This window comes from Myotis daubentonii, chromosome Y (assembly GCF_963259705.1).
Source record: "Myotis daubentonii chromosome Y, mMyoDau2.1, whole genome shotgun sequence".
NCBI lineage: Eukaryota > Metazoa > Chordata > Mammalia > Chiroptera > Vespertilionidae > Myotis > Myotis daubentonii.
The window spans coordinates 16,470,987-16,543,075 of NC_081862.1; the positions used below are offsets into that span (position 1 = coordinate 16,470,987).

Genomic DNA, 72,089 nt, shown 5'->3' on the forward strand with positions numbered 1-72,089 from the left:
GGAACACTTGTGCACTGCTGGTGGGAATGCAGACTGGTGCAGCCACTATGGAAGACAGTATGGAGTTTCCTTAAAAAACTGAAAATGGAACTCCCATTTGACCCTGTGATCCCACTTCTAGGAATATATCCCAAGAAACCAGAAACACCAGTCAGAAAGGATATATGCACCCCTATGTTCATAGCAGCACAATTCACCATAGCTAAGATCTGGAAACAGCCTAAGTGCCCATCAGTAGATGAATGGATTAGAAAACTGTGGTACATCTACACGATGGAATACTATGCTGCTGTAAAAAGGAAGGAACTCTTACCATTTGCAACGTCATGGATGGAACTGGAGAGCATTATGCTAAGTGAAATAAGCCAGTCAATAAAGGAAAAATACCACATGATCTCACTCATTCATGGACAATAGAGACCATTATAAACTTTTGAACAATAATAGATACAGAGGCAGAGCTGCCTCAAACAGATTGTCAAACTGCAGCGGGAAGGCCGGGGAGGGTTGGGGGGCATGAGGTAGGGGGGTAAGAGATCAACTAAAGGACTTGTATGCATGCATATAAGCATAACCAATGGACATAAGACACTGGGTGATAGGGGAGGCTAGGGGACTGTCTAGGGCGGGGGGATAAAATGGATACATATGTAATACCCTTTGTAATACTTTAAGCAATAAAAAAAGGAAAAAAAAAGAATTAAGAAACCTGAATAGGCCTATAACAACTGATGAAATAGAAGCAGTAATCAAAACACTTCCAAACAACAAAAGCTCAGGTCCAGACTGCTTCGCAGGTGAGTTCTACCAATCATTCAGAAAACTACAATCTATACTCCTCAAACTGTTTCAGAAAATCAAAGGGGAAAGAGTACTTCCAAACTCTTTTTATGAGGCCAGCATTATTCTAATTCCAAAACAAGGTAAAGACACTACAAAGAATGAGAATTACATTCAATATAGCTGATGATGACAGATACTAAAATCCTCAACCAAGTATTAGCAAATCGCATCCAGCATTATATTAAAAGGACCAAATGCCATGATCAAGTGGGATATATTCCAGGGATGCAAGGCTAGTATGATATTCACAAATCAATAAATGTGATACAACTCATAAACAAACTGAAGGTCAAAAATCACGTGATCATATCCATAGACACAGAAAAAGAATTGGAAAAAACCCAACACCCAATTTTGATAAAAACTCTCAGCAATGTGGTAATAGAGGGAGCATACTCAACATGATAAAGGCCATATATGAGAAACCCACAGCCAACATCATACTCAATAGGAAAAAACTAAAACCATTTCCCCCAAAAGAACAGGAACAAGACAATGATGCCAATTTTCACCATTCCTGTTCAACAAAGTACAGGAAGTGCTTCCATAGTGCTCAGACATGAAGAAATGTGCAATCCCAACCGGAAAAACACATAATAAATGAATTTGGTCATGTATCAGGATACAAAATTAACACCCAAAAATATATGTCTTTTTATACACCAAGAATGAACTCACAAAACGAGAAACTAAGAAAAGAATCCCACTTACCATTGCAATAAAAGAATTAAGGAAACATATCAATGAAGGTAGTAGAAGAACTGCACTAGGAAAATGACAGAACATTGAAAAAGAGATAAAGATATCAACCAATGGACTAATATACCCTGTTGATGGGTTGGTAGAATTAACATCAATAAGATGTCCATACTACACAAAGCAATTTATAGATTCAATGTAATCTCCATTAATATACCAACAGAATATTTCACAGGCAAAGAACAAACTCTCCAAAAATTCATATGGAGTAAAAATAGCCTCAGAAATCCAGGGAACAAGAAAAAAATATGGAATGCTCACAATACCAGATATTAAGCTATACTATAAAGCCCCCATTCTCAAAACTGTCTGCTACTGGCACTAGAAAAGACATATACACCACTGAAACAGAACAGAGAACCCAGAAGTGGACCCAAGTCATTACGCCCTATTATTAATTTACAAAGGAGGCAAGAGCATACAATGGAGGCAAGACAGTCTCTTTGATTTCGACAAGATGGCAGCAATATAGGCAGATGTGTCCCAGGTCTTGTCCCAGAGCAGATGGAGTAAGCAGGTGAAACTAATAACACCCACCTCAAATTGGCAAAATTACTCATCTGGTGAGACGGTTTGCAGCCGGGAAGGGAGAGCTCCCTATAAAGGTAAAAGAACCAGGGATCTGGGCAGGAAAGTTTGCCAGACCTCTGAGCCCAGAGGGTCAGAGGGAGACCACATGGCAGATATCCGTGTCTCCTGGGTCAAGCACAGCCCCTGACTGGGGAAAGGAGATCCGCGGGATTCCTGGCACAGGGGGATTTGAGATCTGGTTTCTGTGATTACGGAGGACTGAGCCTAGAGGGGGCTGCCTGAAGAGTTAGTTGAACAGACCATGCAGTGCTGGTAAGAGAGGAGCTTACAGAAATTCAGCCTTCCCCTTTTCCATGGCCAGCGTTTGTTTGATTATTTTCACTGAACCCTGTTCATAGGACATTTCAGATACAGACACTCAACTGTGCTGAAGAGAGGGAGAAGGTGCAGATGAGTGGAATCTGGGGAGAGTCTGGGGAGAAAGGGAGCGCTGGGAGAGGTGCCAGCGAATTGAGTGCTGAGACACCCTGGGCACAGGACTGGGGTAGCCATTCTCTCCGGTGGGACTCCTCCACCTAGCCCCAGCAAGGAGCACAGCCACACCCAGAGATGAATGAGATAAAGGATTAAAATAATCTGATCAGTCCCTGGGTGTTAACAGGGTCTGGCCTATAGAGGGACTTTCAGTCCCAGCAATAACCTAGAGCAGGGAAAGGATTAAAGAACCAGCTCTGGGGAGTTGACCTCTCCAAACCAGTTTTAAGTGCAATAGAGAAAATAAACCTTTGCTACTGGATAGAGAAGCTGTATAGCCTCAGAGGCCAACCCAAAAACACTGCCACCCAGAAGCTGAGCCACAAACTGACTCTCAGCTTAACACAAATTAAGGCAGTCTGGGACACAAACACGGCCTGCTTTAAAATCAGGACTATGGTTTACAACATGGAGGAACAGTGTATCGCAGGGAAATTCAACACTCTCCTGAATACCTGGCAAGACCAAGGCGAGCCAGACTGAAGAGTAGAAGAACCGAATTACCTTCACTACTACAATTTTTTTTTCCTTTTTTCACCTTTTAACTAAGAAACCAATTTTTTTTCTTCTTTTTCCATTAGCTGATTTTATCCTTTTAATTACCACATTTTTATGTTTAACCAGTATTATTACTGCTACCATTTTACCATTTTTTAAAGTGACAATTTATTGTCTCTTTATTTCATTTTGGGATTAGTGTTCTCCATTCTATATTCATCGTTCCCATAGCATCAATTTTCCCTACCTCAATTTTACCTCTATGCTAAAACCCTGTTCCCCACTTTTCCCCTTTTGTTTTCCTGTTTCTCTTACCCTATTCCTGTTTTTGATTTTCCCGAAATCTTCTTTTTTCCCCCTGTCAAAATTTTACCCTAATTATATATCCTATTTCCACTCCACTGCTCTAAATCCTTATACACCTATCCCTTATCTTTCTTCACTATCCAGAATTTTTTCCTTTCTTTTATCTTTCTATTGTTTTGTTGCTGTTTGCTTGATTGTTGAGTATATTGGGGTTTTTTTTGTTTGTTTCTTTCTTTTTGTGTGTGTCTATGTGTGTGTGGTTTAGGACTGGATGTGAGGTTGTTTTGCTTTTTCTTTTTATTTTTTTTTTCTGCTGGCTTTTCCTCTCCCTCCACCCCCCTCCCGGCCAGTTATTTTTGTGCTTCTGTTTTCCCTTGCCTCTCTTGATATTATTGATTTTTGGAGTTTGCATTCATCTCCAGTGATCTGTTGCTGGAATTTGTTGGGATTAGTGGTGGTTGTATCAGAGTTTTCTCCTCATATAAATAGTCTCTAGCCCTCTTCTACTTCATTCTCTCCTTTCACTCTTTTTTTTCCTTTTCCCCCCTCATTTATCCCAATTTCATTTTTGAACTCCTTTTTTTTTCTTACTTTAATTTTCTTTTTTCTCATTTATCTTTTTCTCTTCTTTCTTCCTTATCCCCTAATCCTCTTAATTTTGGCAGTCACCTTTATTTGGAGTTATTAATATTGTGAATATATTTGTGTTCAGTGCCTGGTACGTACTGCTTGATGTGTTGTATTATGTGCCCTTTAATCAATGCAGGAGATCCAAGCAACAGCAGCCTCCTGATCACCATACCCTCTGAGGATCAGCAGCTGTACGTGAAGCCTCCCCCAACCAGACAGAAGGGTCACCAAAGCTGTGAACAGCACCCATAAGAGGAGCTGACGACTGCGGAAAAGCTGCTACTGCAACCACCCGAGGATCAACCACAGACCTAGTAGCCACTGCTACCCAGAGATCAGCTCATGAACGACTCAACGTCTAGATATGTCAGTGAGATCAAACATGGGTAGGCAAAGAAACCCCCAAAGGAAAGAAAAGGAAGAATCGCCAGAAAAGCAGCTAAGTGATATAGAGGCATGCAACATGACAGAAAAATAATTCAGAATAAGGGTCCTAGAGTGCATAAACCGGATGGAGGAAAAAATCAACAACATATACAAGAAGCAAGAAGAAACAGATGAAAAAATCAACTACTTATGCAAGAAGCAAGAAGAAACAGATGAAATAATCAACAACTTAAGTAAGACCCAAGAAGAAATGAAGAGCGATATAGCTGCAATAAAGACACCATTGAAAGTATCAACAGTAGACTAGGAGAAGCCGAGGACCAAATTAGTGACTTAGAAGACAAGGAAGCAAAACACACCCAAACTGTACTGCAATTAGAGAAAAAAATTAAAAGACAGGAGGAGAGCATAAGGGAGCTTTGGGACAACATGTAATGAAACAACATATGGATAATAGGGGTGTCAGAACAAAAGAAAGAGGAACAAGGATTAGAAAACATATTCGAAGAAATAATATCAGAAAACTTCCCTGAGGTGGGGAAGAAAAAAGTCACACAAGCCCAGAGAGTCCCAAACAAGGTGAACCCGAAAAAACCCACACCAAGACCCATCATAATTACCATGGCAAATGTTCAGGACAAAGAGAATCTTACAGGCTGCAAGAGAGAGATGGAAAGTTACATAGAAGGGATCTTCCTTTATATTATCCAATGATTTCTCAACAGAAACACATCAGGCCAGAAAAGAATGGACGGAAATTCACAAAGTGATGCAAAGCAAAGGACGGAATCCAAAAATACTCTTTCCAGCCAGGCTATCAATCAAAATTGAAGGGGAAATAAGAAGCTTCAAAGACAAAAAAATGCTACGAGAGTTTATCACCACCAAGCCGGCAATGAAAGAAATTCTAAAGGGACTGGTGTAAAAAAAGGAACAAAAAGCTCAGAAAGAAAAGAGCCACAGACAAAAAAGAAATGGCTACAAATAAGTACCTTTCAATAATAACTTTAAACTTAAATGGACTAAATGCTCCAACCAAAAGACATCGAGTGGCTGAATGGATTAAAAAAAAAATTGACCCATAATGCCGGGGTCCAACCACAGCAGGTCCAGGGGTTCCCAAAGGTGTGGACGGAGTCGGCAAAGAAGGAATGACACGGAGACAGAGTTCAGTTGATCAGCAGCCTAGCCAGGATCTCTAGCCTGGATCTCCAGCCAAGTTCTGGTCTGGATCGCCAGAGAGGTTCTGCTTAGGATCTCCAGAGAGGTTCTGTCCAGGTTCACCAGTCAGGTTCAGCCACCAGGTTCTAGTCAGGCTCTCCTGCCAATCTCCGCAGTCAGGTTCAGTCCAGGATCCCCTGCCATGCTCTTTCGCCAGGCTTTGCCTCCAGGCTCCGAGGCCAGTCCCAGTCCAGGACCTCCGGCATGCTCTCTCCAGCGAAGTTCTTCTGTCTCTAGAGAACGTTCTGTGTAGGTTCTGTGCCTAGGCTCTGTCTCTCTTGGTCCTGTCTTCCAAGCCCTGTGTTCTAAGTTCTGTGTTCTGAGTTCTGTTTCATTACATCTGTATTTATACCAGTTGATTCAATCCTATCAATCTCTATTACAAAGGTTAGGGCGTTTCTTATCTCCATTCCAGGGAGTAAAGATTATGTAGCTTAAGCATGATTGTTCATAGTTAAAGTGATTAATTACCCGCCTGGCACTTAGTTGAGGGGTTTTATTCCCTCCCTAACTTCAGGGGAAAATCCCTACCTGGGGATTCAACCTTTCTCGGAGAGGTGACCTTGGTTAAAACACAGCGCCAAGAAGGTGAGCAAACATATTAAGAACCGTATGCCATATATGTCAGGTCCCTTGAAACAGCAAGGATGGACTGGCTCCCGGCACATACATTTGCTGTCTACAAGAGACCCTCCTCAGAAGAAGGGATTCACACAGACTGAAAGTGAAGGGATGGAATAATATCTTTCAGGCAAATGGAAAGGAAAAGAAAGCTGGGGTAGCAATATTTATATCAGACAAAATAGACCTCAAAGTGAAGGCTATAACAAGAGATAAGGAAGGCCACTTCATAATACTAAATGGATCAATACATCAAGAAGATATAACCCTGGTAAACATATATGCACCCAATGCAGGAGCACCCAAATACATAAGAAAAAACTCCTGGAAGATATCAAAGGAGAGATCAACAACAATACAATCAAAGAGGGGGCCTTTAATACACCGCTGACATCACTGGATACATACTATAGACAAACACTCAGCAAAGAAATACCAATTCTAAATGACTCACCAGATCAGATGGACTTAATTGACATCTTCAGAACGTTTCACCGCAAAGCCACGGAATATACATTCTACTCAAGTGCTCTTAAGACACATTCAAAAATAGACCACATATTGGGTCACAAACAAAGTCGCCCCAAATTCAAGAAGATTGAAAGCATACAGAGCATGTTCTCAGACAACGACAGCATAATATTAGAAATAAACTACAATAAAAACAACCCAAAATACTCAAACACCTGGAAGCTGAATACCATGTATTAAATATTGATTGGGTTACCAATGAGATCAAAGAAGAAATTCAAAACATCCTGGAAAGTAATGAAAATTAAAACACAACAATCCAAAACCTATGGGACACAATGAAAGCCGTTCTGAGAGGGAAATTTATAGCTCTACAGGCCAATCTCAAAAACAAGAAAAAATGGTAGTAAATCATCTAAATCCACAACTCAAAGATTTAGAAAGAGAGCAACAAGAAAAACCCAGAGTGAGCAGAAGGAAGGAGATAATAAAGATTAGAGCAAACATAAATGACATAGAGACCAAAAAAACAATACAGAAAATCAATGAAACCAAGAGCTGGTTCTTTGAAAGGATAAACAAGATTGACTAACCTCTAGCCAGGCTCACCAAGAATCAAAGAGAGAGGACCCAAATAAACAAAATCAGAAATGATGGAGGCAAAATAACAACAGACCCCACAGAAATACAAATGATTGTTAAAAATTACTATGGACAGCTCTACTCCAACAAACTAGACAACCTGGAGGAAATGGACAAATTCCTAGAAAAATACAACATTCCAAAACTCAATCAGGAAGAATCTAAAAATCTCAACAGGCCAATAACTATGGAAGAAATTGAAGCAGTCATCAAAAAGCTTCCAGCAAACAAAAGCCCAGAACCAGACGGCGTCACAGGGGAGTTTTACCAAACATTCAAGGAAGAACTAAAACCTATCCTCCTCAGACTACTACAAAAAATTCAAGAGGAAGGAACACTTCCAACGTCATTCTATGAAGCCAGCATCATCCCAATACCAAAACCAGGTAAAGATAACACAATGAAAGATAATTACAGGGCAATATCCCTCATGAACATAGATACCAAAATCCTCAACAAAATCTTAGCAAATTTGATCCAGCAGTACATCAGAAAGATCCTACACCATGACCAAGTAGGATTTATCCCAGGGATGCAAGGATAGTACAATATCCGCAAATCAATAAACGTGATACATCACATAAACAAATTGAAAGAAAAAAACCACATGGTCATATCAATTGATGCAGAAAAAGCATTTGACAAACCCAACACCCATTTTTGATAAAAACTCTCAACAAGGTGGGAGGAGAAGGATCATACCTCAACATCATAAAAGCTATATATGACAAACCCACAGCCAACATCATACTCAATGGACAAAAACTAACACCATTTCCCCTAAGGACAGGAACAAGACAGGGATGCCCACTCTCACCACTCCTGTTCAACATAGTACTGGAAGTACTAGCCATTGCAATTAGACAAGAAGAAGAAATAAAAGGCATCCAAATTGGAAAAGAGGAAGTAAAACTGTCCTTATTTGCAGATGACATGATATTATACATACAAAACCCTAGAGACTCCATCAGAAAACTGCTAGACTTAATACACGAATTTGGCAATATAGCAGGATATAAAATTAACCACAAGAAATTTGAGGCATTTCTATACACCAATAGTGAACTTTCAGAAAGAGAGACTAATAAAACAATCCCATTTACCATCTCACCAAAAAAATTTAGTTACCTAGGTATAAATTTAATTAAAGATGTAAAAGGCCTCTAGTCACAAAACTACAGGACGTTGAAAAAAGAGATAGAGAAAGATATAACCAGATGGAAGAACATACCTTGTTCATGCATTGGTAGAATCAACATCATTAAAATGTCCATACAACCCAGAGCAATCTATAAATTCAATGCACTTCCCATTAAAGTACCAACGGCATACTTCACAGATCTAGAACGAACTCTCCAAAAATTCATCTGGAATAAAAAAAGACCCCGAATAACTGCAGCAATCCTGAGAAAGAACAAAGTAGTTGGGATCTCAATACCAGATATCAAGCTGTATTACAAAGCTGCTGTTCTCAAAACTGCCTGGAATGGCCAAAAGAACAGATATATAGATCAATGGAATACAATAGAGAGCCCAGAAATTGGCCAGAACCAATATGCTCAATTTATATTTGACAAAGGAGGCAAGAACATACAATGGAGCCAAGGTAGTCTCTTCAATAAATGGTGCTGGGAAAATTGGACTGATATATGCAAGAAAATTAAACTAGACAACCAACTTACACCATGCACAAAAATAAACTCAAAATGGATAAAGGACTTAAATGTACGACGGGAAACCATGAAAATTCTAGAAGAATCCAAAGGCAACAAAATCTCAGACATATGCCGAAGCAATTTCTTCACTGATACAGTTCCTAGAGCACTTTAAACTAAAAAGAAAATGAACAAATGGGACTACATCAAAATAAAAAGCTTCTGCACAGCAAAAGATTCCATCAATAAAACAACAAGAAAACCCACTGCGTGGGAAAACATATTTGCCAATGTCATATCTGATAAGGGTCTAATCTCCAAAATTTATAGGGAACTCATACAACTTAACAAAAGGGAGATAAACAACCCAATCAAAAAATGGGCAAAAGATCTAAATAGAAACCTTTCAAAAGAGGACATTCAGAAAGCCAAGAGACATATGAAAACATGCTCAAAGTCACTAATCATCCAAGAGATGCAAATCAAAACAACAATGAGGTACCATCTCACACCTGTCAGACTGGCTATTATCAACAAATCAACAAACGACAAGTGTTGGAGAGTATGTCGAGAAAAATGGACAGTCGTGAACTGCTGGTGGGTTGCAGACTGGTGCAACCACTATGGAAGACAGTATGGAGCTTCCTCAAAAAACTAAGAATGGAACTCCCATTTGACCCTGTGATCCCACTTCTGGGAATATATCCCAAGAAACCAGAAACACCAATCAGAAAGGATATATCCACCCATATTTCATAGCAGCACAATTCACCATAGCTAAGATCTGGAAACAGCCTAAGTGCCCATCAGTAGATGAATGGATTAGAAAATTGTGGTACAACTACACAATGGAATACTATGCTGCTGTAAAAAAGAAGGAACTCTTACCATTTGCAATGGCCTGGATGGAACTGGAAAGCATTATTTAAGTGAAATAAGCCAGTCAATGAAGGAAAAATACCACATGATCTCACTCATTCATGGATAATAAAGACCATTATAAACTTATGAACAATAATAGATACAGAGGCAGAGCTGCCTCAAACAGATTGTCAAACTTCAGTGGGAAGGCCGGGGAGGGTTGGGGGGCAGCAGGGAAAGGGGTAAGAGATCAACCAAAGGACTGGTATGCATTCATATAAACATAACCAATGGACATAAGACACTGGGGGGTAGGGGAGGCCAGGGGATTGTCAAGGAAGGGGGAAAAAAGGACACATATGTTATACACTTTGTAATACTTTAAGCAATAAAATTTTAAAAAGGCCAGTCTCTTCAATAAATGATGAAAATCAGACAGAAACATGCAAGAAAATGAAACTAGACCACCACCTTACATCATACACAAAAATAAACTCAAAGTGGATAAAGGAATTGAACGTTAGTTGGGAATCTATATAAAAAAATCTTAGATGACTGCATAGGCAACAAAATATAAGACATATGTCTTAGCATATCTTTACTGACACAGCTCCGAAGGCAATGCCCACAAAGGGGAAAATAAACAAATGGTCTACATCAAAATAAAAATCTTCTGCACAGCAAACTAAATGCTGAACAAAACAACAAGAAAGCCCACTGCATAGGAGAACATATTTGCCAATGGTATCTCTGATAAGTGTTGAATTCCAAAGTTTACAGGGAACTCACACAAATTAACAATAGGAATATAAACAATCCAATCAAAACATGGGCAAAGGACTTAAATGGACACTTTTCGAAAGGGGACCTACATAAGGCCAAGAGACATAGGAAAAAATGCTCAAAGGCACTAACAGTCCAAGAGATGTGAATCAAAATGAGAGAAGTACCAATCCACACCAGTCAGAATAGCTGTCAGAAAAAAATAAAAAATAAAAAACCACAAGTGCTGGAGAGGATGCAGAGAAAAAGCAGCCAGGCAGCTGAAGCGAACAGGAGGCTATCTTGCTCCAGTGAAGGAGGAAGCCAAGGTTCCCCGCCTGCCACTGCTGGGCTGTGAGCTTGCACTCTAAGCAACTATGTTGCAATTATAGACACTAAACAAACCCCACGCTTTCAGCCAGCCGGCAGAGCTGGGGTTGCAACAGAGTTTCGATAATAGAACCCAAACAAACCCAGATACCTGCTTTCAGCAGCCGAGGCCTCAGAGCTGGAGCTGAGCCTCAGAGCTAAAGCCATCCCTCAGTTCCAGTGACAGCCTTGGATGATAAATAAATCCCAGAATAAAAAAAATTTAAAAAGGAGAGGTTGGGAGCTTCAGTCACCCACCAGACTAAAAAGAGCCCTCAGCCCCTCACCCAGACTGGCCAGGCACCCCAGTGGGGACCCCGACTCTGAAGGGGGTGTGACCAGCTACAAATAGCCATCATCCCCTCATCCAGGCTGGCCAGGCACCCAAGCGGGAACCCCACCCTGATCCAGGACACCCTTCAGGGCAATCCATCTGGCCCCCACCCATGCACCAGGCCTCTATCCTACATAGTAAGAGGGTAATATGCCTCCCATCACCAGGATAAGCAGAGCCACGAGGCCTCCCGAAATCAGAATCAGTGGAGCCGCGAGGCCTCCTGGCACCGGGATCAGCCGAGCCTGCCAGCACCGGGATCAGTGGAGGAGTAAGGCCTCACTGCCTCTGTGTCAAGCGGAGCTGCAAGGCCTCCCAGCACTAGAATCAGCGGAACCTCGAGGCCTCCTAGCCTTTGGAGCAGCGTGACAGGGGGCAGTGCCCAAAACCCTAATCACCCTGTGGCTCTGTGTGTGACAGGGTGCTGCGCCCGAACCCCCTCATGGGCCCTGCTCTGTGTGTGACAGGGTGGAGCCACAACCTCCTCCTCGGTCTTGCCCTCAGTGTGACAGGGGGCAGTGCCCCAACTCCCCTATCTGCCCTACGCTGTGCATGACAGCGGGGAGCTCCCCAACACCCTGATCAGCCCTGCTCTGTGTGTGACAGTGTAGGGAGCCCCAACACCCCTGATGGGCCCTGCTCTGTGTGTGACAGCAGGTGGTGCCGCAACCTCCCCATCAACGCTGCCTTGAGTGTGACAGGGGGTGGCACCCCAACCCCCCCCCCAATTGGCCCTTTCCTGAGCCTGACTGGAGATGGCATCCCAACCTCCTGATCCGCCCTGCTCTCTGCATGACAGGGGGCGGCACCCAACACCCAATCAGCCCTACTCTAAGCCCAACCAGGGGCTGCACCTAGGAATCGGGCCTGCCCTCTGCAAGCCAGGAGCAAGCCTAAGCCAGCAGGTCGTTATCTCCCGAGGGATCCCAGACTGTGAGAGAGGACAAGTGGGGCTGGGGGACACTAGTATGTGTGTATATATATATATATATATATACACACATACACACACACAAACATATATACACACACACATCTATATATATATACACTAGAGGCCCGGTGCACAACAATTTGTGCTCTCAGGGGGGAGAGGGGTCTCTCAGCCCGGCCAGTGCCCTCTCACAGTCTGGGACCCCTCGCGAGATAACGACCTGCTGGCTTAGGCCTGCTGCCAGTTGGCAGAGGGCAGGCGTAATCCCTAGGTGCAGCTCCTGGTCAGGCTCAGAGCAGGGCCAATTGGGGAGTTGGGGCACCGCCCCCTGTCATGCACAGAGCAGGGCAGATCAGGAAGTTGCGATGCCACCCTCAGTCACTCTCAGGGTAGAGCCGAATGGGGGGTTGGGGCACCACCCCCTGTCACACTCAAGGCAGGGTCGATGGGGAGGTTGCGGCGCCACCCCCTGTCACACACATAGCAGGGCCAATCAGGGGGTTGGGGCACTGCCCCCTGTCAAGCTCAGAGCAGAGTCCATCAGGGGGGTTGGGGCTCCGTACCCTATCATGCACAGAGCAGGGCCGATCAGGGGGTTGGGGAGCTCCCCCCGACACACACAGAGCAGGGTCAATCAGGGGGTTGGGGAGCTCCCCCCTGTCACGCACAGAGCAGGGCCCATCAGGGGGTTGAGGAGCTCCCCCCTGTCACTCACAGAGTAGGGCCTATAGGGGAGTAGGGGCACGCCCCCTGTCACACACAGAGCCGCAGGGCGGTCAGGGCGTTGGGGACTCCCCCCTATCAGGCACAGAGCAGGGCCGATCAGGGGTTTGGGGCAACTTCCCCTGTCCAGAAAAGAGCAGGGCGGATAGGGAAGTTGAGGCCCCGCCCCCTGTCACACACAGAGCCTCAGGGCGATCAGGGGGTTTGGGCATGGCCCCCTGTCACGCTGATCCCAGGGCTGGGAGGCCTCGCAGCTCCGCTGATCCCAGTGCTGGGAGGCATATTTCCCTTTTACTATATAGAATAGAGGCCTGGTGCACGGGTGGGAGCTGGCTGGTTTGCCCTGAAGTGTGTCCTGGATCAGGGTGGGGGTCCCCACTGGGGTGCCATGCCAGCCTGGATGAGGGGATGATGGGTGTTTGCAGCTGGTCACACACCTTTCAGGGTGGGGGTCCCCACTGGGGTGCCTGGCCAGTCTGGGTGAGGGTCTGAGTGTTGTTTTCAGGCTGGGACTGAAGCTCACAACTGCTCCTTTTTTTCTTTCTTTCTTTTTTTTTAATTCTGGGCCTCCTTTAACTCTGATGCTTCAGCTCTTAGGCCTCCGCTACTGAAACCAGGTATCTGGTTTGTTTTGGTTCTATAATCGAAACTCTGTATCAACTCCAGCTCTGAGATCCCAGCCGGCTGAAAGCTGGTGTCTGGGGTTTTGTTTAGCTTCTATATGTTACAATGTTTCTTAAACTGCAAGCTCAGAGGCTGGCAAGGAAGGCGGGGAACATTGCAGTCCTCCGTCACTGAAGCAAGCAAGCCTCCTGTTCAGTTTAAGCTGCCTGGCTGCCAGCCGCCATCTTGGCTGGCAGTTAATTTGCATATCACCCTGATTAGCCAAAGGGAAGGGTAGCGGTCGTAAGCCAATTAGCATGTTTCTCTTTTATTAGATAGTATATGCACACACATATACATACATACGTATATGTATATGTATATGTAGATATATATATGTATATGTATATGTACATATATATATATGTATATGTATCTCAAATAGAGGGCTAATGAACTTTGATACTCAGCAGGGCTGAAAAATCAGCATTATATTACCCTGCTGTTGGCAAAATGGCTGAAGGTAATCTCCTAACCTGATAACCCTTTCAATGTTTAGCAAACTTGACTGCTGATATACCTGTTTGCTTTGCTAAAGGGCATAAATGAGAAACCTAAAGCCAAGTCAATAAAAGCTGATGGGTGCTGGGTTTCAGAGAGCTTCTCCACTAGAAAGAAAGGTCTCTGCCTGGATCCCCCATGTCTTCTAAATTTATATTTGTTGTCTAGTGTATTCATTTTTGTGCACCTCCTTTCCCATATCCTGAATCCTTGCTGCAAAAGGTTGCAGCATTCTGGCGCCCAATGTGGGGCATCTGGAGAAGAAATTTCACCAGAGTGAAAAAGGAAGGCATTTCATCAGAAAGCTGAGAAGTGCACTGAAAAGGTGGGAAAAATTCTCTGTGCACAAGGCCCATGCCAGCTTTGGAAATTGTGAAACATAAAGTGGGCAGAAAATCTTTTATTTCTTCCAGGCTATAATGAGGAAAAGTTTGAATATAAGGCAAAAAAAAAAAATCATTGTAAACATTTACTTGTATGCTCAAGGATAAAGAAATTAAAATATCAAAAGATACTCTCTTAAATCAGGCTCAAGGAAAAAAGGTAACCTTGTCATGTTGAACTATGTGGGCTCTTGTTCACACTGCATTATGCCTAATTCGTATTGGGGATCAAAAGTCTGTAATACCTAAACCCTGGGTCCTCCACCTCTAGTGTGGAAAAGGCTCAGAAGCTAGAGAAAATGGGGTTAACAGTCATTTTACAAAAGGACTCTTTAATGCTTTGTCTGAAAATTACCACATGACAACTTGGGACAGGCAGATTTTAGCTAAAATAACTTTAGAGGACAGCCAATGCCATTAAGAACAGAATAGGATAAGATCCATGAAAACTACTCTGATTTATTAAGCCTTGTCTCTATGTTATGGGCACTTGTCTATTGATTATTATTAATCTGTTTTGGTTGTTTATTGTTAGTCTATCAAGCATGCCTTCAATTTAATTTAATAAGAAAAGAAACAGTAGATGGACAGGCCATTACTAAATATCTAAAACACCTCCCAACCCATTAATTACTAGTCTTTTGGTGATCCCGTAAAATGTATGCCCACTCCCGAGAGTGTTATTAAAAGTCTCATTTTATTTCCCAGACCGTCATTTGAAATTTGGATAGATGAGACATTCCTCACAATTTAAGGGATATCTCTGGGATTTCTGTACCCGTGAAGAGAAAAACACTAGCTTAAGAGAAGTCGCACCCCACCCGATTTTGGGTGGCCTCTTGGACTGACCCCCATCTCTTCACAGATGCTATAGTACAAACCCAAGACTGTTTTTCTTTATAAAATGGAGAAAATGACACAAGGAAAATATACAGGCTGTGTTTAAGCAATAAGATTAGTGTTTCCATAATAAGGGGCAGTTCTTAAATAATAATGGACCATTTTCCAAGGTTAACATTAAAGCCAATGAAAGCCAGTAAGTTTTCTCTGCTGCAAAATTTGCCAAAGTAAAACGCCTTAGATAGTGATAACCGGCTTTGAAACTCAAAATTGTTAAAAGTTAAATAGATAGATATAACTAAAATGAAGGCTATGTGGCAAAGCTTTTTAGTAATAATTATAAATAAATATATTGATGGTGAGGGTGCAGTCACTGAGGAGAGGGCTGACTGCACTCTCTGTTGGAGGAAAGGGCAGTGGATCTTCTCCCTGTAAAATCAGAGAAGCTGGAAAAGCAATCTTAGATGTTATCTCTGAAGGAAAAATATGGTGGTTTTAAAATTCAAATGCCTACAGGCCTTCTTCCCTTCTCCCCCTACTTCTTTGGCAACCTCATATGTCTAAACATACTTTTCCAAAGTCTTTGGTAACTTAAAAAATTGGAGTTGCTTACATTAAGTAATAAAACTTATTAAAACTCTAAATGTTTTTAATAACAAAATACTGAAATATTAATTTGAGTTTGACTCAAATGAAAAAATCAAGGACAGATTTGAATCTATTAATTAAATAAGTCTTTGTTAATTTTATTGGAAATATACCCATAAAAATGTGAAGGTATTACAAAACTAAGAAATGCTAAGTATTTAACTTACCACCTAAAATTTAAGGCTTCCAAGAGTTAAAAGTTCAAATTAAATTGGGAGAAATTATATGCTTGTAATGATACAATGCATACAGTTTAGAAATTCATTATCAAGAAAAATAATTCTTGTGATTTCTCTGGAAAAACTTAGTAGTACAAAATATAGTGTAGACCTTATGTGTACTATGTGTGGTAAAATTTCAACCTAGGATATAATATTTTATTGGACTGATTAAAAAAGGGGATTAATTATATGGTCTGAACAAAATTTTGAATATAAAAACAAGTTAAAATTTTATTGATCTATTTTAGAATAATTACAAGAAATGTATAATGTAATGTTTGGGTTACACATATTTGTGATAGTCTTTCCATATTAAATTTCAAGACTTTAACCAAGAGATAGCTTTGAAATTTTTCAAGTGCCATGGAATAATTCAAGGGTTTACTCTCCTCTTAAAAGAAATATTTTAGGAAAAGAAATATTTTCAAACCAAATTACGCCGATCTAATATACTTGAAATCACTTGAAGCTTCATCAAATAAAAATTAAAGACTGTGTTCTCTTTACATACACGTATTTTAAATGTTATAAAAGTTTCACCCTCTAAGGAAGGGCAGGACAAAGTTGCTGAATACTTCTTAAGCAACATCGGAATATTCAGCAGCAGAATTTTAAGATGGGAGCCCTGACAGCCTGATCTTTAGATAGGCCAGGGGGTAGTGCAACATCTGGACTTCATAGGTCAAATGTATAAGTTTACTAACTTTGCTTTCTCAATAAAGATACATGCTTTAGTCACTTAACAAATTAGCTTTTTACAAAATAATCAAGGTCTCATATAAACTCAGTTATATGAGAAGCAGATATTTTATTAGCAATTTGTTCTAACTCAGTCCAGAGTAAAATTTCTGTACCTATGCAAATGAGCATTAGCCAAAAGAATGCTGTTTAAAAGTAAATTTTAAGCTTAATAAAAAGGAGAAATTTTAAAATCTCTTCTGCTACTATTTACAAGATAAATAAAAAGTTATTATTCAAACATTAAATCTCACCATTAATAAGACACAATAAAAAAAGAGAGTTACTTTTACTTAATCTGTATGCATTGCACAATTGGCCAGCATATATCTCTCTTATTGGTATTTCTTAAAAGGAACCAAGTTTGTAGCTGTATTTAAAACAAAGAAAAATGTTTTTAAAAGAAACTCCCTAAATGTTGCCTAGAAATTACTCTGGAAGAAAAAACAGGAGCAGATTCCCTTCAAATATCTAGAAAACTGTAATTAAAAATAAATGTATTAGGCCTCATAAACAAAAGTAAACAATTTGCATTTTGCCTCTGTAAACAATGCTTATGTCAATATACTCAAAGACTGATAGCAAAAACCCTATTAGCGTCATTTACTGTCCCCACCCAATGACAAAGGAAGTTAGGAAAGAAGCCTTATTTTAGACTGATTTAAATTAGCAAATGAAAATAAAAGAATATTCAGGGGAACTTAGTTGTAATAGGCAGAAACCTATTCCTGGAGCAGTCAATGTTTTTACTGATGTTCATCTCATGGTAAAGCTGCTTATGATGCAAAGAATTCAGACCAAGTCATTCAGACCAGTCATACTTCTGTGCAAAGAATCGAAATAGAAACGATCAACGCCGACTTGCAGGATTTCCAAAAGCCTCTTCATATAATCTCTGATCTGCCTATGCTGCTGGACTGGTAAATAGAACTGCAACTACTCAATTTAAATGGCTGTGACCTACGCCTATCTATACTATTTGAACAAGTCCTGGTCCTTTAACAAAAGGAAATGCATAGGCCTATCAATTAGTTATTTTATTAAACAGGCCACAGAATCTCATAAACTTTTACATAAGCCTGCCAAAATATTGTACAGCAGGCAAAAAAGATTATCAAGAAATGTCCCCCTTGCATGTTATATCTGCTACAAGGGCCTCTAAATCCCAACTTGAAAAACAAAGTGGGGGAATAGTGAAGAAATCTCCTGTAAGTAGACTACACCAAACCTTAATTACTTTAAAATTTTCCCTTGTAATGCTGATGGCAAGACATCCATAGAATTACACAGGTGTCAGAATAAGCCAAAGCAAAATGGTCTGGTTAAATGGAAAGATACTGAGTCTGGATTATAGAAGGGTCCCTTTATTAACCTTTGGTCGAGGATATACTTGTGTGTTTCCATAAAACTCCTCCAAGGCTGTGTGGTTACTGCAACATGCATCTGAGAGAGGAACTGACCAGACTACCGCAACCTCAGATAGCTGTGGCCCCAAGCAAAACGCTGAGGAGTCAGAGGAGAAACATCCAGAGATGGGGGATGCTGAAGATGCCTTGCCATGCCAGCACTCATCATCGGTGCATTGGTGCAGGTTGCCCATGATAAAGCCAAAAAAGCTCAGATCTACATTGTCATTTCTCACCATTTGTCCACCATCCAGAACTCGAACATCATTGCTGTCATGTCACAAGCTAACAGTGACTGGGAAAGGTATCCATAAAAAGCTAATGGCCCCAAAAGAAGCCTACTATGAGTGAATTCCTTAAAGACCTGACAATAATATTTAGAAGGACATGAAGGAATTCAATCCTTGTCATCGAATCTCCCTACATTTACTTTTTAGAGTAAGCACTATTGACTTTCTTTCTTGTTCTTCTATGTTTGTTTCCAGTCTTAATATGCAGAATGAAAAGTCTTAAAAGGATCTAAGCCCAGCTAATGGCATACACCATTGTAAATTAATTAAGAAAACAAAAAGGGGAAAATGTATGAGTAAAGACCAACAGTAGTGAACATATCAATGCGAGAATCCTACAGAAGGCGAATGGACTTTGATATTCAGCATGGCTGAAAATCAGCATTTTGTTACCCTGCTGTTGGCAAAATGGCTGTAAGCAACCTCCTACCATGATATTACTTTTATTGTTTACCAAACTTTACCATTGATATGCCTGTTTGTTTTGCTAAAGGGCAAATGTGTATATAAGTAAATAAAAGCTGATGGGTCCTAGGTTTCAGAGAGCCTCTTTATTAGAGAGAAATGTCTGCACCTGGATCCCCCATGCCTTCTATATATGTAATTCTTATCTAGTGTATTCATTTTAGTTCATAAACTTTTCCAGTTCCTGAATCTTTGCTGCAAAAGGTTGCTGCAGGGAAGGTAGGGGAAGGTGGGGTTAGAGAGATCAACTAAAAGAATTGAGGCATGCATATGAGCCTGATTAATGGACACTGACACCAGTGGGGGTGATGACATGAGGAGGAGGTAGGAGGGACAAATGGGAGATAAGGACACATATGTAATACCCTAATCAATAAAGAAAAAATAGCCCTAGCTGTTTAGGCAGTGTGGATAGATTATTTGCCTCCAGACTGAAGGGTCCCAGGTTTGATTCCGGCCAAAGACACATGCCTGGGTTGTGGGCTTGGTCCCCAGTGTGAGGCATCCAGGTGGCAGAGAATCAATGATTCTCACGCATCATTGATGTTGCTGTCTCTCTCCCTCTCCCTTTCTCACTGAAATCAATAAAAAATATTTCAAAAAATAAAAGAATAAACAGATGAATAAAATAGAGCCAGAGTAAAAACTATATGTTTTAGAATATAATAAAAAGAATCCTATTATTTTCAGATATTTAATAATTCCTACAACCTTTGTGATAAAATAGGTTTTCACTGTTTTGGTAATATTATATTTAATTTTTTTCCTTAACATATTAATGTTTATTGCATGTAACACTATATTATAAAAGGCTAATATGCAAATTGTCCCTTCAAACAGGAGTTTGACCAGGAGATCCACCATGGGGTGGGACAGTCTGGCTAGCATCCCGGGCTGCACCCTCTAGGCAGCCCCACACTGTTCTGTCCGAGACCCCCTCCACCCCTGCAAAGATCGAGGACCCACCAGCAAGTAATCTGCCCACAGCCCCTTCCCCTGGCCTTCATCTTCCCCCATCTGATCCCCCACTCGATCAGGGTGGGGCCAGCCAGCCAAACACCTGTATCCCCTCCCCCTGGCCAACCCGGCGATTGGGGTGTGCAGGCTGGACACCATCCATGCACGAATTGTACACTGGGTTTCCAGTATTATTATATTTAAAATTGTTTTTCTTGGAATATTAATGCTTATTGCATGTAAAATTATTACATTTAAAATAGTTTTTCTGGAAATAGTAACATTTATTGTGGAACATTATGACACTAAAACCATTTTTCTTAAAATATTAAAAATGTAAATATAAAAAAGAGGGAAACTGTATCAACATGGGTTGAAAGGAATGCATTCCTCACTCTGGTGTTATCTACTTCTTACCTCACTAATCAGAAGATGAAGAATTATTTCCTAACAATGAAACAATAAGATAGAGTTCAGTACAGATGCCCATCCACTACTCACTTTCCACATGGCTTCCTGAAATTAAGTACAGCATTCCTTTTAAAACAGCTCATCACTCTAATCCATCAGAGACTGCACCATTTACCTTGACTTCCCATCCCAGTAGTGCTTTGCCTTGGAACAGAATGGGCAGGTCTTGTAGGTGGAGGATCCCACCTTCTTGAAGGTGGAGTTATTTTCAGTGGAAGGGAATCCACCCTGGAGCCACTTCTGTGAAGATTAATTGTATGTCCGCCATCCTCTGTGTTGTAAATAACATCATTCTACTTGAGTAGGGTCAACATTTGTTAAATGATCAAGCCTGGTTATTGTGTATAAATCTTTACTAAATAGGATCATGGTCATAAGCATGCTGGTTAACCCAAAATGATAAAATTCTATCTTTGCATGTCTTCAGTACAGTGCTCAGAGTTATTGAAAATCAGTTTGGATAACTGAGAAAGAACTGAAGCAGCATTATGTATATGTGCCAATAAAACAAAACAAAACAAAACAAAACACACACACACACACACACACACACACACACACACACACACACACTGGAATTTGAATGCAGAGAATCCAGATATACAAAGTTAAAGAAGTTATTTAAAAGATACAAGAAAACAGTCTCAACTAGTCTTCAAATTAATTTCATCTCAATACAAGCTTTGAAAACATGTAATGTCATAGTTGAAAATTAAAATATAAAAAGTCAAAACATGATGCATTACAAAAAAGTGTTAAACGAATGTTATTATATAATTGCTAAAGTTAATTTATAAAATAATTCTTTGATCAGAATACTACACTCTATTTTAGTAGTATTTAAAGAAAACAAGTTGAATAATACATAATTAACAATCACTGTTTTCATTTTCAAATAGAAAAGAGGCTTATCTTCCAATTCTGTAATTTGTCATGGGAAAGAAGAACTATGAGCATCCTCATATGTGGCCAAATATGAACTGTCAAACTCTTCTCAGTATCACCCAGATGGCAAAAAAGGGAACATTCACCTTCATCTTGCAGAAACTCTGCAATAACACTTTAGGAAATTTCCCATGAAATGTCACACACCTAATTATCACAAATGGACACTAAATCTTTGAAATTGGGAAAACTGGTTAATATTAAACCAACTTTTCCTGCTACAGATATATTGAAATGAATATACTTTCCTTTCATAGTCAGTCAAATAAGTAAATAGATAAATTAATTAAAAGACAACTCCTAGAAAATAGCTCATCAACATTTTATTTATGTTTCATATTCCTCATATACAAGAAAGAAAGAAAGGAAGAAAGAACAAAAGACCAATAAACTTGGTGAATCATTGGTTTTTAGCCTTTTCCTGAGTCAGAGGCCCCTTTGTGAATCTATTTAATACCATAGACATTTCTCTTATGTAATTTCCAAATGGAAAGTTTTCTACATCAAACGTAGGTCCAAGATCGTCTTATCAAATTAATCATAGATTATTATTTTACACAGTACAGTGTTGCACATTCCTATACTCAAAACTAGTATTTCAAATCCAATTCTAAATAATGAAGTGTGTGTCCCTGAAGTTTATATAGTTAGACTAACTTTTATTTCAGTGGGAATTTTCCAAGGTGAACTGATGTCCTTTTCTCAGACGAAGGAAGTGTACTTTCAGAACAAATTCTTAGTAGTTCAATAAGTATGAATCTTCACTTTACACCTACATGACTTCTTGTTCCCAAAGTGTAACATTCTAACATAAGATCAATAGAATTGAGTTCTTCAGAGAACAGTTGAAGTGACTAGAGGCAAACAGTAATGCTAAAAGAGACTGAATTTAGCTTGAGGTTTAAATCCTAACCCTGTAAGGTCATTAGGAGCGTTTCACACATTACATATTTCATTCATTATTATAAGTGCTATGCCTCTTTAGCAATTACAAATCATATTGATCATCAGTATACATTCTCAATCTAATGAATGGTATCATTTCTATTGCTTTGAAAGATATGAATGAAATTGAGGTGTATCTCTTCATTCAATGTTACTGTTTTCACATAAATAATGGTTTCATGCTCATATCTTTATTTTTTAGTTTTTTAGAAATATTTGAGTTACTGACAGTTTCTGCACTCTTTATTGAATTTATAGGAGTTAATATGATCACATAGGCTTCAGCTACAGAAGTCTATGATACCTCATTTGCATATTGTATTATGTGTTTACCTAAGTCAGATCTCCTACCATCCTTCGATTTTGAAACATTACCTAAGTGTTTTCCACCTGAGGGATGTCCTTTCGCTTCTCTTACTTCCTCCTCTTCCACTTCTCAGACTTCTTACATCATCTCTATTTCTTTATGGAAGTGGTGTAGTCCACCCCCACTTTGGTGTCTTGGTGTAGTCTACTTTAATTGTTTTTCCACCCACAGACTAAAATGAGTACACATAATATGAACATTACATAACATTTAACCTGAACAAATGAACAACTCTTTGAAACCTACTTATTATTGCAAATAAAATCAAGATCTACCTCAAATTCTTCTCCCAAACCAAGCATTTCCTTCAAAAAAATAGAGTCCTTTTTCACGGTAAGTTTACTGAAGACTTCATTATTAACAATATTCCATTGAAGTAGTCAACACAAAACTATATATGTTGGTTAATAAAAGTCCTCCAAAGACCTCTAGTAATAAGGAGTAAAATGCCTCACATTCCAGGGGAAAACACATACATTCCATTCATGTTTTTTAATATGCTTATTCTTGGTTATCCGGAGAGAGGGATAGAGAGATGGAAACATAGATGAAAGAAAAATATTTGGATCAGCTGCTTCCTTAAATGTCTCATACTGGCAAACCAGCCAGCACCATGGGCATGTGTCCTGACCAGGAATAGATGATGAGACATCTTGGTTCACAATTCAATCCTCAACCATTGAGCAATACTGACTGGGCAATGGGGATTACTTTTTAGAATGTGTTACTTCATTTATGTTTTGACACATCTATTGCATTTTTTCCAGTGCACCCGCTTACATACACTATTTATTTTTTAAAACAATCATTCATTCAAAATGATTAGGTACTTTATCCCTCCTCTACCACCTCTCAGATTTCTTACTTTTACTATTTCTTCAGTTAAAATGACAGAAAACAATGTCAAGTATGTATGCAACTCTGTATTTACATAGTTCTGATTTGTTTCTCCATTCTATTTTTAATTGGCTCCTTGCACAATCTTTAGTATTTTTAAGTTACTACTCTGTTTGATGTTAAATATGGTTCTAAGAAAATAAGCCATCTTGAAGGGGAGAGCTGCTATGACTAGGAACCCAGCCTCACCTCCACCCAGATGGGCCTCAGAAATCACCTGAGATCCTAGAGCAGGTGTGGACAAACTTTTTGACTCGAGGGCCACAATGGGTTCTTAAACTGGACCGGAGGGCCGGAACAAAAGCATGGATGGAGGGTTTGTGTGAACTAATATAAATTCAAAGTAAACATCATTACATAAAAGGGTACTGTCTTTTTTTTTTTTTTTTTTTAGTTTTATTCATTTCAAACGGGCTGGATCTGGCCCGCGGGCCGTAGTTTGCCCACTGCTGTCGTAGAGCCACTCTGGCCAAAGATCTTTTTATGGTAGATGCAGACCCACGGACACTGGGACTCCAGCCCCCACCACTGCCACTGCCTCCTGTGTGTCTTGGAGTGCACAATTGAATTGCCGATCCACTCTGTGGCCATTGTCCCCTAGCACCCTGGCACCTGGGTTCTGCAATAATAGCTAAAATGGGGATACAAACAAACAGCCCCCAAAGGAGAGAAAAGGAGGAATTGCCATTAGAGGAACTCAATTAAATGGAGACATACAATATGTTCGAAAATGAATTCAGAATAAGGTGATACAGTTCATACACCAGATGCCTGGGAAATCCACAAATTACGTAAGAATCAAGGAAAAATGAAAAAATTGATAATAGCTACAATAAAAAAATATGATGGAAGGTTACAATTGTAGACTCGAAGTAGCAAGGGATTGAATCAGAGATTTAGGAGACAGGCCAGAGTAACACACCCTGAACAACACAATCTGAACAGCAATTGGAGAGAAAAATAGAAAGCAGGTGTATATACTAAGGGAGATGGGGGACAACATGAAACAAAGTAACATGTGTATAATAAGGGTGTCAGAATGACAAGATGAGGAACAAGGATTAGAAAACCTATTAGAAGAAATAATGACAAAAACTTCTTGATCTTGGGAAGAAAAATTCACACAAGCACAGACAGTCCCAAAAAAGATGAACCCAATAAGACCTATACCAAGACACATTGTAATTATAATGGCAAACAATAATGACACAAACAGAACCTTAAAGGCTGCAAGAGAGAGACAGAGAGTCACCTACAAAGGCTCTCCTATTAGATGATCAAATGATTTTTAACAGAAACACATCAGGCAGGAAGGGAATGAAAGGAAATATACAAAGTGATGCAAAAAAGGGACCACATCCAAGAATACTTATCCAGCAAGACAATCATTCAAAACTATAGGGGAATTCAATGTCTTCACAGAAAAAAAAAACCAAAGGGAGTTTTTCACTACTAAACCATCAATGCAAGAAATGCTAAAGGGACTGTTGTAAAAAGAAGGAATAGAAGAGAAAGAAGAAACACAGGCATGAAGAAAAAAGTGGCAACAAATCAGTACCTATCAAAGTAACCTTAAACCTAAATGGACTAAACACTGCATTCAAAAGATATATAATGGCTAAATTTATAATAAAATAAGACCCATATGTATGCTGTCTATGAGGGACCCACCTCAGAATAAGGGACTCACATGGACTGAAAGTGGAAGGAGAGAAAATACTTTTCAGGCAAAGGAGGGGAAAAAACTAGGGGTCAATAATTATATTTGAAAAAATAAATCTCAAGATGCCAAGATGGTGACGGTATAGGCAGACGTGTCCCAGGGCTTGTCCTGGAGCAAATGGAGTGAGCAGCTGAAACTAATAACACCCACCATGAATTGGCAGAGTACACACAGGTGGAGAAACAGTTTGCAGCCGGGAAGGGCAGATTTCCTCTGGTAAGGTAAAAACCATGGATCTGGGCAGGAAAGTTTGCCAAACCTCTGAGCCCAGAAAGTATATATGCACCCCTATGTTCATAGCAGCACAATTCACCATGGCTAAGATCTGGAAACAGCCTAAGTGCCCATCAGCAGATGAATGGATTAGAAAACGGTGGTACATCTACACGATGGAATACTATGCTGTTGTAAAAAAGAAGGAATTCTTGCCATTTGCAGCAGCATGGATGGAACTGGAGAGCAATATGCTAAGTGAAATAAGCCAGTCAATGAAGGAAAAATACCACATGATCTCACTCATTTATGGATAATAAAGACCATTATAAACTTATGAACAAAAATAGATGCAGAGGCAGAGCAGCTTCGAACAGACTGTCAAACTACAGCGGGAAGGCCGTGGAGGGTTTGGGGGCAGGCGGGGAGGGTAAGAGATCACCCGAAAGACTTGTATGCATGCATATAAGCATAACCAATGGACATAAGACACTGGGGGGTAGGGGAGGCCAGGGGATTGTCAGTGTGGGGAAGAAAAAGGAGACATATGTAATACCCTTTGTAATACTTTAAGCAATAAAACAATTTAGAAAAGTAAAGAAAAAAGAAATCTCAAAGTAAAGGTCATAAAAAAGAGATAAGACTTATTGCTATGATGTGCTCTGACACCCAGGGGGTAGCCTCTCAATGCAAAAGCTTCCCTTGGGGGTCAGTGAGCTCCCACAAGGGCAGCGCCACTCAGCTGGATGCTGTGCTGACGACTGGCAAGTGGAGCAGCAGTGGCAGGAATCACTCCCACCTCCACAGAGGCACTAAGAATGTTTGGCAACTGGGATTAAGCCTAAGCCATCATTCGGACATCCCCTGAGGTCTCCCAGACTGCCAGAGGGTGAGGGACTCCACCAAGTGTACAAAGTTCGTTCACTGGGCCTCTAATATTACTAATAAACTACAATAAGATATAACAAAATTCAAATACTTGGAGGCTAAATAGTCTCTTATTAAATAAATGGAGGCCCAGGGTATGAATTCCTGTACGGAAGCAGTCTAGTCGGCCTCCCCAGAAGGGGGCACATGGGGCCAGGCTGGCAGCGGTTAGTGGCCATTGGCAGTTAACCAGAAGGCCATGCCTCCAATCTGGGCGTTAGCGCATATAGGGGGTGTGGCTGACCAGGGGGAAATGCTGTGGGTGGTTTGCTTATCAGTCCCACCCCGAATGGGTGGTTGGGGGCAGATGGGAGGCCAGGCTGGTCAGGGATATGGCCGATTGGGGCCCAGAAAAGGCTGGCTGGCTGCCGCAATGCAAGTCATAGCCACCAGCCATTCTGGTCATTCTGCCATTCCGGTCACAGGGCTTTTATGTACAAAGATAGATGACTGTATTACCAAAGAGATTAAAGAAGAAATTAAAATCATCCTGGAAATAAATGACAATTAAAAATAAAAATACAAAATCTATGGGACACACTGAAAGTAGTCCTTAGAGGGAACTTCATAGCATTACAGGCCTAACTCAACAAGAAAAACAGTTAACAAATTATCTAACCCCCACAACTTAAAAAGTTAGAGAGAGCAACAAGCAAAGCACAAACTGAGCAGCAGGAAGGAAATAATGAAGATCACAGTAGAAATAAATTACATGAGGACCAAAAACCACACAAAAGATTAATAAAGACATGAGCTATTTCTTTGAAAAGATAACCCAGATTGATTAACCTCTAGCTAGGCCCACCAACATTACCCAAGTAAACAAAATCAGAAATGAAAGAGGCAAAATAGCAAAAGACCCCACAGATATAAAAAGGATTGTAAATAAATACTATGGACAACTCTACTCCAACAAACTGATCAACCCTGAAGGAATGGACATATTCCTAGAAAAATATCATCTTCCTAAACTCAATTAGGAAGAATAAAACGTAGGATTAGGCTAATAACTACTCAGGAAATTCAAGCAGTCACAAAAATAACTTGCAGCAATCAAAAGCCTGGGCAGATGGCTTCACAGGGAGTTTTACCAAGTGTTCAAAGAAAAACTAAAACGTTCTTCCTCAGAATGTTTCATAAAATTCAAAGGAAGTACCATTTCCAAACGCTTTCTATGAAGCTAGCATTCCCCTAATCCCAAAACCAGATAGAGAAAATACAAAGAAAGAAAAATGCAGGCCAATATATCTCTGATAAACATAGATGTTACAATCCTCAACAGAACTCTAATAAATCCGATGCAACATTACATTGGAATGAGCATACATCCCTAGGTTGACACCTACCTCCATGATGAACCTTATCACAGGGAAGTGCACCCTTGCCTGGAGTGCGGGCCACCACTTGGTGCCCGTGGCTGTGTTGTCCTCTCTGCAGCTGTCCAGGCTAAGGTCTTCCATGGGACCCTGCCTGGAGGCCCCAGACCCCGCGGTAAGTAGGATGAGTCAACATCCAGAAATCAATAAATGTGATGCATCACATAAACAAATTGAAAGAGATTCATATCAATTGGTGCAGGAAAAGCATTTGACAAAATTCAACACCCAATTTTGATAAAAACTCCAAGCAAACTGGGCATAGAGGGATCATACCTCAACATAATAAAAGACTTATGTGACAAACCTGCAGACAACATCATACTCGATGGGCAAAAACAATTACTCTAAGAAGAGGAACAAGACAGAGATGCCCACTCTCACCACTTCTGTTCAACAGAGTACTGGTAGTGCTAGACAATACAATCAGACAAGAAGAAGTCAAACAAGGCATGCTAAGTGGAAAAGAAGAAGTAAAACTGTCATAATTCGCAGATGGCATGGTACTGTCCATAGAAATACCTAAAGACTCCATCAAAAGAACTAGGAGATTTAATAAATGAATTTGGCAATGTAGCAGGGTACAAAATTAACACCCAGAATTCTGTGGCTTTTTGATACACGGATAATGAACTCAGAAAGAGAAACTAAAAAAAAAAAAAAAAAATGCCATTTACCAGTGCAACCAAAAATTAAGAAACCTAGGAATAAACTTAACTAAGGAGGTAAAAGACCTGTTCTTGGAAAACTACAGGAAATTGAAAAAAGTGATAGAGGAAGACTAAAGCAAATAGAAGAACATACCATATTCATGGTTTGGTACAATCAACATCATTAAAATGTTCATAGCACCCAAAGCAATGTACAGTTTTAATGTATTCCCATTAAAATATCAATGGCGTACCTCACAGACCTAGAAGAAAGTTTCCAAAAATTCCTATGGATTTAAAAAAAGACACAAATAGTTACAGCAATCTGGACAAAGAAGAACAAAGTTGGAAGGATCAGAATACCAGATATCAAGCTATATTACAAAGCCACCATTCTCAGAACTGCCTGTTACTGGCACTAAAACAGACATAAAGACCAATGGGACAGAACAGAGAACATAGAAGTCGACCCTAACCATTATGCCAATTAATATTTGACAAAGGAGGCAAAAGCATAGAATGGAGTCATATAGTCTCTTCAATAATTGGTGTTGGAACCTTGATGGCAGTCCGGCCTGGGAATGGTGGGGAAGGTGGGCCGCTGGGCTAGGCAGGGAGGCGGCGCCCTGGGCTAGGACTCCGCTGGCACACGCAGCGGGCTGGAGACTCTTGCCCTTCCCGCGGGGTCTGGGGCCTCCAGGCAGGGCCCCATGGAGGACCTTAGCCTGGACAGCTGCAGAGAGGAGGACGCAGCGCCGGGCGCCAAGGGGTGACCCGAACCCCAGGCGAGGGTGCACTTCCACGTGACAAGGTTCATCATGTAGGCAGGTGTTAAGCTAGGGATGCAGTCCATTCCCCTTGCCATAGCCTGTGCCATTTACCATAAGTTCTTCTGCAAGATCAACGTGGATACCTATGACCCCTGCTTGGTCACCATGTCTGCCCTTTACTTGGCTGGCAAAGTGGAAGAACAGCCCCTGCGAATCCGTGACATCATCAATGTGTCCAACAGGTACTTCCACCCGGGCAGCGAGCACTTGGAGCTGGACTCCCAATTCTGGGTGATCCAGGACAGCATTGTGCAGTGCCAGCTCCTTGTGCTGCGGATACTGCACTCCCAAGTCTCCTTTCAGCACCCACACAGGTACCTGCTCCACTACCTGGTTTCACTCAAGAACTGGCTGAATCCTTACAGCTGTCAACGGACCCTCATCTCCATTATTGCCTGGGCCCTGCTGCAGACAGCTACCACATGGGGCTGTGCGTCCAGTTCCAGGCTCAGCACATAGCAGTGGCGGTGCTCCACCTGGCCCTGCAGGTCTATGGGATCCAGGTGCCCGCTGAAGCCAAGGCCGAGAAGCCATGGTGGCAAGTGTTTAGTGACGACCTTACCAAGCCAATCATTGATAAAATTGTGTCTGATCTCACTTGGATTTATACGCTGGACACAGAGATCCCCAAAGACCCTGGCCCAGGCTTGTCCAAAGAGAAGCCTGGGACAGTCGGCTGCCAGGGGATGGCACCACCACATCGCCCTGACGGCCGGTCCCCAGAGCACTGGCTGGGAGAACTGGTTTTCTGCTTCTGGGGACAGGCCAGTGAAGGCGATGACATGCTGCCACTTTGATTCTCAGGCTTTGACTGTCCCTGGCAGCCTTGTTCCAGATGGTGATGGACACTGCACCTCCCGCGGGCAGGAGTGTGCTGCGGGAGGCTCTGAGGCCTCCGGGTCTGCTTTTGTCCTTTGAAAGGATGCAGACTACAGCAGAGGTTTGGGATCAGTGGAAGGAAAATCAAAGAAAGGATGGGACTGTGCCCCAGGGGATTTTTTTAAAGGCCAGATTTAGAGAAAGGATGACTCAATTAACATAGAGGAAATTTTATTTTGTTTCATTGAAGATATTACAAAGCCAAAATAAAAACATAATAATAATTGGTGTTGGACATATAGCACAGATACATGCAAAAAAATTAATCTAGACAACCAACTTACACCATACACAAGTATAAACTGGGATTGAATAAAGGATTTAAACGTAAGTGGGTAACCATGAAAATCTTAGAAGAAGACAAAATATCAGGTATATGTCTCAGCAATACCTTTACTGATACAGCTCCTAGGGCAATGGAAACTGAGGAAAAAAGAAACAAAATGGACGACTTCAAATTAAAACACTTTTGCAGAGAAGAAAAAGCCAACAAATATAACAACAACAAAACAAGGAAGTCCACAGCCTGGGAGAAGATATTTGCCAATGTTGTATCCGATAAGGACCTATTCTCCAAAATTCATACTGAACTCATACAATTAAACAAAAGGAAGATCAACATTCCAATAAAAAATGGGCACCACCAGCACGAAGGCCCTCTCTGACTTATGGTGGTCCAGTCCCTGTGATGATTATTACAGCCACACAGGAGATGGGTATGATGGGGGCACGGCAATTACTGCAACTGCCGATGGGACACCCAGTAAGAGGTCCTGAGTGTGGTGCTGGCGGCGATCACAGGATACACCATGTACGTAAGAGAGAGTGAATCATGCAGTACAGTAGCTCACCTGATTGTGCACTCGGGGAGTCTGGGGGGAAGCCCCTGTGACAGAAGAATTAGACACTGAAATTAAAAATGATAAGGTACAGACAACATTTTATTGTAAAATATTTGGCTTCTGTTATTTAAGAATGACTAAAAGCAAATGGTAGGTTTGGGGGAAGCATCAAGAATCTTAGGTACCATTATGAAGTTTCAGGATTGAAGGCAAGGTTTGAATTATACAAGGTTGTTTCATAAGTGCTGATTTAAATTACAATATACATAAATGTTTAAATTTTACACACTGTATTGTTAAAATATTCAGAATATAAGCACAACCAACAGACCAACAGAGTCAAGACACTGGGAGTGGGTGACGAGAACAAGAGTCTAGGAATAGGGGAGGCCAGGGGGAGGTCAGTAGAAAAAAGAAAGAGACATATATATTACTATTTGTAAAATGTTAAACACTAACATCACAAAAATTTTTCAGAAGAAAGTATTCTGCAACATGGGATTTCTTGTCTGATTTTACTACAAACACATAAAACCAATGTGATGGGATGGTGAGTTATATTCATGGCCCTAAATTTCCCAGGGTGTCTATGACAATAAGTGCATAAAGTCTTTGAAGTGAGCTGCATACAGAATGAAGCAGTGTTATTTTGTCATGGCATGCTGCCCTGTTTTCCAGTTAGGGAGGGTAAACAAATGAGGTATTCTCCTTGGAATACCTAAATGGATAAAAGGATTGAAGAACCTCTGACAAGGCTGCAAAACAAGGATTCCTCCAGCTCTGTGGCCCATACTTTGCACCCTAAGATACTGATAAGGAGCATGCCTCTCCCACTGGCCCCAGGAGGAAGAGGACACCTTGGGGAAATAGGAGATGGTGGTGAGCAGCACTAGAGCAATGTGGCCTGGCAGCACAGCAGCCTTGGCCTCGGCATGAGGAAGATTCGCAGACATGGGTATAGGAAGAACATATCATGCCAGCACCTGTTGAGGGGCAGGTGGCAAGGCCTGAAGGTGCTGTGGGCAGCCTAGAGGGAGAGTTCAGAGGAGTGGCTCAGGTAATCAGCATTTACTGAGAGTGACAGTGGACATGAAAACTCCCTCCTCCTGCCTAAGCCCTCCTGCCTGAACTGGAATTGCACTTCCCTTGTTGTGCCGGTAGTTCCTGTCTCAGTCACACACCCTAAGGCCCCGGTGTCACAGGCTGTATCCCTCCCAGAATCCAGGTGTCCCTGTGAGAGAAAAGTAATGGCCCAGGAACCTGGAAGCACACCAGGGGAGAGCGCAGGCAGCCCCTCCTCACCCGTCCTGTCCGCTCAGTGGGGGCCATCATCCTCTCATAGTTCTTCAGGGTATTGAGCCACAGGTTCTTGCTGATGATCTGGTAGGGCAAATAGGAGACCAAAGGGACCTGAATAGAAACCCAAGCAGCAGGTGGACACAGGAAGCTGTATGCTGGCATGGCCAGTGACATCCCACCTCAGTCATCCTGCCAAATCCTGCCACGCTGTGGTCAGAGTACCAGTAGTAGGTGGGGCTGCTGTCCTGGAGCCTGTGGTTGTAGGCTTCTCGTTCACAATGCTGGGACCACTGAATGGGAGTGGCACGGGACACCTTGTATCCTGCAGGGAGGGGTATGTGAAGCTGGGCACACTGCCTTCCATCCCTGCCCACCACAAGCTGCAGCCCATGCAGGGAGTCTCCTGTTACTCGTGAGGGTGATGGGATACTCCTTCACAATCACATAGTCATGGAAATAGGGGTTGCTGCAGAAGTACAACCTAATGGTGCAGCAACCCCAGGGATGCCTGACTTCCCTCACCTGCAGAAGGAAAGTGGATCCAGGGAGTGAAATTGCAGCCCAGTGCTCCCGCCTGTAGCCTTTTTCAGAGACAGGCCACTTCCCCACCTGCCCTCCACCACTCCCTGGAGCAGGTGGACTGACCTTCAAATTGATCATGTGGCCAAGGATGTTTTCTTCTTGGACCCTGATAATTGCCGACAACTCTGGGTGGTTGACAAACTGCTTTGGGTCAAGTAACCTGCACCCTAGGAGCTGGGCATGGACTAGCTAGAAAGAGCAGCCTGGCCTCTCCTTCCCTAAGGCCACTCCTTCTACATAAAAAGCAGAAAGGGGCACAGCACCACTCTGTTTCCTGACAGAGCCTGATGCCCACCAGATTGTTTTGTGCTGAGGGCTTGACAGTCTATACATCACACATTCCTGCTTCTGACTGAGGAACTTGACATAGAGATGGTCCCAGAAGAGCCCGTGCAACACAGACCTTTCTGTGGGCAACAGCCCCTGGTGTATGCATGCCTCTGTGTTGGAGCTCTGCCCCTAGATGCCCTGGCACCGCTTCTATGGTGCATGTATACGACAGAGGGTGTCTCCAGGATGCTGGTCCAGACTGGGGTGCACTGCTCCTAGCTTGTCCTCAATGTTCTTTTCTATGGGAACCATCCCCACTTACACCGTTCTCCTGCACTGTCCCATGCTCCTTGTGATCCTGCTCCTCTACCCTCAAGGATACAGCTGTGAGCCAGAACCCAGGGATGCGCCGTATATTGAGGCCTCTCTGCTCGAAATAGGGCTTGAGCCTCTGCCGAGTCCTGCACCTGAGCCAAGAGAAGGCCCTGCTGGCTTGCTCATTCACGGGCTCCATCTCCAATTGGAGGGCCTGGAGCACCTCCAGAGGGGACAGGGTGAACTTGGCCCCGGGCCCTGACTGGGCCTGCTCCTGCTGCACTGGCTCCTCCTCTTCTGGCTTTGCTTTGGCCTTGGACTGAGGCTCCACCTCTCCCACCTGTTCCACTGCCTCCATGGTGCACTTCCCCTCCTCCTGCAGGACAAACTGCTCCCCTGCAATTAATTGCTCCTCCATCCACCCCTCCTCCTGGTGGACACTCCCTTGCGGGTCACCTGGAGCCTGTGCCTCCAGCCTCAGCTCTTCACTCACCACCTCCTCCTGCCTCCCCACCTGCAGATCTGGGAAAACCTCCTCACCTGACCACGTGGCCTGCCATGGCACCACCTGCAGAAGGCCCTCAGACCACAGGACAAACTGAGCCTGTGCCTGCAACTCCTCCCCCAGGCCCTCCTTGTCTTCCCCTTGCTCCTCACTCTGGGTTCCCTGCTGCACCTCACTCTCCTCTCCCTGCACACATTGCTCTGCAGCCACCCAGTCCTCCCCTGCCCTCCGCTCAAGATCTAGCCAAACTTCTTGCCTGCATCCAACCTCAGCTCCAGGATCACAGCCTCGCTCACCTGCATGAAATCTGCCCTCTCCAGCCCTATAGCTTTCCTCCAAACCTCCTGTGCCCTTGTGTCCTGGGTATCACCACTTTCCTGTACCGAGGTGAAGCTAAAAGCCTCCTGGGCCATCCTGCTTGCCCTGTCCTTCCTGGTGCAAAGGCCCTGGGGTGCACTGTGAATCCTCAGGCGACCTACAGCTGAAGGCCCCCTAGTGGAACTGAGAGGAAGCGCGCTGCCCCCAGGAGCCCCTCAGTCTCCCAACACAGCCTGACTCTGGATGCCCCTTTGTTCTGTGACTGGTGCAGTGAAGGAGCAGGTGGTGCAGAGCCTGCTGAGTCCAGGCAAGGTGCTTGCTTACTAGTGCATGCAACCAGGCCCCGGTGTGCTGAGCGGGTGCACACTGGACTCATGCACAGGTGCTAGTCATGTGAGCATGTGGTACAGAAGGCACCTGGCCAGGCCCAGCCTGCACTCTCTGGATGGGCTCCTGAAAAGTCTCCTCCAATCAAGGGCAGGGCAGTGGGTGTCACCCTGTGCAACTCCGCCCCTCAGTCACAGCCCTGGTGTATTCACCTGGCCCCTGCACCCCAGGCTCCTGAGTAAGCCAACCCACTTTCACACACCAAAATCCTCCCCAAAAGCTGAGTGTGAAAACTGGAATGGAGAAAGGCACGCCAGTCCCCCACTTTAACAAAAGGCAAGTTTTGTTCATGTGATTGCCTCCTTTGGGAATGGGTTTCACATTTCATTCTTGCTTGACAGGAAAAGAAACTTTGTTGTGTTGAGGTTTCCCCCCTTTAGAATGTTCTGATTGGCTTATGCAGTTGTCTGTGTACAAGGAAGGCTTTGGTGTACTGGCATAGTTTTGACCTTTTCCCTTTCCCAAGTGCAACCCATGCAGGGTGCTGCAGTGCACACCTGCCTCCATACACCCCAGGCCTTAGCACCCTCCCTGGCGTGTAACTCCTCTCCTCTGCCCCACACCGCTGCTCACTTCCTTACAAGCCTGCCCCACAAAGGGAGGGTGGCTCTACCTGTAAACTTTCACGTTCACAGGACAGGCCCATGGCTTCTGTTGAGCAGTGCCTCCATCTTGAAAAGGCCAGCTGTTTTCTGTCTGACCATGGCATGTCTATGTGAGTGACCACCCAAGCCAAGGGAGTTGAGAGCCTAAGGGTCAGGATCTAAAGTCTGCCCCCTGCACTCCTGTAGTGTACAAGGTCCCTGTGCCCTGGCCAAATTATAATACTTGTCATCAGAAGTCAGCCATTCTTCCTTCCTCCTCCCAGACAACACCCTGAAAGAAGGGAACAACATCAGAAGGCCTTCCGAGGCCTGGTGTCTCCTCTTCTGTAGCCCTGCCTCTTTCCAGGCAGGCTGAAATGCTGGAGATGCTGCTCCCACAGCCCCTTGTGAGGTCTTTGCCCAATACTATTACATTTCCCGGCTACCAACAACGCAGAGTCAGCAACACCTTGCAATCTTCTTTATGGTTCTTTCAGTGACATGTTAGGTGGCATATGCTGTCTGACTCTTCCGCAGGCGATCCTTTTCTCTTTTCCTCCTGTGTAAAGGGAATGGACAGAATCCCTCAGCCTACCTTGGTGTGTGCCCACACACCGCATCGTTTCTGTCCTTCGGGGCCATATTTGATGTTCTGCTCCATCTCCTCTGAATCTGGAGTGTCCCCTTCTATACACACACCCCCACACTCACAGACACTGCAATGCGCCTGAAGGTGTGTTGGGCCCCTCTGAAGCACATGTCCACAGTCAGTACACTGTGCCTTTTCCTGGCCTGTTTAACTTTCCTACCCCAGGACTTCAATAGTCTCGTCCAGATCCTGCTGCCATTGCCAACATTGTGGGCTCAGCTCAGGGGAACTGAGCGGTGGGTATAAAAACTGAAAGAAATGTGAATTAGAGGCACTGAAAACGGGTAAGGCATGGGAAGGTAGGACTCCGCTGGAGTGGCAAGAGGCCTAAGTGGGTGGCGAAAGCACCGACAACAGGATTGCAGAAACATGATGAAGAACCATGTTTGTTGCCCAGGGCCCTAGGCCAGTCATCCTGAAAGCCATGGTGCTTACAGCGCCCCCATCTGCTTACATTCTGTGGGCACCAGGACTCCCAGTTTCCCTTTGCTGCTCTCAAACACATTCCTGGTGCACTAGGGTGCCTCCAATTTACCCAGGCCTGGTTTTCCACATTTACTTTTCTAAGGAGATCCACAGGGGCAACTACTCACCTTTTAATGCCCAGCAGGAGGGCTCCTCCTCTCCAACAGGTCCCCTCTGCAGCTCCCTCCTCTGGGTCCTGCGTCTGCAGGGTAGTACTGCAGAGGATTGGGCCACAGGTCCTCTCTGATGATCTGGGAAGGAACACAGGGCAGAGGGGAACCAGACCAGTTTGCTAGTCTGCTTTTCACGCACATGGGGATTCCACCATCACATTTTCTGACAGTGGCCAGTGCAGTATCAATCACCTCAGCAATCTTGCCTGACCCGGACAGGTTATGTTCAGACAACCAGTTAAGAAGCTGAAGCTGCTTTTATCTTGCCGGCGGCTGGGGCTCCACGTTCATAATCCCAGAACCAGAGGTTTCAAGTGGAACTAGAGCCCTGTACCCTGCAGGAAGGAAGTTGGAAGGCTGGATTCCCATCGGTCCAATGTCCACACCCACCCACCATTTTCCTGCTCTTCCAGAGGCCCATCCTGGGAACTGTCACTCACCTGCAAGGCTGACATCATATTGCTTAATGATCAGGTCATTCAGGAAGTAGGGGTTGCTCCAGAAGAAAAACATCAACCTGCAGCGGTATTTGGGAAGGCTCACTTCCTTCACCTGCCAAGAGATACAACTAGTAAAGTGTCTTGTCTGCCAGCTTTTGGACTGAGCCTGCCTGTAGGAATCACCCACCACCCCTCCCTTTCTTTCTGCTCAGACACGTCCCACTGGGTGCCAAAGCCCTCATCACAGGCTCCATTCTGCCTCCCAGTCTGACCTCCACATTGATCAAGTAGTTCAGCAGGTCTTCATCTTCATCAGTGATGAAGGCTGATATCTGTGGTGGTTCCTGATCTGCTTTTGGTCAAAGAGCTCTCAGAGGCTGTGAAACGAAATGGACACCTAAAAGCCATGGAGCCAGCCTGGGGGCATATGAGAGTTGGCCGTGGATGGCAGACATTGCCCCTGTTCCAACCTCCTCACCGCCTACCTTTCTTCACACATGCTCACAACAATGGTACCTGTGGGTTCATGTTCACCTGAGCATGAACCTGCCCTAACAATTGGAGGGTTCATTTCCAGACATGTTCTGAGACCTCCCTGTCCTCTCTGTGCCTGTGCAGATGACGCAGTGCTTAGGGCAGCGGTTCTCAACCTGTGGGTCGCGAACAATGAAAATACATCCTGTCTATCAGATATTTACATTATGATTCATGACAGTAGCAACATTACAGTGATGAAGTAGCAACGAAAATAATTTTAGGGATGGGGGTAACCACAACATGAGGAACTGTATTAAAGGGTCCTGGCATTAGGAAGGTTGAGAATCACTGGCTTAGGGTGTCTGCATGTACTCTGGCCTTGTCCCTTGGGATTGCCTACACGAAATGTATGGTCTCCAGAAACAGTGGCAGCACACATCTTCTAGAGGTCCGTGTGGGTCACAAAGGCTGCATTCTGGATTGGAAATAAGCCTTTTATTGCACATGAGTTGCAATAAAAGGGTGTGTGTGGATATGTGTGTGTGTGTGTGTGTGTGTGTGTGTGTGTGTGTGTGTGTGTGTGTATACCTCTGCTCCTTTGTGTATACCTGTGTGTGTGTCTGTGGAAGGAGGGAGGAAGCCTGCCTGGAATTCCTATGGGCATCTGATGTGTTGAGAGAGGACACTGGAAGCATTTGCCTTAAACCTGGCTAAAACGAGCTGAGTGTTTACACTGAGCTTTTTTTTTTAAATATATTTTATTGATTTTTTACAGAGAGGAAGGGAGAGGGATAGAGAGTTAGAAACATTGATGAGAGAGAAACATCGATCAGCTGCCTCCTGCACATCTCCCACTGGGGATGTGCCCACAACACAGGTACGTGCCCTTGACCGGAATCGAACCTAGGACCTTTCAGTCCACAGGCCGATGCTCTATCCACTGAGCCAAACTGGTTTCGGCTACACTGAGCTTTTTGGTCAAAAAGGTAGAAACCAAAAACACTACCTCCAAGGATCTTTCCACTGCCCAGAAAAGGTGTCCTTCCACTATCTGATTGTGGTGTGGTACGTTGTGCCCATACTTCCTGACCTGACACCTAGAAGCCGGCCCTAGCTTCACCCAGTGCTGTGCCACTGAGGAGGGGAGGCCCTTTCCTCTGTCCTCCTCCCCTTCACCTTCTCCTGGCTCCTCCTCCACTTACTCCCTGTGGTCTTTGTCAGCAGTGAAGTCTGAAGGATACAGCTCAGGCAAGGATACAGCTTGGGCCCAGAAGTTGGGGATGCACTGGATGATGGCCCTTCTGCACTCCAGAATGGGATTTCTATGCCAAGAAGTCTTGCGCTTCACCTGAACGTAGGCCCTGCTGGCTCGGGCGCTCTCAGTGCTCAGCTGAACCTGAAGGGCCGCCAGCACCTCCAGTGTGGGCCGGGTGTGTGTCCCACTGCGCCCTGGCTCTGCTCGCTGCTCCTCAGGCTTCGCCTCTGATTCTACCTGGGACTCCGCCTCATCTGCACTCATTTTGTCCCCAGCCTCAGCTTCCACCACCTGGGAGAGAAGGTCCATGTCCAGTAGCTGCTCCGCCCCAGCAGCCCCTGGGCCCTCGGCTCCTAGATCCTTGGTTTCTGCACAGAGTCAGGCTTAATGTGGAGGTTACCTCGCCACCCCTCCTACCCTGGCCTTCGTGGTCCCTCCCACGCCCCACCCTGCACTGGTACACAAGAGCTCCTGTGTTCACCCGAAGGGCCCTTGGGGGTACACTTCTGACACAAAGTGCTGGCGAGATCCGCAGCCTACTGACCCAGCAGGACCGGCCACCTCCCCCCAACCCCCCACCTCCAGATGGCACTGGTCCTGAACTGGGCAACTGCCAACAAGCAGGTAGCAGTGCTTGGAGCTCACTGCATGTCCCCAGGTCCCTTATCTGGATCCTTCAGGCACAGTCTTGGTTTCACAGGGTATGTCTCCTACACAGGGGTTTTGGGGTCACCTCCTGGAAAGGAGGATGCACCAGCTATGCTGGGTGCGCTGGCCATGCACAAGATGCTCTTTGCACATGAACTTCAATCAGTGAGCGAGACTGCACTTGACCCCATTCTGCTCCGCCCCTCCCTTCGTCAGCACCACTGCTGGCCACCAACCTCCATGCAAACTCCTCCTTGCCCCCCCCTTCTGAAGTATATATAATCCTCTGGCCTTTTCCTGGCTGTCACCACCTGCTCTTCGCATTGATGCAAGCGCCAGAGTTCGCACATGGCGAATTTGCTTTCTGTGTCACTTACAGACTGGTACACATTTGCCCCTGGCAGAATGGACAGTCACAGTCCTGGCTTGTGTCTCCATGAGCTGGGGCCTGGTCCCAAACACCAGAGGTTGCTCGTCTGGCAGGTCAGGGAACTCACCTCGGTTTTGTGTTGGATTGCTGGTCAGGGTGATTAAGGGAAGAAAGGGATCTCTCCTATCTCTCTCTCTCTCTCTCTCTCTCTCTCTCTCTCTCTCTCTCTCTCTCTCTCTCTCTCTCTCTCTCTCTCTCTCGCCCTGTATCTCTCTCCCCCTCTCACTCCTCTTCTCTTCCCCCTCCCCTGCCCCCCCTCTTCTCTCTCTCTCTCATTCTCTCTCTCTCTCTCTCTCTCTCTCTCTCTCTCTCTCTCTCTCATTCTCTCTCTCTCTCTATCTATCTATCTCTCTCTCTCTATCTCTATCTCTATCTCTATCTCTGCCTGCAGTAAACATATCCTGGGATGAGAAATAAGAATGTAATAATAAAGAGGTTCATAGGATCTGGGCAAGAGAGGGCACCCCAACCTGGAAGGTCTCTGAGGTCCAAGCTGGAGCATGTCCCCAGGGGGAAGGCCTATGGCTATAGGGGACTGTAGCCTCCATTCTTGCAGATCCAAGGCTTAGGAGAATAAAGCCAAGAAAAGGGCTCATTCTCTGGGCCTGCAGGTCATTGCTTTGCTATCTGCATCTCATTTCTTTCATTCTCACTGGCTTTTCTTCTGAATATGTGGGTGCATATGTGCCGGGAGCGGGTCCATCCTTGCTGTTTCAAGGGACCTGGCATATATGGCATACGGTTCTTAATATGTTTGCTCACCTTCTTGGCGCTGTGTTTTAACCAAAGTCACCTCTCTGAGAAAGGTTGAATCCCCAGGTAGGGATTTTCCCCTGAAGTTAGGGAGGGAATAAAACCCCTCAACTAAGTGCCAGGCGGGTAATTAATCCCTTTAACTGCGAACAATCATGCTTAAACTACATAATCTTTTCTCCCTGGAATGGAGATAAGAAACGCCCTAACCTTTGTAATAGAGATTGATAGGATTGAATCAACTGGTATAAATACAGTTGTAACAAGACAGAAACACTCAGAACTTAGAACAGAATCAAGAAGACAGAACCTACACGGAGCCTAGAGACAGAAGAACTTCGCTGGAGAGAGCATGCCGGAGGATCCTGGAGAGGGACTGGCCTCGGAGCCTAGAGACAGAGCCTAGCGGGAGAACATGGCAAGGGATCCTGGACTGAACCTGACTACAGAGATTGGCAGGAGAACCTGACTGGAACCTGGACACTGAACCTGACTGGAGAGCCTGGACAGAACCTGGCTGGAGAACCTAGCGAGGGAACATGGCTACAGAACCTCGCTGGAGATCCGAAGCAGAACCTCTCTGGAGATCCAGCCCAGAACTTGGCTGGAGATCCTGGCTGGAGATCCTGACAAGAGAACCCGGCTATGATGATCACCTGAACACTGCCTCTGTGTCATTCCTTCTTCGCCGACTCCGTCCACACCTTTGGGGACCCCTGGACCCGCTGGGGTTGGACCCCGGCATATGGCACCCAAACAGGGACCCCTAGGTAAGCGCCCCGCACTCGGGACGGATCGGACTCCACCGTAGGAAAAAGGTGGATAGTCTTCGCCGACTCCGTCCACACCTTTGGGAACACCTGGAAAAGGATTCCCTTAGGTAAGCCCCCCCCCCATTGAGAACCCCACACTCGGGACGGATAGGACTCCACCAGGGTACTGCAGACCCCCCTACAGAGGATAAGTAGGGTAAGAAGGTGGATAGTACAGAACTTAGATTGACAAGATGTGCCATACTGAGTCCAAAGAAAGAAGACTCTGTATTGATCTTTAGATTAAGAAGATGTGCCATACTGAGTCTAAAGAAATAAGACTCTGTATTGATCTTTTAACATATGTGCTTGCTAGCAGAGGAGTTAAGGTTACTCCCAGTCAGATGGAACATTTTATACAAGAAATACGTCCATGCTTTTCTGAGGAAGGAAAGGTGCCGGAAAGGTAAATGTAGAGGCATGGGAGAAGGTAGGCCCAAGGAGCCTTATCCTTAACCCCACTGCAGCCTTTCCACCCTGGGAAAGTGCAGGATTGGCAAGCTTTCCCTGGGGTGATAGATCAGGACTCAGGTAATAGCAGAAAGCGCCAATCCTACTCTTAAAATGGATACAAGAGAGCGTTTCAGGTTTTTCTTTTTAATGCTTGCTTTTAAAAAATAAAAAAGGGGGAATTTGCCGGGAGCCGGTCCATCCTTGCTGTTTCAAGGGACCTGGCATATATGGCATACGGTTCTTAATATGTTTGCTCACCTTCTTGGCGCTGTGTTTTAACCAAAGTCACCTCTCTGAGAAAGGTTGAATCCCCAGGTAGGGATTTTCCCCTGAAGTTAGGGAGGGAATAAAACCCCTCAACTAAGTGCCAGGCGGGTAATTAATCCCTTTAACTGCGAACAATCATGCTTAAACTACATAATCTTTTCTCCCTGGAATGGAGATAAGAAACGCCCTAACCTTTGTAATAGAGATTGATAGGATTGAATCAACTGGTATAAATACAGTTGTAACAAGACAGAAACACTCAGAACTTAGAACAGAATCAAGAAGACAGAACCTACACGGAGCCTAGAGACAGAAGAACTTCGCTGGAGAGAGCATGCCGGAGGACCCTGGAGAGGGACTGGCCTCGGAGCCTAGAGACAGAGCCTAGCGGGAGAACATGGCAAGGGATCCTGGACTGAACCTGACTACAGAGATTGGCAGGAGAACCTGACTGGAACCTGGACACTGAACCTGACTGGAGAGCCTGGACAGAACCTGGCTGGAGAACCTAGCGAGGGAACATGGCTACAGAACCTCGCTGGAGATCCGAAGCAGAACCTCTCTGGAGATCCGGGCTAGAGATCCTGGCTAGGCTGCTGATCAACTGAACGCTGTCTCCGTGTCATTCCTTCTTTGCTGACTCCGTCCACGCCCTTGGGGACCCCTGGACCCGCTGGGGCTGGACCCCGGCACATATGCCCTTTCTGAATGGTGTTTGTCATTTCTTGAGATATGTTCCTAGTAGTGGGGTTACTGTTCGAATGGGAGCTCCATTTGTTCAATTTTTTGAGGAAACTCCATAGTATTCTGCATAGTTGCTACACCAGTCTGCATTCCCACCAGTAATGCAAGAGGATTCCTTTTACACCCCATCCTCGCCAGCACTTGTTGTTTGTTGAATTGTTGATGATAGCCATTCTGACCATTGTGAGATGGTATCTCATTGTCCTTTTGATTTGCATCTCTTGAATGATTAGTGATTTGGAGCATGTTTTCATATGTCTCTTGTTTCTGTATGTCCACTTTCGAAAAGTGTCTAAGTCCTATGCCCATTTTTTTATTGGAATATTAATCTTCCTTTTGTTTAAATGAATGAGTTCAGTATGAATTTTGGAGAATAGGTCCTTATCAGATATAACATTGGCAAATATCTTCTCCCAGGCAGTGGACTTCCTTGTTTTGTTGTTGTTGTTGTTGTATTTTTTGGCTGCTTCTTCTCTGCAGAAGCGTTTTAATTTAACGTCGTCCCATTTATTTCTTTTCTCCTCAGTTTCCATTGCCCTAGGAGCTGTATAAGTAAAGATATTGCTGAGACAGATGCCTGCTATTTTGCTGCCTATGGATTCTTCTAAGATTTTCATGGTTACCCACTTACTTTTAAGTCCTTTATCCATTTTCAGTTTATTTTTCTGTATGGTGTAAGTTGGTGGTCTAGATTCATTTTTTTTTTTTTGCATGTATCTGTGCTATTTGTCCAACATCAAGTATTGAAGAGACAGTATGACTCCGTTGTATGAATTTGCCTCCTTTGTCAAATATTAATTGAGCATAACTGCTTGGATTGACTCTGGGTTCTCTGTTCCGTTCCATTGGTCTATATGTCTGTTTTAGTGCCAGTAACAGGCAGTTTTGAGAATGGTGGCTTTGTAATATAGCTTGATATCTGGTATTGTGATCCACCCAACTTTGTTCTTCTTTGTCAAGATTGCTGTGACTATTTGGGGTCTTTTTTAATTTCATAGGAATTTTTGGAGACTTTGTTCTAGGTCTGTGATATATGCCATTGGTATTTTAATGGGGAATACATTAAAACTGTAGATTGCTCTGGGTAGTATGAACATTTAATGATGTTGATTCTACCAATCCATGAATGTGGTGTGTTCTTCTATTTGCTTTTGTCTTCACCTATCCCTTTTAAATTTCCTGTAGTTTTCCAAGAACAGGTCTTTTACCTCCTTAGCTAAGTTTATTCCTAGGTATGTTAACTTTTTGTTGCAAATGTAAATGGGATTTTTTTGTTTGTTTTTTTATTTTTTAGTTTTTCTTTCTTTAAGTTCATTATTGGTGTATCAAAAAGCCATAGAATTCTGGGTGTTAATTTTGTACCCTGCTACATTGCCAAATTCATTTATTAAATCTCCTAGCTTTTTGATGGATTCTTTAGGTATTTCTATGGACAGTACCATGCCATCTGCAAATAATGACAGTTTTACTTCTTCTTTTCCACTTAGCATGCCTTGTTTGACTTCTTCTTGTCTGATTGTATTGTCTAGCACTACCAGTACTCTGTCGAACAGAAGTGGTGAGAGAGGGCATCCCCGTCTTGTTCCTCTTCTTAATGTTTTTTGCCCACTGAGTATGAAGTTGTCTGTAGGTTTGTCATATAGAGGGTATGACCCCTCTATTCCGAGTTGCTGAGAGTTTTTATCAAAAGTACAGGCCCAGTGCAGAAAAATTTGTGCACTCGGTGGGGCAGGGGGGTGGGGGAGTCGCTCAGCCCGGCCTGTGCCTTCTTGCAGTCTGGGACCCTTGGCAGATGTCCACATGCTGGCTTAGGCCTAATGCCTGAGGGATCAGGCCTAAGCTGGCAGTCAGATCTCCCTCTGGCAGCCCGGGAGCCCTTGGGGATATCCACTTGCCAGAGGGTGCAGGCATAAGCTGCAGTCGGATATCCTTAGCAGTGCTGAGGAGGCGGGAGAGGCTCCCACCACCACCGCTGTGCTGGCAGTCATCAGCCTGGCTTGTGGCTGAGCAGAGCTCTGCCTTTGGGAGGGTACTGATCACCAGGGAGCAGCTTCTGCATTAAGTGTCTGTCCACTGGTGGTTAGTGTGTGTCATATTGACCAGTAATTCCCAGTCATTTTGCTGTTAGGGTTAATTTTCATATTACCCTTTTATTATATAGGAGGACAGAGGCCTGATGCACAGGTGGGGGCTGGCTGTTTTGCCCTGAAGTGTGTCTGGATCAGGGTGGGGGTCCCACTGGGGTGCCTGGCCAGCCTGGGTAAGGGGCTGATGGCATTTTGCAGTCTGTCGAAGCCCTCCAGTGGGGATCCTCAACCCGTGGGGGTGCCTGGCCCACCTGGGTGAGGGGCTGAGGGCTGTTTTCAGGCTGGCCACATCCTCTTCAGGGTTGGGGGGTCCCTACTGAGGTGCCTGGCCACCGTGGGTGAGGTGCTGATGGCTGTTTGCAGGCTGGCCAAGACCCGCAGTAGGGACCCTCACCACATGGGTGTGTGGCCAGCCTGGGTGAGGGCCTCAGGGCCGTTTTCAGGCTGCTCACAGCCCCTTCAGGGTGGGAGAGTCCCACTGGGGTGCCTGGCCAGCCGGGGTGAGGGGCTGATGGCCATTTTCAGGCCTGCCAGTTCCCTGGGCAACCTACGCTCCCAGCCTCTCTCTTTTCTGTTTTTTTGGGGATTTATTTATCTTCTATAATTAAACCTTTGTAGCCTTGAGAACAGCCCAGGTCTGGCTGGAAACCTGCATTGCCCCTGGCAACCCAGGCTCCCAGCCCCTCCTTGAGCAGAGGCTGGCTGCAAGCAGGTATCAGAATTTATTTATCTTCTATAATTGAAACTTTCTAGCCTTGAGTGGAGCCAAGCGCTTGCCAGAGCAGGCGGGAAGCTTGGCTTCCTCCATCGCCGGAGCAACCCAAGCCTCCTGCTTCCTCCAGCTCCGTGGCCACCATCATCTTAGTTGGGTTAATTTGTAAACTCACTCCTGATTGGCTTGTGGGCGTGGCGTGTAGGTGTAGCTTGAGCATAGCAGAGGGATGGTTAATTTGCATGTTTCTGTCTTATTATATAGGATTGGGTGTTGGATTCTATCAAATGCTTTCTCTGCATCAATTCCTATGAGTATCTCTCAATTTGTTTATGTGATGCATCATGTTTATTGATTTCTGGATGTTGTATCATCCTACTTCCCCAGAATATATCCACTTTGTCATGGTGCATGCTCATTCCAAAGAAATGTTGTATCCAATTTGCTAGAGTTTTAACACCTATGTTCAACAGAGATATATTGGCCTGCATTTTTCTTTATTTGTATTGTCTTTATCTGGTTTTGAGAATTAGAGTAATGGTGGCTTCATAGAAAGTATTTGGAAATGCTCATTCCTTTGAATTTTATAGAATAGTCTGAGGAAGAAGGTCTTAGTTTTATTTTATTTTTTAAACACTTGGTAAAAATCCCCTGTGAAGCCATCTGGCCCAGGCTTCTGTTTGCTGCAAGGTTGTTATTGTTTGTGTTGTTGTTTTTTGACTACTTCAATTTCCTTAGTAGTTATTGGCATAGTCAGATGTTTTATTCTTCCTGATTGAGTTTAGGAAGATTGTATTTTTCTAGAAATATGTCCATTTTTTCAAGGTTGATCAATTTGTTGGAGTAGAATTGTTTATAGTAGTTATTTACAATTCTTTTTATATCTGTGGGGTCTTTTGCTATTTTGCCTCTTTCATTTCTGATTTTTTTTAATTTCGGTCCTCTCTCTTTGCTTCTTGGTGCAGCGACCTAGAGGTTCATCAATCTGGTTTATCCTTTCAAAGAACCAGTTCATGGTCTTCTTGGTCTTTTGTAGCTTTTTTTGGTCTCTATGTCATTTATTTCTGCTATGATCTTCATTTTCTTTCCTGCTACTCAGTTTGGGCTTTTCTTGTCACTCTCTCTCTCTAACTCTTTAAGTTGTAGAGTTAGATAATATGTTAACTGTTTTTCTTGTTCTTTGAGTTAGGCCTGTAATGCTATGAAGTTCCCTCTAAGTCTGTTTTCAGTATGTCCCATACATTTTGGATTTTTATGTTTTCATTGTCATTTGTTTCCAGGATGATTTTGATTTCTTCTTTGATATCTTTGGTAACCCAGTCATCTATCTTTATACACAAAATTCCTGCGACCGGAGTGGAAGAATGACCAGAATGAACAGTGGCTAAGACTTGCATTGCAGCAGCCAACCAGTCTTATCTAGGCCCTGATTGGCCATAGCCTTGGCCAGCCTGACCCCCCATCTGTCCCCAATAACCATTTTAGGGCAGGACTGAAAAGAAAACCACCCATGGCTCCTCCCCCTGGTCAACACCACCCCTATATTCCCCTAACACAGAGATTGGAGGCATGGCCTTCTGGCTAAATGCCAGTGGCCACTAATCCCTGCCAGCCTGGCCCTGATGGGCCCCCATCTGGGGAGGCCGACCAGACTGCTTCCATGCAGGAATTCATACACTGGGCCTCTAGTTATTTAATAACAGACTATTTAGCCTCCAAGTATTTGATTTTGTTACATTTTATTGTAGATTATTTCTAATACTAGAGGCCCAGGGCATGAACTTTGTACACTCGGAGGAGTCCCTCACCCAGTCCTGTACCCTCTTGCAGTCCGGGAGCCTTCGGGGGATGTCCGACTGATGGCTTCTGCCTAATCCTGGTTGCCGAACATTACTAGCACTGCTGCGGAGGTGGGAGTGATACCTGCCACTGCTGCTCCACTTCCCAATACCTGCCGAGCTTAAGCACAAGCAGAGGGCCCAGAGAACAAAAATCACAGCCACCTGCCTGTGGTGGTGAGAGGAGGCCACTGGGCCCAAGCCTCCAAGACATCCCAGGGCATGGTGTTTTCTCAGTCCCAGTGGGGCTGTAGCTCTGAAGCTCTCGGCAGGGTGTGCTTCTAGTTGGTCAATGTCAGTTCCTGTTGCTACATACTTTGATCCTCAGTCTGGGGCAGGGAAGGGCCTGGCACGGTGAATATGAAAGATGACCATCATGCCTGCGGGAGGGATGAGCAAGGAGCATAGGAACAGGAGAAGAGTAGGGGGAAGCTGGGGGCCTCCATGTTATTGCAGAAGCAGATCTCCCTTTGATAAGGGAAACAACACCACTCTGAAAACTAAAACTGGAGCTTGGTACCATAAGGACCCACTCAGGCTAGAAGCGGGGTAAGCAGCCTCTTTCAAGCCCTCTACCATCTCTAAACCTGTGCTATGGCCCTGCAGCCTCTCAATCTCTTTTTCCCTTAGACATTGGTGCATTGGGATTTTCAGTTACTTTTAGGTGGCTGGAGAATTTTTTCAATGTTGGTTTTATTATATGTAGGCAGCATAACGTATCTGTGTGTTTTGTTGTTGTTAATCCAAGTAGAGGACCTTTTTCTATTGTTGTCCTTTTTCAACAGAAAGCATGGAGGGGGAGGTGGGAGAGAGAGAAAGAGAGAGAGAGAGAGAGAGAGAGAGAGAGAGAGAGAGAGAGAGAGAGAGAGAAACATCATGGTTAACTAGAACCCAGGGACATGCCCTTGACCTGGAATCAAATCCGGGATCCTGCCATGCCAAGCCAGATTCTCAACCCACTTAGGCACAGCAGCCAGGGGGCATATTTTAACATTTTTTAATCAGAAGGAGCATTTGACAGCGAGAAGCATAGAAATAATACGAAGGTCTGAATTTCAGCCCATTTCCAGAGAATGTGCCTTCATATTCATTCATAATTAATTATTTAAGTTAAAACATTATTCTTTAGCTGTATTTAAATAAATAAATACCTCAGCATCACTGACATCTTTTCAGCACAGGCAGATAAATGATAGCTTTTCTAAATATTTAAGACTTTACTAGGGTCATGTCATACTGACATAAAATTATTCATAAACAGGTTCAAGTATTGTTGTTTGGTCACTGACTTTTTAGGAGGCTCAGGTGGAGCACCACCAACACAAAGGCCCCCTCTGACTTACGGTGGACCAGTGGCTGTGATGATTATTATAGCTGCACACTAATTTACTCAGCCTAATTTTTCCACTGTAGGTTTGTATTGATAACGTATTATGGTACAGAGAAATACAACAAGACAAATAATACAAAACGTCCCAGCTTGAAATAGATCACTTTATATACAATCCCATGGGGAAGTGGACTAGAAAGGAAGATTAAAGGGGAAGAAGGAACAGCCTAAAAATCCTGACCATGACAAAAGGCTCCTTCTTGTATTTCTAAACAGATATTCAGGGTACCAAACCCTAAGCTATGTACATACTTTTAGATATATATATTGTTATTGATTTCACAGAGGAAGGGAGAGGGAGAAAGAGTTAGAATCATCAATCGTGAGAGAGAATCATTGATTGGCTGCCTCCTACAAGACATCTACTGGGCTAAGAGCCCACAGCATGGGCATGTCCCGGCCTGGGAATTGAACCCTGACCTCCTGGTTCACAGGTCGAAACTCATCCACTGAGCCAAGAAGGCCAGTCTTTGGCTCTTCTTTATTCAGTCTTCCCTTTGACATTCGTGTGCTCCAGCTGCCCTGTATCCAGCCTGCCTGACTGCTCTGCAGATTGGTGGACTCTAGGGTACATTCTAGTAGTAAGGAACCTACTATGTGTGCCTTACGATCCCTGCTTGCTTTCTGATGGCCTAGAGACCCTGCCCATAGGGCCTTCATGTACAAGATGCCTGTGCACCAGCAGTCACCTCCTATCCAGGCCCCTATTGTGCCCATCTTCACAGATGTGGTCTCTATCTAAGCTTTCTAAGCCTCATTGCCTTAATACTATGCTTTTCTGAATATTTTGATGGAAAAGTCCAGATTCCAATAAAGAATTTTGCTAGATTTCTCATAGTGATCTCCAGAACAAATAAAGCATCAAGTGCAGGACACTTGGTTTTAGAGGCAACATGCAGCAATGAGTTTTCATTTGTTGTGTCTTAATATGGTGGGTTTTTAAAATTAATTCTTTAGAGAGAGGAGAATGGAGAAAGACAGACACAGAAGCATGCATTCCTGTGAGAGAGAATGTTGGATGCCTGGGGACTGAACCTGCAACCTGGATATGTGCCCTGGCCAGAAATCAAATCGGTGAACTTTCTGGTGCACAGGACAATGCCCAGACACACTGGACAGGGTGCACTGACTTTTATTTTCTTCCTTATCTTGCATCTGGTGGTTAATAAATACCATCAATGCTAATAACAGTGGGCAATTCCAGAGGAGGACATGCTGACAAGAGCTTTACATAAGTTGGCCCCACAGGTGAATCTCCACACAAGGTAATGGGCATGATCTCTATGTGTGGAGGAATTAACACCCAGACCACAGGATGTTTTGCCTATGCCCTTCCTCCCTCAGAACCTGCCCATTTGTATACTTTTCCTCAAATTCCAGAGGTTCTGATTCCCTTCTGGACACTATTTCCTGTGAAGGTGGGGATGGGAAGACAAGGTGCATGTCAGACAGAGGTACAGGGAGAGGGAGACGGAATAGGAGAGAGAGAGGAAGAGAAAGAGAGCATTTGCTGTAAGAGATATACATTTTCTGACCCTTGTTCTCTTATCCTCTTTTTTGGGGGGGTGGGGAGCTCACCGGCTGTTACAGAGACTTCAGCATTTTCTCTTCCCACTAGAAGAAGCAGAGTGGGCCTGGCCAGTGTGGCTCAGTAGGCCTATGAACCAAGAGACATAGTTCAATTCTCAGTTGGAGCAGGGGACAGAGTTTACACCTGGATCCCCAGGTGGATATGCAGGAGAAAGCCAACCAATGATTTTGTCTCATTATTGATGTTTTAACAATCTCTCCCTCTCCCTTCCTCTCTGAAATCAATAAGAAATGTACTTAAGAAACGGGAAAATGAGCTCCTACGCTGATGGGCCCAAGCTAGAAGAGTGGAAGGTAGAAGAAAAAGAAAGGAATAGCAATAAAAAGAGAACGAAGGGCCAGGTGCTGTATGTGACAAGCTAGGAAGCTGCTGACACCCAGCAGAGAGCAGCAAGCACATGAGAGGCTGGCACTGAATGGGAGGCAGTAGAAGGAGAAAAAGCAGGACTGACTTCCTCACAATTAGGGAGACATACAGGCAAATGGAGCCCTGTCCCTGGGCCTGGATGTGTGGCCTTCTCCCTAGGTGCTCCTCTGGCAGGCCACTCAGTGAGCAAACTGAGACAGCCTAGGGCCAGAATGCAGTGGCAGGTGGGCAGGGAGCCTGTTCCTTGCTGGCCAGCTAACTGTCCATTGACTGTGGGATCCAACAGCACACTAGGACATCTCCCTTTCACTTGGTTGTATTGACCCTCAGGGTGGCCCTCTATACCCCCATCTCCCCGATGTGACCTTCACCTGTGTCCACTTAAGTGCTCTCCGGGAACTGGCTTGGGGTGGTCCACTCTTCAGACCTGGGGCCTGTCACTGGCTCAGAGTTGCTTTACCACCTCCTTGATTGATGGGAAGGAGGATCATGAGGGGAAAGTCTTCGAACATTAGACCATCCTCTACCAAAGGATGTCCTATTCTTAGGACAGGACACAGAACAAAGCAGAAGTTTATGCCAGCTTAGTATTTTGCTGAAAAGAATGTAAATGTGTTTACAGGCCACAGGAACTTGAATTCAAGAAGGGGCTGGATCCAGGGGAATGACAGGCATGGACTTGTGAGGCCAGGGCTCTGGCTCCCTGGCAGGCTGATGTCCCTTTCAGTACTGGGGGCCTGACTTGTACATAGGGAAGCCCTACCATGGAGTGGCCACAGGCCAGTGGGGAGGAGTGTTTGAGTCCAGGGCCTGGACTAGTTACCTGTGACGGCCCCAGACAAGTTGTACCTCAGTGGTACTGACTGGAAACCACTTGTTCCTTTCCCTGTGGAAGCACCTTGTGTGCGCTGACCCACTAACAGAGAGACAGAGAGGCCCAGCTTTTCTGTAGGCTCTTCTGAACCCCCTGCATTGTGATGCTCAAACAACTCTCATATTCCAGGCAGAGGGACCACATGACAGATTACCACAGTGGTGTTGACCAGAAAATTCCAGACTGGCTGATGAGGTTTATGGAAGAGGTTCAAACTGTAATGAGGTCAGCAGTTGAGTCTAGACTTGGTATCATGGGCTTTTAGCCTGAGGGTGCCACCTGGGGGCTGAGATTTTCTCTTTAACACAGACATTACATGCACCAGGTAGAAACTGGAAAATTGTAGGAGCCCAAGCTCAGGCAGCCTCTATGAGATACCAGTTTCCAGGAGATACAAGGAGGCAGGAGGGACCACTTAGAATGACCTAGAAACAAAGTCTTAGCCAAACATGCCTTCTTCATGAGCAAGAAACACTGCTCTATCCACCCCCACCCCCATGCTGAGCCTGCTTTCCCATGTGCTGTGGCACTGGGGGCAGGAGAACTTCCTGCCCAGTATTGGACAGGCCCCGCCAACTCCCAGCACCCACACATGAATTTGGGGGATGTTTTCACCACATCCTGCTCACCTGCCACCTGCTCTCATCATGGACCTCACTTACGTACAGGACACAGTAGCCTCTGAGCCCACAAGTAGGGCCGTCCTGTGCAACCTCCTTCTCCAGTCACAAAATTCCTACTGCGATCCCAGGTCATCTGCCCTTGTGACATTTTTTTGAAGGAAGGGGGTCCTTAGAATGTGCTCCAAGTCTTGGACCCTCTTTATGCATCCCTGGAATGTCAGTCAGCCCATCAGCAACCTGATGCTGGGGACACCCACTGATAACAGAAATCAGGAGTTCTCTCCAATTCTTCTGAGCTGTTTTGGAGAACGTGACAAGCTACAGTGAACAGAAGGAAAATCAACATCCCAGCTGCCTCTCTGGATCCAAAGAGGCACCAAAGAGGCAGGAGGATGCCTTTCCTGGGTTCTTCAGCAAGCCCTGCCTCTGTGGGCCTTCAGAGGCCCTGGGGACCAGTCCCCATGCATGGGCTTTCCCATCGTCTGCTCTCTTAACCCAGCTTTCGAGCAGACAGCCTTCCACCTGGCTTCTTTCCCTCTGCAATCAGACGTCTTCCTACCCTGACGTATTTTGTCCTCTGTGCCTTTTTCAAACTCACAAGTCTCTGCTGGCACTACCTGCCCTGCCTGTGCCAAACAAGACCGGGTTTCACTTCAGAGCCAATGACATTTAGACCTAAACAAGGGATTGCCCCTCTTTCGTGCTCCCCAAGGAGAATATGCCTCACATCGAAGACATGCCTGGGTCTGGCCGTTTAATGCCAAGGGCAGTGCTTCTAGAGGCACAGGGGAGGTGCATGAGGAAGAGCACTCACTCTGGGCTAGAGGGACAGGGCAGAAAATGGCCCACAAAATCCCATGAGGAACCCAGAATGAGGGACAAAAGGGAAATGGCAGCAGAGCATGGGCCAGTCTTGCTGAATCTGAGATCTGCATCCCTTAAATATCAGAGGCATAATCTACCAGATTATACAGATGGCTGTGGTGGCGGGGAAGGTTGGGGTGCAGGGGTGGCCTGGCATAGATGAGGTGCCAGTGACATTCTCAGATCCCAACCCCAAAGGCACTGAGTCATTCCAATAGAGAGTGCAGGGCAAGGTGGGGAGAATGGCACACACCAATCCTGGACACAAAGACGAGGAGAGGTCTACAGGGAAAGGGAGGGCCCAACCATGGCATTCAGGTGTGCAGAGGGATGCTTCTGGTGAAGATTACACTTCTGCCTCATCAGATGGTAAGAATTATGCTTCTGACCAGAGAAGGAGAGAATGGGTCCTGCTACTGCATCCCTGTCATCCACTGACCCTAAATCTCCAACTCTAAGCCAGAGGATGACTATTGTGGCTGAGAGGAAAAGCAGATGCTATAGGCTGTACAGCCTGTTCCACTGCTGATTGTTCCCCTGGAGAGGGTTCCATAAGCCTCAGGGTCACAGAAGGTCTGTCTCCATACTTGACAGGAAATCCCTCTGTGCCCTATGTGAGGGCTGGCAGGAGGCACTGGCATAGAGTGGATATCTTCTCAGGGATGTCCACGGGTCAGCTGATCCTCACCCGCCAAAGCCAGACACCTCTCCTCGCTCTTCAATCCTTGATTTACTCCAAAAAATTTACTGAGTGCCTAAGGGTACATCCACTGCTATTCTGGGTGATCAGCTGGGACACCTCATGAGAATTTCATGGTCTTCCACAGAGTATCTCTGAGGCATGAACCCTCACTCGATTGAGGAGACAAACAAAACAACTGAACTGGAAAATGAGTAAATCACAGACTAGTCTTGCTTTGCACTGTAGAGCACGCCACATAGAATGGTACCTCCAGCTAATACCCTGCCCAGCAATCCTAATAACCATAAGAAAAGTTATTTTTCAATGGCTATTACAGAGTTATGTCACAACATTAAAAAACTCTGTTATAAACATACCATACATGTAAATAAATAAAGTAGTAAAATCACTACTTAGCACCCTGTGATTTTAAATGTTTGAGAATTAAAAACTGACATGCGCCTTTGCAAACTATTTCCAGAGTAGTTTAAACATGGCTTGCGGGTCTTCTGCTCATACAACTTTCCACACAGAGTGAGAATCTTTTCCATGCCCTGGTCAACTGTCACACTGCTTACTAGTTTTGGATAAGCTTCCAAAGTCCCATCCATCCTGCTGCCTACGTGGGCACCCGTCTCTGGGAGAGTTCCTTTAGTGTGAAGCTCTTTGGCCTCATGGCTTGCCCTGGGACCTTTCCATCCTTTTTTTGGTCACAACCATGTTGCTCATTTACACTTCTCTGGGAGCTGGCCATTGTGAACCTGAAGCTGGGTTCTGAGTCATGATGATGAGTCAAAGTAATTCCTCATGTTTGGCAGAATTGAAGAAATTACTGAAGCATTTCACTTTCCAAGTTTCACAACTTCTCTCTCTAGACAAGAGACCTTGGCAGGGGCCATCAATTGACTTCCTTCTCCATGTTCAGTATCTGAGGCCTGAATCAGTCGCCTGCACTCGTATCTCTGAGTGGGTCATGGGACGGTGACTCAAGAACAAGGCCCTGGTTCCTGGTGTAAGGCTCCCATGGCCATCACCTGGGCCAGCCTGATCTGAGTGTGCCTAGAGAAGTCACCAGAGAATGGGAACATGCCACTCTATGTGTGGCAGCGGTGAACACGATCAGGGTCAAGGGCAGACAGCAGGAGTGTCCATTTAGGTGACAATCACTAACCACAATCCAGGTTCTCAGCAGTTCTGTGCTCAGTCTTGGTGTATAGACCCAGCCAGTTCTTCCAGTCAGATGGGGGAGGGGAAAACATGTTGGAAGAAATAGTGACAGAAAACTTCCCTGATACAGGCCAGAAAATAACTATGCAAGTCCAAGAACCACACAGTCACAAATAAGATGAACCCAAAAAGACCAACACCAAGCCACATCATAGTTAAACATCAATGCAAAAGTAAGAATCATAAAGGTTGCCAGAGAGAGACAGAAAGTTAACTACAAGGCATCTCCCATTAGAATATCAACAGATTTCTCAACAGAAACACACCAGGCCTGAAGGGAATGGAATTAAATATACAAAGTGATGTAAAACAAGGGGCTGAATCCATACCCAGCAAGGCTATCATTCAAAATTGAAGGATTAATAAGGAAATTTGCAGACAAAATAGGGCTATGAGTGTTTATTTCCACCAAGTCATCAATGCAAGAAATCCTAGAGGGATGGATGTAAAAAGAAGAAACAGAAAGGCAAGAAGAAGCACAAACATTAAGAATAAATATGACAAACAAGTACGTACAATAATAACATAAAAGGTAAATGGATTCAGTGCTCCAATCAAGACATAAGGCAGCTGAATGGATAAGGAAACAAAACCCATATTTTGCAGTCTGCAAGAGACTCACCTCAGAGCAAAGGATTCACACAGACTGATAGTGAAAGGGGGAAAAATAAATATTCAACAATTGGAAATGAGAAAAAAGCTGGGGTGGCAATACTTATATCTGAACGAAATAGAACTCAAATGAAGGTCATAGCAAGGGATAAGAATGGCCACTACACAATACTAAAAGGAGCAAATCAACAAGAGGATATAACTCTGGTTAATATATGCACCCAGTACAGGAATGCCCAAATACATAAAACATCTTCTGGAAGGTATCAAGGAATAGATAGATATCAATAGTATCAAAGTAGGGGACTTCAATACCTCACTGACACCACTGGATAAATCCTCTAAACAAAAAACCTCCAAACAAACAGCAACCCTAAATGACTCTCCAGTTCAGATGGACTTGACATCTCCAGAACATTTCATCCCAAAGCTACCAAATATACATTCTTCTCCAGTGCACACGGGACATTTTCAAAGATAGGCCACATATTAGGACACAGGCAAAGTCTCTTCAAATTCAGGAGGATAGAAATCGTAATAAGCATCTTCTCAGGTCACAATGGCATAAAACTGGGCTAGAGGGACAGGGCAGAAATCAAGTGCAATAAAAACAATGAAAAAAATCAAACACTTGGAGGCTAAATAGCATGCTATTAATCAATGGTTGGGTTACCAAAGAGATCAAAGAAGAAATAAAAAGCATCCTGGAAACAAATGACAATGAAAACACACAATCCTAAAATCTATGGGACACAATGAAAGCAGTCCTGCGAGGGAAGGTCACAGCTCTATAGGCCTACCTTAAAAAAACAGGAAAAAATGGTAATAAATTAAGTAATCTTCAACTTAAATAATTAGAAAGAGTGCAACAATAAAAGCCCATATTACCAAAAAAGAAAGAGATAATAAAGATCAGAGGTGAAATGAAGGCCATAGAGACCAAAAAAATAATACAAAAGATCAATGAAACCAAGAGCTGGTTCTTTGGAAAAAAGAAAAAAAATGATGAACCTCTAGCGAGGCTCACCAAGAAACTAAGAAAGGGGACCCAAATAAACAAAATCAGAAATGAAAGAGTTGAAGTAACAAATGACCCGGCAGAAATACAAAGGATTGTAAAAATTATAACAACTCTACTCCAACAAATGGAAAACCTGGACAAAATGGACACATTTCTAGACAAATACAAGCTTCCACTACTCAATCAGGAAGAAGCAAAAAACCTGAACAGGCCTATAACTACTGATAAAATTGAAACAGTAATCAAAAAGCTTCCGAAAAACAAAAGCCCTGGACCAAATGGCTTCACAAGGGAGTTTTTCCAAACATTCAAAGAAGAACTAAAACCAATCTTTCTCACACTATTTCAGATAATTCAAGAGGACGGCATACTTCCAAGCTCTTTTCATGAGGCCAGCATTACCATAATCCCAAAACCAGAAAAAGACACCACAAAGAAAGTGACTTACAAGCCAATATTCCAGATGAACATTGATGCTGCAATCCTCACCTAAATTCTAGCAAACCGGATTCAGCATTACATTAGAAAGATTATACACCATGACCAAGTGGGATTTATTCCAGGGACGCAAGGATGGTACAATATCCGCAACTCAATGCACATGAAACATCACATAAACTATTTGAGAGAGAAAAACCACACAATCATATCAACTGGTGCAGAAAAAGCATTTGACCAAGTGCCACAGCCTTTTCTGATAAAAACACTCAGCAAAGTAGGAATAGAAGGATCATCCTTCCACATAATAAAAGCCTTATATGACAAACCTACAGCCAACATCATACTCAATGGGCAAAAACTAAAACCATTTCCCTCTAGAACAGGCACAAGACAGGGACACCCACTTTCACCACTCCTGTTCAACACAGTACTGAAGTCCCAGTCACAGTGATCACACAAGAAAAAGAAATAAATGGTTCCCAAATTGGAAAAGAAGAAGGAAATTGTCATTATTTGCAGATGACATGATACTGTACATAGAAACCCCCAAACAGTCCATCTAAAAGTTTAGTAAACTTAATAAATGAATTCAGATGCCGAAACCGGTTTGGCTCAGTGGATACAGCATCAGCCTGCAGACTGCAAGGTCCTGGGTTCGATTCCGGTCAGGGGCATGTACCTGAGTTGCGGGCACATCCCCGGTGGGGGATGTGCAAGAGGCAGCTGAGCAATGTTTCTCTCTCATCGATGTTTCTAACTCTCTCTGTCTCTCTCCCTTCCTCTCTGTGAAATATCAATAAAATATATTTTAAAAATAAATAAATAAATGAATGAATTCGGCAATGTAGCAGACTACAAAATTAACGCCAAGAAATATATGGCATTTTTATACATCAATAGTGAACTTACAGAAAGAGGGATTGAAAAAAGAATCCCATTTATCATCCCACCAAAAAAAAAATAAGATACCTCGGAATAAACTTAGCTAAGGAGGTAAAACACCTTCACTCAGAAAACTAGAAGATGTTGAAAAAAGAGATAGAGGAAGACATAGACATATGGAAGAACATACTTTCTTCATGCATTGGTAGAAACAACATCATTATAATGGCTATACTACCCAAAGTAATCTATAGATTCAATGCACTTACACATAAAAATACCAACAGCATATTTCACAGACCTAGAACCAACTCTCCAAAACTCCATATGGAATAAAAAAAAGACCACAAATAGCAGCAGCAATCTTGAGAAAGAAGAACAAAGTAGGAGGGATCTCAATACCAGATATCAAGCTGTATTACAAAGCTACTGTGCTCAAAACTGCCTGACACTGGCACACTATAGACATATAGGCCAATGGAATTGAATAGAGAACCCAGAAACCAATTCAAACACCAAGCTCAATGAATATTTGACAAAGGAGGCAAAAACATAAAATGGAGATAAGACAGTCTCTTCAATAAATGGTGCTGGGAAATTTGGTCAAACAAATGCAAAAATGAAACTAGGCCACCAACTGACACCATGCATAAAAATAAGCTCAAAATGGATGAATAACTTGAACATAAAGCTGGAAACCACAAAAATAATAGAGGAATCCATAGGCAGCAGAGTCTCAGATACATGTGGAAGCAATCTCTTCACAGACACAGCTCCTGGGGCAATGGAAAATAAAGTTAAAATAAACAAATGGAACGATATAAAAATAAAAAGCTTCTTCATAGCAAAAGAAACCATCAACAAGACAACAACAAAGCCCACTGCAAGGGAGAACATATTTGCAAATGTTCTCTCTGATAAGGGTTTCATCTCCAACATTTATAGGGAACTCATACAACTTAACAAAAGGAAGATAAACAACCCAATCACAAAAATGGGCAACGGACCAAAATAGATACTTTTCAAGAGAAGACAAAAGGAAGGCCAAGAGACACATGAAAACATGCTCAGAGTCACTAATCATCTGAGAGATGCAAATCAAAAGGACAATGAGGTACCACCTCACAGCTGTCAGAATGGCTATCATCAACAAATCAACAAAGGGCAAGTGCTGGTGAGGATGGGGAGAAAAAGGAACCCTCCTTCACTGCTGCTGGGAATGCAGACTGGTGCAGCCACTATGGAGAACAGTATGGAGTTTCCTCAAAAAAACTAAAAACGGAACTCCCATTTGATCCAGTGATCCCACTTCTAGGAATATATCCCAGGAACCTAGAATTACCAATCAGAAAGGATACATGCACCTCTATGTTCACTGCAGCATAATTTACAATAGCTAAGATTTGGAAACAGCCTAAGTGCTGGTCAGCAGATGAGTGGGTTAAAAAGCCATGGTACATCTACACATTGGCATAGTATGCTGCCACAAAAAAGGAAGGGGCACTGACCATTAGCAACAGCATGGATGGAGCTGGAGAGCATTATGCTAAGCAAAGCCAGTCAGTCAGTCCAAGAAAGATAAATATCACATGACCTCACTCATCTGTGGATTATAATTAACAACATAAACCAATGAACAAAAACAGATCCAGAGACAGAGAAGCATGGATCAGACCATCACCCTCAGAGACAAGGTAGGGGTTGGTGGGGCTAAGGGGGAGAGATCAACCAAAGGACTTGTATGCATGCCTATAAGCCTAGCCAATGGACGCAGACACCAGGGGGTGAGCATGAGGGCATGCTTGCCAGGTGAGGGTGGGGGTGCGGGGGCAGTGGGGGATAAGAACACGTATGTAATACCTTAATCAGTAATAGGAATGAAAAGGAACCCAGGAACATATCATCAGGTGGGAATTCACACACTCACACTCACGCACACTCAGGCACATGCACACTCACACTCACACCAGGAGAGGGCTCTGCTGCTCTCAGTGGGAAGCACCTCTTATCTCCCAGCCTGACCACCGCTTTCTCACCACCTGAACCAGAGGACAATGATGAGTGACGGGCCTGGGTGCTCTGCGGAAAACGACCTCTCCCTCCTGGACACTGCCCACCGTCCAGCAGCCACTTTTCTGCCCCCTCTCTGTCCCCCACGTCCTGAGCAGGGTTGGGCTGGCCTGAGAGCCCACAGATTTCAGGAGCCAGATCTCGGGGGAGTTGGCGCCGGGGCCTGTGGGGGCCCCCTTGGTCAAGTGTAAACTCGGCCAGCTGAGGTCACACAATAAAGGCCGAAGCCGGAGTTCCATGAATTGTTGCGTGTAAGTCCCCGCAGCGAGCTCCCACTCTGGTGCAGCAGGCGGCCAGCCTCACCCCAGTGAGCCAGGTTTGGACTTCAGGCCTTCACTCCACCCAGGTGGAAACTCATTTTCAGATGAAAAAAGCTGCGGGTTACCAGTGACTAGAGGAAGTTCACTCCTGGAGACAGCAAGTTCACCCCCGGAGACAGCAAGAACCCAGAGTGTGTGCTTACCTTTTCCACAGGCCATGCTCCTCACCACGTGGTCTCCCGCTCAGCAGGGAGGCTGGCGGGAAGGAAGCTGTGAGGGGCGCCACTGGCAAGCACCTGGGCCTGCGCCCTGGTTCCTTTTGGGGCGAAATCTCGCGAGATCACGAGATCTGGAGCATACCAAGGTCTGGGGGGGTGGGGCGTGTTTTAACCAGCCCAGAGAAGGTGGGGACAGGGGCAGTGTGCCACACCCACCAGGCTGCAAGGGGTGGCAGAGGGTGGGTGGCTGTTAGGGGGACCCTGTGCTTCCAGGCATGAGGGTGGAGATGGTCGAGGATGTGGAGGGAGAAACAGGAGGCCGCGACCCCCAGCTAACCTCCCTCTTGCTACCCCTGGTCTGTGTTTCTGGGGACCCCTTTCCCTCTTTGGTTATGGCTGCCACTTACCTGCCTTGTTCCCTGGGCCAGGCTTGGCGCTCCACTCCCACCCCACCGCAGCCCTCTGTCTGGAAAAGAGCACCCTGCCCTGGGCTAGTCCACTGTCCGTGCTTTCTGGATGGGGACATTTTAGTAACCCCCGGGGCAGAGGAGAGCTGGCCAGATGCAATTACATTGTCTCTCTCCACAGGTGCTTTCCTCAGTCTTCCCCTGGGGTTTGGGTCACCAGAGCTCTTTGACAAGCCGGAATCCAGCCTTTGCTCTGCTCACCTCCCCTAAGCCTTCAGTGATGGCAGCCTCCCTGCCTTCCTCCCCCCTCATGAAGGGGTTCTCCTCTCACCAACAAATCCCTTTGGCAAAGTCACCGCTGGGCCTGAAAGCAGAACGAGTGGGCAGGAGGCTCCTGAGGCGGAGCAGGCCAACAAAGCTGAGGAGAGGTGGGGAGGCACCATCCACAGCCTGGTGCTCAGGCACAGGCACTGCTGCCCCTTAGCTGAACCTTAACCCAGGGCTCTCCTCTCAGGTGGTGCCTCCAGGGGGCACAGGGTGCCTGGCATGCTCAGTCTGACAGGTTTTGCTGCCTGCTTTTCCATAGTCTCTTTAGGAGACAAAAGTCAGGCTTATGAGGAGAGAGGGAGAGGGGAAGAGCAAAGCTGAGGCCCAGCCCTGTCAACCAGGCTGGCCTGAGGCATCTCCTGGGGGTCTTTGGAAATCAGCTTCTCATAGTGGGGAAGGGCTTGTAATATGAATAGAGCCGCAGTTGTTTAATCATTACTTACAAACTATAAATACGAGGCCCTGGGACACTGGAGGATGAAACAGGCTGTACTGAAAACAGGCTGCCTCCATGGCCCATTACTCAGAAAAGATTGCATTTTGGGAAGAGACCAGGCACAGGACAGGCTTTGATTTGGCAGCTGTGCCCGCACCCTGACCCCCTCATGGGGTCTTTCTCAGGAAGGCTGACCATTCCAATCTCATCCCAGGAAGGGGCTGAGGTGTTCCTAAAGTCGTAGCAGATTAGGCACCTTGTTGTCAGCCTTTGAGCTCCTGAAGGCCAGACTGCAGGCCCTCCCCTCCCCTTTGCATGTGACACTTGCAGATGGCAGCTACAGGTAGCTATCTTCTCCCCCAAGAGGCTGAGAGCCTAATTTACAGGGTGAGCAACTGCTCTCCCCATACTGATGGCACCTTGGAGTAAACACTCATTGTGTGGTTCAACCCTGTCTCTGCTTAACTTGGCTCAAGTAGTGACAGGCAGCCTCAGACACATTGTGCTGCCTTGCTCTTCCTCACTCAGACTTGGGGAATATTCAGACTCTGCAAACTGTGAGACCTTTTCTGAGAGCAAGCATGGGCAGAGGACACTGTCCCAGACATGCAGGTGACCCTGCATCTCTTCACCATAGGCTGTGGGGAAGTCATGGTAGCGGAGCGTAACAGCAGGGTGGTGAGGCTGGCTTCTTGTGGGTCCCTACCCTGCCATTCCTCCAGACATTCCCCTTGCCTATGAACTAGCAGAGTTTAAGGTTTCCAGCTACATAGATGGAGGAATGAGGACAAATGAGGCGACTGCTCTCAGCCCCAGTGGATCTGGGATTGTCACCTAGAGCAGAGCAGATAAAAAACAGAAACAGAAATAACTCCACTATTTCACCTGGGAACTAGAGATTCAGCATAGCCGACCCCCCTCCCTCTCCTAGATGCATTTGGCAAATATTTGTTTTGGGGTGGCTGTTAATACCATGGTCAGAGCTACACACAGTCTCACCTCACAGTGTTTAGGATGAAAACAGAAAACACACACACACACACACACCCCTCCACACACACACACACACACACACACACACACACACACACACACAGCAAAACCCAACAGGACCATTGTCTACAAATGGCTCTTTGTAACTAATTCTGTCATGAAAACAAAGGTGCTGGTATGGAAAGTTACAGAGGCAGGTAGACTCCTCCCTGAGGGTAGTACAAGGAGGGGCCATCTGGGGCTTGGAAGGATCCTGTTCAGGGCATGAGGACAAACTGCACAATTTCTGAGAGAGTAAAGTGCTTGGCCAATTTGAGAATGCAAGAGACACTGGGGCACAGGGGAGGGTGATAGAGTGACAGAGAGGGCAATGGATGTATCGTGGAAGGTGAAATTCAAAGGGAATCTATTTGACGTTTGGCCACCCTTATGTTCATGATGATCTGGTTGCTTGTCAGCATTGCAGAGCTTGATGCACTAAAAAGACGAGGTCTGTTATATGAAAAGCCAAATGCAGGCCACCCGACTGATTACATAATGCAACCCTATTCTTGTAAAATTAAATGTGAATGTAACATTCATTTATTCCATTGCTTCACCCATTGCCTCACAATGTTCACCATGTTCCTAGGCGACAGTAAGCCTGCATAAGAAAGAGGGAATGAAAGTTCCCAGGCTCCACTCTCCTGGGAAATCAGCAATTCATATTTATGAACCTTGTAAAGCAGTCCACATGTCCACTAACAATGATAATGCTAGTTATTGTAAAATATCTTCCTGTATTTTTTACAAGGTTCTCTATCACAATTGCCTCTCCTGGACTAGTGGTGAACTGCTATTTTCATTTTAGAAACATTAAATGTGTCAGTCAACCAGCACTGCATTATAATGATCACCCTTGTGACTTAAAAACCCTTCAGTGATGGAAGAGAGGGAAGCTGGATGCTTTTGAAGGAGCTGCTGTGTGTTTGTGTGTGTGTGTGTGTGTGTGTGTGTGTGTGTGATTGTGTGTGCACACACACACTCCTGCAAAGCTGAGAGAGGCTGAGTCTTGCCTGTCCTGTGGGCGGATGAAACAGAGATGAGATGAAAGGGGTACATACTTTTGTCTAAAATCACCTACAGTAAGCCTAAGAATGAAAGAAGCTGCTTTCTCAAACTAAGCATGCTTGACATGGATAAAACATACAGCCCTTACTGACTAAGGAAAACTTAGCCTTTTGAGGTTTTAGCCAGACTCATGCCATGACATTTTGAACTTTAATGCTGTCAGTTGTTTTCAGGTGAAGACTCGAAGATGAGGAAGATTAAACAGGGGTCCAAAGCCGGGAGGGCAAATCAAAAAGGAATTTGGGGCTGATTTGTGCTTCCATCACACCCACTGTACAATAGGCTCCTGATTTCCTTACAGGCACCTGCAATGGCCTCTGGACACCCAGTTCACTGCAGGATTAGCCAATGTGAAAGGTCTTGGAGAGAATTCAGGGTGGCCAGAGTGCATTCGCCACAGTGTTTGTCCCAATTTGTGTGAACCACACCTTTTGTTAATAGTTTTGGCATAGCTAGCCAGGAGCCCAGAGGGAAAGGCAGGAACCTTCATCCCTGGGTGGCATCCCTTCTCCCAGATTCAGGCCTCCCAGAGACTGGACTTGAAGAGGGTAGAGCCCTCCCCATGTGAGTAACTTTTGGGGGAGAGGTTGGTTGTTTGGAGAGGAACACTCAGCTGAAGGCTAGCTGCTCACTGAAAGGCGGGGCTCTCACAGCTCCAGGGCCTTGGCCCAGCCTCAAAGCAAATTCTTGGGAAGGGGATGTAGGCTGCCCCACCAGTCCTGGTCCAGTTCTGCCTGAACAGGGTGTCCACTGGTTGCTCCCCTGGTTGCTAAGCCTCAAGCCTGGAACAAAAGACTTAGAATCCTCAGAGCTCAGGAACAATTTGCATGGAGATCCCTCCTCACCTGCAAACCTGGTTGGAGAGGGGATGTGAGAGTCAGTGGTGAGTGTCCTTTCAAGTGTCAGAGTGTCAGGGGGCAGAACCCTGAGGGGTCGCCCCCATGGCTGGGCTCTACTCCCCTCTCTCTCCTCAAGACACAGGTAACCTTTCTCAAGGACCATTCATGTGGGTACCTGGACTGATGCCTCTCCTGCCCCTCCAGGTTCACCTGAGTCATCCCCCTCTGTTTTCCCCCTCTTCTCCAGGTCCTGGGCCCAGCCAGCCTGGACCCAGCCTCTGCACTGTCCAGCTGTGGCTCAGGAGGTGTGCTGGGTGAGCTGAACTGCAGCCCCTGGAATTTATAAACCTGCCTCCTGGGACCAACAATGTCTGGGAACTGCTCCCACACTCCTGATTGATGGTGTCACAGGGGAGGAGGGGAATCTAGCTAATAGACATCTGCTGAAGCCCTCTTGTTTACCATGTTTCACTCCAATCAGGCAAAGGCAACAATCTTCTGAAGAAGGTCTCTCTCTCTGAATCTTTTGGGCAGGAGCGGGTAGGGTTTGCCCAAAGTTTCTCTCTGACTCTTTGGCTTCTAAATAAACAGCTGAAAATCAATATCCCAAAAGGAAGCTTTAGGGTGGAAGAATCTTGGTTTCCTTTATTTCTTACCTATTGGCTAAGAGGGTTCAGACTGGTGTCAGTCAGGTGTCAGTCAAACCAACAAACAAAAAACAAACAAAGAAACTTCTAGAGGACTTTAATGGAGAGCCTGAAAACAGGACAGTCATAGTAGCAGAATTTTATCACTCCTCTGACTTCACTGGATGCCGGGGTCCAACCCCAGCAGGTCCAGGGGTTCCCAAACGTGTAGACGGAGTCGGCGAAGAAGGAATGACACGGAAACAGCGTTCAGTTGATCAGCAGCCTAGCCAGGATCTCCAGCCAAGTTCTGGTCTCGATCTCCAGAGAGGTTCTGCTTCAGATCTCCAGCCAGGTTCAGTCACCAGGTTCTAGTCAGGTTCTCTTGCCATGTTCTATAGTCAGGTTCAGTCCAGGATCTATTGCCATGTTCTCTCCAGCGAAGTTCTTCTGTCTCCAGGCTCCGTGTAGGTTCTGTCTTCTGAATTCTGTCTCCTGAGTTCTGTGTCTTTCTGTCTTGTTACAACTGTATTTATACCAGTTGATTCAATCCTATCAATCTCTATTACAAAGGTTAGGGCGTTTCTTATCTCCATTCCAGGGAGTAAAGATTATGTAGCTTAAGCATGATTGTTCATAGTTAAAGTGATTAATTACCCACCTGGCACTTAGTTGAGGGGTTTTATTCCCTCCCTAACTTCAGGGGAAAATCCCTACCTGTGGAAACAACCTTTCTCAGAGAGGAGACCTTGGTTAAAACAAATAGTGCCAAGAAGGTGAGCAAAAATTTTAAGAACAGTATGCCATATATGCCAGGTCCTTTGAAACAGCAAGCATGGACCAGCTCCCGGCAACTGGATAGGTCTTCCATGTGACAAAATAATGATACAGAGACTCTAAAGGACACACTGCATCAGATGGATTTAATTGACATTTTAGAATGTTTCACCCCAACAGAGCAGAACATACATTCTTCTCAAGTGCACATGGATCATTCCCAAAGATAGACCACATGGTAGGACACATAACAAGTCCCTACAAGTTCAAGAAGATTTAAATCATATCAAGCATCTTCTTGGATCACAGTGGAATGAAATGAGAAATCAACTAGCGTAAAAACACCCAAAAACATTTAAACACTTAGAGGCTAAATAGCATGCTATTTTTTTTAAGATAATTTTTATTTATTTATTTATTTATTTATTTATTTATTTTTATTGCTTAAAGTATTACAAAGGGTATTACATATGTGTCCATTTTATCCCCCCGCCCTAGACAGTTCCCTAGCCTCCCCTATCCCCCAGTGTCTTATGTCCATTGGTTATGCTTATATGCATGCATACAAGTCCTTTAGTTGATCTCTTACCCCACTACCTCCTGCCCCCCAACCCTCCCCGGCCTTCCCGCTGCAGTTTGACAATCTGTTTGAGGCAGCTCTGCCTCTGTATCTTAAATAGCATGCTATTAAACAATGAATTTGTTACAATGAGATCAAGAAAATATCAAAGGCTTTTTGGAAAAAAAGGAAAATGAACAAATAACAACACAGTATCTCTGGGAATCAGCAAAAGCAGTCCTGAGAGGGAAGTTCATAGCACTATAGACATATCTCCGAAAATAACAAAAATCAGCAATAAACTATTTATCCCTACAACTTAAGAATTAGAAAGCGACCAACAAGAAGAGCCCAGAGTAAGTAGAAGGAAGGAAAAAATAAAGATTACAGCAGAAAAAATAACAGAGACAAAAAATTCAATGAAACCAAAAGCTGGTTCCATGAAAGGATAAACCAAATTGGTAAACCATTAGCCAGACTCATTAAGAAACAAACACACATGATTCCAATGAGTAAAATCAGAAAAAAGAGTGGAGGAGTAAGCACTGGCACCACAGAAATTCAAAGGATTGTAAGAAAATACTATAAACAGCTATATGCCAAAATGCTGGACAATGTGGATGAAATAGATGAAGTCAGTAAAAAATGCAAACTACCAAAATTTATTCAGAAAGAATTAAGAAACCTGAATAGGCTCATAACAACTGATGAAATAGAAGCAGTAATCAAAACACTTCCAACCAACAAAAGCTCAGGTCTGGACAGCTTCACAGAGGAGTTCTACCAAACATTCAGAAAACTACAATCTATACTCCCCAAATTATTTCAGAAAATCAGAGGAAAGAATACTTCCAAACTCTTTGTAGGAGGCCAGCATTATTCTAAATCCACAAGTAAAGACACTACAAAGAAAGAGAATTACAGGCCAATATAGCTGATGATGACAGATACTAAAATCCTCAACCAAGTATTAGCAAATCGCATCCAGCATCTTATTAAATGGACCAAATGCCATGATCAAGTGGGATATATTCCAGGGATGCCAGGCTGGTATGATATTCTCAAATCAATAAACGTGATACAACTCATAAACAAACTGAGAGACAAAAATCACGTGATCATATCCATAGACGCAGGAAAAGAATTGGAAAAAACCCAACACCCAATTGTGATAAAAACTCTCAGCAATGTGGTAATAGAGGGAGCATACCTCAACATGATAAAGGCCATATATAAGAAACCCACAGCCAACATCATACTCAATGGGCAAAAACTAAAACCATTTCCCCTAAAAGAACAGGAACAAGACAGTGATGCCAATTTTCACCATTCCTGTTCGACATAGTACAGTTAGTGCTACCATAGTGTTCATGAAGAAATAAAAGTCATCCCAACAGGAAAAGCACATAATAAATGAATTTGGTCAGGTATCAGGATACAAAATTAACACCCAAAAATATGTCTTTTGATACACCAAGAATGAACTCACAAAAAGAGAAACTACGAAAAGAATCCCACTTACCATTGCTGTAAAAGAATTAAGGAAAAAACTCAATGAAGGAAGTAAAACAACTGCACTTGGAAAACAACAGAACATTGAAAAGGAGATAAAGATATCAAACAATGGACTAATATACCATGTTGATGGGTTGGTAGAATTAACATCATTAAAATGTCCATACAACCCAAAGCTATTTATAGATTCAATGCAATCTCCATTAATATACCAACAGAATATTTCACAGACAAAGAACAAACTCTCCAAAAATTCATATGGAGTAAAAATAGCCTCAGCAATCCAGGGAACAAGAAAAAAATATGGAAGGCTCACAATACCAGATATTAAGCTATATTATAAAGCCACCATTTTCAAAACTGCCTGCTACTGGCACTAGAAAAGACATATACACCACTGAAACAGAACAGAGAACCCAGAAGTGGACCCAAGTCATTACGCTCTATTATTAATTTACAAAGGAGGCAAGAGCATACAATGGAGTCAAGACAGTCTCTTCAATAAATGATGAAAATCAGACAGAAACATGCAAGAAAATGAAACTAGACCACCAACTTACAACATACACAAAAATAAACTCAAAGAGGATAAAGGACTAAAACGTTACTTGGGAATCTATATAAAAAAAAATCTTAGCAGATTGCATAGGCAGCAAAATATCAGACATATTTCTTAGCATATCTTTACTGACACAGCTCCGAAGGCAATGCACACAAAGGGGAAAATAAACAAATGGACTACATCAAAATAAAAATCTTCTGTATGGCAAACTAAATCCTGAACAAAACAACAAGAAAGCCCACTGCATAGGAGAACATATTTGCCAATGGCATCTCTGATAAGTGTTGAATTCCAAAGTTTACAGGGAACTCACACAAATTAATAATAGGAAGATAAACAATCCAATCAAAACATGGGGAAAGAACTTAATAGGACAATTTTTGAAAGGGTACCTACATAAGGCCAAGAGACATACAAAAAAATGCTCAAAGGCACTCACAGTCCAAAATGAGAGAAGTACCAATCCACACCTGTCAGAATAGCTGTTATAAAAAAATAAAAAAAACACAAGTGCTGGAGAGGATGGAGAGAAAAAGCAACCCTTGTGCACTGCTGGTGGGAATACAGACTGCTGCAACCATTGTGGAAAACCATATTTCTCAAAAAATTAAAAATGGAGTTCCCATTTGATTAAGTACTCTCTCTTCTAGGCATATATATCTCAAGAAATGAGTAACATTAATCAGGACAGATATATGTAACTGTATGTTCATACCAGCCCAATTTACAATAGCTAAGATTTGACAACAGTCTAAGTGCCCATTAGCAGATGCACGGATTAAAACACTGTGGAACATCTATACAATGGGAAACTCAACTGCTGTGACAAAGAATGAACTCATAATTTGCAACAGCACGGATGGACTTGGAGAGCATTATGCTAAGCAAAATAAGCCAGTCACAGAAAGATAAATATCACCTTGTCTCACTCATATGTAGAATATAATGAACAACATTAACTGATGAGCAACAAGACATCCAGATACAAAGAAGCATTGATCAGACTGTCGAACCTCAGAGTAAGGTGCTGGAGACAAAGACCAACAGTAGTTAATATATATACATACACATACACATACACATATACATATACATATACATCCTTTCTAATAACAGACAAACATGGTAATTAACCATACCTCTGACATGCTTCCCATTGGCTAATCAGGGCGATATTCAAATTAACTGCCAACCAAGATGGCGGCCGGCAGCCAGGCAGCTGAAGCGACAGGGAGGCTAGCTTGCTCCAGTGAAGGAGGAAGCCAAGGTTCCCCGCCTGCCACTGCTGGGCTGTGAGCTTGCACTCTAAGCAACTATGTTGCAATTATTGACGCTAAACAAACCTCATGCTTTCAGCCAGCCGGCAGAGCTGGAGTTGCAACAGAGTTTCGATAAAAGAACCCAAAAGAGCCCAGATACCTCCTTTCAGCAGTCGAGGCCTCAGAGCTGAAGCCGAGCCTCAGAGCTAAAACCAGCTCTCAGTTCCAGTGACAGCCATAGGAGGTAAATAAATCCCAGAATAAAATAAGAAAAAAAGAAAAATGGAGAGGTTGGGAGCTTCAGTCACCCGCCAGCCTGAAAACGGCCCTCAGCCCCCCATCCAGACTGGCTAGGCACCCCAGTAGAGACCCCCACCCTGAAGGGGATGTGACCAGCTGCAAACAGCCATCATCCTCTCATCCAGGCTGGCCAGGCACCCAAGCAGGAACCCCACCCTGATCCAGGACACCCTTCAGGGCAAAGCAGCCAGCCCCAACCCATGCACCAGGCCTCTATCCTATATATTAAGAGGGTAATATGCCTCCAAGCACCAGGATCAGCAGAGCCGTGGGGCCTCCCAAACCCGTGATAAGCAGAGCCACGAGGCTTCCTGGCACCAGGATCAGCGGAGCCTCCCAGCACTGAGATCAGCGGAGCAGCGGAGCCTCACTGCTCCTGTGTCAAGCGGAGCCGTGAGGCCTCCCAGCACCGGGACCAACTGAGTAGCGAGGCCTCACTGCCCGGGTGTCAATGGAGCCGCGAGGCCTTTCAACACTGGGATCAGCGGAGCTGTGAGGCCTCCTGGCACATGGAGCAGCGTGACAGTGGGCAGTCCGCACCCCCCCCTTCCAGTTCACCCTGCGACTCCGTGTGTGTCATGGTGCGGCTCCCAAACCCCCCCATGGGCCCTGCTCTGTGTGTGATGGGGTGGAGCCACAACCTCCTTATCATCCCTGCCCTGAGTGTGACTGGGGGCGGTGCCCCAACTCCCCTATCAGCCCTACTCTATGCCTGACAGGGGGGAGCTCCCCAACACCCTGATCGGCCCTGCTCTGTGTGTAACTGGGTACGAAGCCCCAACCCCCCTGATGGGCACTACTCTCTGCATGACAGCGGGTAGCGCCCCAACCTCCCCATCGACACTGCCTTGAGTGTGACAGGGGGTGGCGCCCCAACTCCCCAAATGGCCCTGCTCTAAGCCTGACCATGGGTTGCACCTAGGGATTGGGCCTGCCCTCTGCCACACGGGAGCAGGCCTAAGCCAGCAGGTCGTATTCTCCCGAGGGGTACAAGACTGTGAGAGGGCACAAGTGGGGCTGAGGGACACCCCCCCCACCAGTGAACAAATTCTGTGCACTGGGCCTCTAATATATATATATGTATGTATGTATGTATGTATGTATGTATGTACGTATATATGTATATATGTATATATGTATGTGTGTACATATATACACACACACACAAACACACACACATATACAGACATTATATGTATATGTATATGTATATGTATATGTATAATATGTATATGTATATGTATATGTATATGTATATGTATATGTATATGTATATGTATATGTATATGTATATGTATATGTATATGTATATGTATATGTATATGTATATGTATATATCTCCCATAGAGGGCTAATGAACTTTGCTATTCAGCAGGGATGAAAAATCAGCATTATATTACTCTGCTGTTGGCAAAATGGCTGAAGGTAATCTCCTAACCTGATAACCATTTTAATGTTTAGCAAACTTTACTGCTGATATGCCTGTTTGCTTTGCTAAAGGGCGTATATGAAAACCTAAAGCCAAGTCAATTAAAGC

At 44.4% G+C, this 72,089-nt stretch overlaps 1 protein-coding gene and 1 pseudogene across 1 annotated transcript; one reads left to right on the plus strand and one right to left on the minus strand.

Annotated features, from left to right (window-relative positions):
* Positions 1-29,417: 29,417 nt before the first annotated feature.
* On the plus strand, positions 29,418-30,334 carry LOC132225656 (cyclin-Q-like; annotated as a pseudogene).
* An 818-nt stretch (positions 30,335-31,152) lies between these two features.
* LOC132225657 (testis-specific Y-encoded protein 3-like) lies at positions 31,153-37,773 on the minus strand. The gene is made up of 7 exons (XM_059680709.1): positions 37,762-37,773; positions 37,518-37,577; positions 32,968-33,079; positions 32,737-32,879; positions 32,561-32,638; positions 31,268-31,288; positions 31,153-31,161 (listed from the first exon to the last, which is right to left on the minus strand). The coding sequence occupies exons 1-7, from the start codon at positions 37,771-37,773 to the stop codon at positions 31,153-31,155; spliced, it is 435 nt and encodes a 144-aa protein (XP_059536692.1).
* Positions 37,774-72,089: the final 34,316 nt, after the last annotated feature.

Coding starts and splice junctions, on each gene's coding strand:
- LOC132225657 (XM_059680709.1), bottom strand. Junction 32,639..32,736: donor GATTTGGCAGGATGACTGAG/GTGGGATGTCAC, acceptor TTGCCCTACCAG/ATCATCAGCAAGAACCTGTG. Junction 31,289..32,560: donor CCACTGAGCGGACAGGACGG/GTGAGGAGGGGC, acceptor GCTTCCCCCCAG/ACTCCCCGAGTGCACAATCA.